General features: G+C 38.3%; 1 protein-coding gene, 2 long non-coding RNA genes and 1 other non-coding gene across 5 annotated transcripts; 2 read left to right on the top strand and 2 right to left on the bottom strand.

The window, feature by feature from the left end:
• Window positions 1-28,183: 28,183 nt before the first annotated feature.
• Window positions 28,184-31,539, bottom strand: LOC110904264. Its single transcript, XM_022150100.2, has 3 exons — window positions 31,296-31,539; window positions 28,705-29,337; window positions 28,184-28,468 (listed from the first exon to the last, which is right to left on the bottom strand). Exons 1-2 carry the CDS (start codon window positions 31,409-31,411, stop codon window positions 29,118-29,120), a joined length of 336 nt encoding a protein of 111 aa, XP_022005792.1. The 5' UTR covers window positions 31,412-31,539; the 3' UTR covers window positions 28,184-28,468; window positions 28,705-29,117.
• Window positions 31,540-39,401: 7,862 nt separating this feature from the next.
• LOC118487015 lies at window positions 39,402-39,508 on the bottom strand. Its single transcript, XR_004880182.1, has one exon. It is a non-coding gene; the product is annotated as a small nucleolar RNA R71 (small nucleolar RNA).
• A 1,607-nt stretch (window positions 39,509-41,115) lies between these two features.
• LOC118486679 lies at window positions 41,116-44,421 on the top strand. The gene is made up of 2 exons (XR_004879472.1): window positions 41,116-41,264; window positions 42,818-44,421. It is a non-coding gene; the product is annotated as an uncharacterized LOC118486679 (long non-coding RNA).
• A 967-nt stretch (window positions 44,422-45,388) lies between these two features.
• Window positions 45,389-50,405, top strand: LOC110904263. Of its 2 annotated transcripts, XR_004879471.1 has the most exons (3): window positions 45,389-47,249; window positions 48,803-48,887; window positions 49,994-50,405. It is a non-coding gene; the product is annotated as an uncharacterized LOC110904263 (long non-coding RNA). The 2 variants fall into 2 exon arrangements; XR_004879470.1 differs by having other exon boundaries at window positions 48,803-50,405.
• The last annotated feature ends 21,684 nt before the right edge of the window (window positions 50,406-72,089 follow it).

Below are 72,089 nucleotides of genomic sequence, written 5' to 3'. Positions count from 1 at the left end.
CAACTGAGTATGGATGATGGGCAGGTGTCCCAAGGTGTCATAGGTCGAGTAGGGGGTGCCCATGCCTCACTTATTGGCCATATGATCGTTCACAAGCTCAAAAGGCATGCAAGTCCAAACTTTCTGCATCTGGGCGTCCCACGCGGCCCGCATGAAGGAATCATGCACTTTGTACGCGGGCCGCCTGAGTTCAATATCAGACGCGTACAATTTAGGAGGCTCGCGGCCCGCCTCAACTTAACCAAAAACATAACACGGCCCGCGAGAGGGTTGATTTTCAAGTTTTTTTTTAAATCTTTTGTAATCATGACGAAATCCTGGTAATTAATAACGAAATCTTTGGTATTTATTAACCTGACCTTTCGGGTTTGAAGGGGTAACTTTGCGGTTTGGCCCTTGATTATTTACAACTAAGGGCCTCGTGTTATTTACCCGCATTGTTAAGTCCCTGGTTATGTTTGTTAATTATTCGGAAAGTCTTAACTTTCATTGTTGACGCTTTTAACCCTTCTCATACGAATTTGATCATAACTTTCTCGTTTTAAAACGGAACTTTGCGGAATTTATATATTATATTCTAGTGAGCGTATTTTACTGTTACAAAGCCTCGGGTACGTCAAAGGGTCACTCAGAGGTATAATTAAACATGTTGACACAGTTAACCCCTGTAGCTTGTAATCTCTCACTTTCTTCCGCGTTTCGCTTCCGTACGATCCATGATTTATTCGTTTGAAGGTACGAGCACCATTTAGGGTTACTATACAGTATACTTACCCTTGTTTGACATTTATAACCCTCGAATTTATATACTTTCTAGATTTGTCAACATTAGTCCTTTATTAAATATAATACGCCACGTGTAACTTAAGACACGTGTCAATGCATTATTGGACACAAAATTTTGAGGTGTTACATCCTCACCCCCTTAAAATAAATCTCGACCCGAGATTTACTCAAACAAATAGGGATATTTTTCTTTCATCGTGGATTCAACTTCCCACGTGAATTCGGGACCTCTACGGGCATCCCATTTAACTTTAACTATCGGCACATGTTTTCTTCGGAGCTTTTTCACCTGTCGGTCCTCAATCGACAAAGGCTTCTCCACAAACTTCAAGCTCTCATCTATATGCACATCCGTGTGTAGGATCACCAATGATTCATCGGCGAAGCACCTCTTTAGATTGCAGATGTGGAACACATTATGAATTCCATTGAGCTCTTCCGGTAAGTTTAATTTATAGGCAACTGACCCGACCCGTTCGATAACCTCAAAAGGTCCTATGTATCGCGGGCTCAGTTTACCCTTCTTACCGAAACGCATCACCCCTTTCCAGGGTGATACCTTTAGTAACACTTTTTCACCTACCTCAAAGTGAAGATCCTTACGCTTCGGATCAGCGTAACTTTTCTGCCTATCACGGGCAGCTTTGAGACGTTCCCGGATCTGGACAATCTTGTCCGTTGTCTCGAAAACTATCTCCGATCCTGATAATTGGACCTCTCCCACTTCCGCCCAACAAACAGGCGATCTACACTTCCTACCGTATAATGCCTCGAAAGGCGCAGCCTTTATGCTGGTATGGTAGCTATTGTTGTAGGAGAATTCGATTAGGGGTAAGTTCTTATCCCAACTACCACCTAAATCGATAGCACATGCTCGCAGCATGTCTTCTAACGTTTGAATAGTACGCTCACTCTGACCGTCTGTCTGAGGATGGTAAGCCGTACTGAAGTTCAAACATGTGCCCAAAGATTGTTGGAAACTTTTCCAGAAATGTGACGTGTACCTAGTATCCCTATCAGAGATAATAGATACAGGTATGCCATGTAAGGCGACAATCTTATCAACATATAACTGGGCCAATGTATCGGAGCTATAAGACTCCTTGATGGGTAAGAAATGAGCTGACTTAGTCAGTCGATCGACTATGACCCATATTGTGTCGTTTCCTTTGCTTGTTTTTGGTAACTTGGTAATAAAATCCATAGTTACACACTCCCATTTCCATTCAGGAAGTTCAGGCTGTTGTAGCAAGCCAGATGGGTTTTGATGCTCAGCCTTGACTTGCGCACAAGTCAAGCATTTGGCTACATAAGCGGCTACAGACTTTTTCAAGCCTATCCACCAATAATTTGCCTTTAAATCCTGATAATTTTGTCGGCTCCAGGATGGACAGAATATTTGGAGCTATGGGCTTCCTGGAGGATGACATCCCGTAGTCCCCCATAGATAGGAACCCATATCCGCCCATTCAATTTCAAAAGTCCATCCTTGTGAAGAGTTAACTGCTCCTCAGTTACTCCTAACTTTTCCTTAGGATAATTAGCTTCCAACATAGCCTCTCGCTGTGCAGCTAATATCCTTTCGATCAAGTTATTCTTTACTTCCATCCTCCTAGCATTAATTCGGATGGGTTTCATCCTTTCTTTCCTGCTCAGGGCATCAGCGACTACATTCGCCTTGCCGGGATGGTACCTGATCTCACAATCATAATCATTCAACGTCTCCATCCAACGGCGTTGCCTCATGTTTAGCTCCTTCTGATTGAACAAATGTTGAAGGCTTTTGTGATCTGAATAGATCACAAACTTGATTCCATATAAATAATGCCTCCACAGTTTTAGTGCGAATACAACGGCACCCAGCTCCAAGTCATGGGTGGTGTAATTCTTTTCGTGCACCTTCAACTGTCTTGAAGTATAGGCAATCACCTTGCCTTTCTGCATGAGCACACATCCCATGCCAGTGTGTGACGCGTCGCAGTAAACTACGAATTCTTCAGTACCTTCCGGTAGCGTCAACACAGGAGCGTTGCTCAGCCTTTGTTTCAAAATATCAAAGGATTCTTGCTGCTTAGGGCCCCAAATAAACTTTTCCTTCTTCTTGGTTAGAGAAGTTAAGGGCGCAGCAATCCTTGAGAAGTTCTCGATGAATCTTCTGTAGTATCCTGCCAATCCTAGGAAACTACGGATCTCTGTGGGCGTCTTTGGCTCTTGCCAGTTCATGACCGCCTCTACCTTAGCGGGATCCACCTGGATACCACGCTCACTTACGACGTGTCCAAGAAATTGGACTTCTCTTAGCCAGAATTCACACTTGGAGAATTTGGCATAGAGTTTCTCGCGATGTAGCAATTTGAGAATACATCGTAGGTGTTTCTCATGGTCAGCTTCGTTCTTGGAATAGATGAGAATGTCGTCGATGAATACGATGACGAATTTGTCTAAATACGGCTTACAGACGCGATTCATGAGATCCATGAACGCAGCCGGTGCATTTGTGAGCCCAAAAGGCATCACTAGGAACTCGTAGTGACCGTAGCGAGTCCTAAATGCTGTTTTATGCACGTCTTCATCTCTGACCTTCAGCTGATGGTAGCCCGACCTCAAGTCGATCTTTGAGAAATAGCTAGCCCCTTGCAATTGGTCAAACAAATCATCGATTCTTGGCAATGGGTATCTATTCTTGATCGTGACTTTATTGAGTTCACGATAATCGATGCACAGACGTATCGATCCGTCCTTTTTCTTCACAAACAGGACAGGTGCTCCCCAGGGAGACGAACTAGGCTTGATGAATCCTTTTGCTAACAGTTCATCCAGCTGGGTTCTCAATTCCTTCATTTCAGTCGGTGCTAGCCTGTAGGGTGCTCTAGCAATGGGAGCTGCTCCAGGAATGATATCTATCCTGAATTCCACCTGCCTATCTGGTGGCAACCCAGGTAGGTCTTCAGGGAAAACTTCTGGATACTCCGAAATGACAAGAATGTCTTCTATCCTTGCTTTGGATTCTTCAATAATCACTTGTGCCATGTAGATGACACAACCTCTTTTTAAGCACCTTGAAGCTTTGAGCATGGTTACGTTCTCGGGCAGTCCATACTGCGTATCCCCACGAATGGTGAGCGATTCACCAGTCAGGGTCTTTAGCACAATTTGTTTTCTATTGCAGACTATCTGGGCCTGATTGTGCGCTAACCAGTCCATGCCCAGAACGATGTCAAAACCAGCTAGATTAAAGGGAAGTAGAGATAGAGGAAAAGAATGGTTCTTAATGGATATCATACATCCCTCTAATATAGTGGAGACGGTCTCTACAGTGCCGTCTGCTAGCTCTACTTCGTACTTTACATTTAGGGTTTTAATAGGCATGTTCAACAGTTTGCAAAATTTTTGGTCTACGAAGGATTTGTCAGCTCCTGAATCGAAAAGTACTCTTGCAAATATATTATTCACGAGAAAAGTACCTATTATTACGTTGTCGTCTTGCAGGGCTCCCTTCACATCCATTTTGAAGACTCTAGCGTTATTCTTTTTGGGTTCTTCAGTCTTCTTGGCGAACTTGGGGCAGTTACTCTTGATGTGCCCCTTCTCACTACAGTTGTAGCAGGTTGCGTCCTTGATCTTCTTACAGTCCACAGTTTTGTGGTCTTTGGACTTTCACAGTCCACAAGCATACGTCTTTGACTGCGACTGTGAGTTCGACCCAAGCCTGCACTTCCCGAAGTGGAATTTCTGGCAGTTCTTGCATTTGGGCTTCTCTCCCGATTGTTGCCCATCCTTTCTCGACTCGCCCCCTCTCTTTCCATCACCGTTTCCACGGTGTTTCTTTCCTGACCTTCGCGAGGTATCATCCTCACGCTTCCTCTTTTCGGCCTCTTTGTTCCTCTGTGATCTCAGTCGGACCGCGTCCATCGTGAGGGACAAAGAGAGGTCAGTCACAGACCTGAAGGTCGTTGGCCGAGAGGCCTTCACACTAGCCTTTATCGCGGGTTCTAACCCCCCGATAAAACGAGCAATCCTCCTTGGTTCCGGGGTGACTAGATAAGGAACCAAGCGAGACATCGTATTGAAGCTCGTCAAGTAGGCCTGGCAGTCCAGATTTGTCATCACCAATGACACAAAATCGGACTCTATCTTCTCCACCTCATGCTGAGGGCAGTAATTTTCCCTGATGAGAGAAACGAATTCCTCCCACGTCATGCTGTAAAGCACAGCTTTTCCTGAGGCCTGAACCAGCGCCCTCCACCATGCTAGGGCCTCGCCCTTAAATGACTGTGACACAAACTTCACTACATCCCTTTCAGCGCAGCCACTGATGTCCACTACTGTGTCCATCTCATCCAACCATGTCATGCATTCGACAGCACCCTTCTCCCCCGTAAAGTCTTGGGGTTTACAAGATACGAAGTACTTGTATGTGCAGCCCCTGGCACGGGAAGCATCAGTATACTCCCGTTCGCGACGAACACTATTTTCGTTTGACGAGTGGTTGTCGTCGTCTTTCTTGGGCTTGGACGAGTGGTTATCGTCGTCCTTCTTAGGTTTGGATAGTGGTTTGCTGTGGGTTTTTGAGTGTGTCTTTGGCTTTGATGGTGGTTTGGAAACTGTTCTGCTTCGGGATTCTGTATATTATCGATCCAGAGCTGCTTGCACAGCATTGTCGACAAGAGCCTTGAGTTGAGCGCCCGTTAGATTTATTTGGGCATTATCATAATCATTTTCATTTGTATGACTACTTCCTCCATTTGGATTCGCCATAGTAGCTTGTATCTGCTGCAGAAGATAATGAAAATTCTATTTAGGAGTTTATCATTGAATCGTCTTTTATGACAATTCATTAACCATGGTATTGAAGACCATATTTGGTTAATTTGTTACTCACTTTACATTTAGGATTTGAACATACTTATCCTAATTACAATTAATATTGCTAGTGGCGTAAAAGCCTAGTCACGAGGACGTTATTATAATGTTAGCCGAGATTACAGAGAATCAAGGTCTGAAGGTTTGAACCGTAGTCCTTTTACTCCTTCTGACAGGGAGTCATAAACCACCACTGTCTTTTGTCTTATTATGACAGCAATTATGGCCCATAGGCACTACATCACTAACGGATGTTTGATAATTTGGCCCTTAGGCACTACATCACTTATGGATGTTTAACAAGTGATCATCTTTATTGATGATTTAACCCATGATTTATTATATCATTATTTTGGGCTTTGGAATCCTTTTAAGGATTCTTGTATAAGAATGGCGTGTGTAATTTTAACGAATCACATCTGCCATTATTGTTAACATGCTTACAGAGGCTAACAGGGAATCAGAATCTTTTAATTAGGTCTTACCATCTTGGCCGGATCTTAAAGACACCTTGCTAGGTTTCACTCTAAGAATCTTTATTTTGGCAGATCAAATTAAAAGGAATGGTTTTGATTTATTTCATATATAGTAATCACAAAATGAAATTCATAACATAATATTCCATAATTTTTAACACGATTACACGCTGCCCTAAACGGGACTTTTAAATAGAACATACCTACATAGAGGTTTTTTTTTTTTAAATAAGTGACAAGTCTACGCAGGGACTAATACAAGATAAGTGTCCATGCAAGGACTAAAAGATAAGTCCACGTAGGGACTGAAATACGGTAAATGTCCACGCAGGGACTTCTTTTAAAATAAACATTACATTAGAACTTTCATAAGGACTAATGGTCACGTTTCTTCTTCTTGCCCTTTAGTAGGTTTGCTAAGCCCTTGAGGAATCCTCGGCGGCTCTTACGTTCTTCCTCGAATTCTCTCTCCACACGGCTCAAACGGTGGAGTATTTCTTCTTGTTCGGGAGGAGAGAAACGTGGTTGTGGCGCCTGTTGCGGAACTGGAGGTCTGGGAGGTGCTGGATACCCATGAGCTGAGTAGTCCGGTGCTCCCATGTTCCCATGAGCTCCGTCAAGATATCGTGCATTATACCTGGCCGACACCACATATGGGTCGCGCTCATAGTTGTAGTTGTAATGTGCTTGCGATGACGGTTCGAACGGGTTGTATGCCGTTGGACCCGTGTACGCAGGTATTGGGTGGTCATACCCAAATGGTGGCGAAGTTGGTGCAGCTGGTGCGGAGTTCGCCTCCTGTACAGGACTTGAAGGTCCTTCTTCTTGTAGTGGCGGGTAGTGGCTACTACTAGAGTGTCGAGGGGTGCTGAAGTGGAAATCCCCTCCTCCTCGGGTGGACATACGGGCATTTGTCCTCCTACGCCTTGGCGGATCAGGCATTACTGGCTGTGCCGGTGGCGGAGGTGGTGGCGTGACTGCCACGAAATGTGGATCCTCGGAGGGATCTCTCGGATGTTGCGGCTGTTGTGATGACTGTGGCGTATGGTACCATTCGTGTTGATTAAACAACGCCACGAAGCTATCTGGTCCCTGATAGGGTGCACCATGGAAGGATGACCCATCAGAGATTTCGATTGGGTGCGTGGGCGTACCACGAGCAGGTTCTGTCGGATCAGTATCCTCGTCCATATGATCTTCGGAGAAGTGGTCTTGTGGCCCTAATGGAACAAAACCTGAAGGTTCCTGGATGTAGTCAGCTGGATTAAACTGACCTCTGAAGTATGGAGTAGGGTCGTCAAAATTTCGGTGCGATACCGAACGTTGTAGAGGTATGAAGGAGGGTTGCGGGTTGTTGGGGTCATTCTCGGAATTTGGCCCGAATGAGTGCCGGTATGATGGCGTTGAGCTATGCGAGGTGGAATGCCTCGCAGGTTCATAAAGGTATCTTCGCCTTTGCGGTTCTTCACTCCTTGTGGTTGAAGGAGCTCGCGTATTTGAAGGTCCGGCTTCGTGATCGTGATGAGTAACGATCTCTCCTCTGCCTCTTCTTCCCCTTTCTCTTCCTCGGAAAATCACTGGCGGCATATTTCCTACTTTTAAAACTTTAAATAACAATAATAAAAGAAAAAGATTACTGAAAAAATATGATTCCAGTTTGTCTTATGTTCAAGTCTAGACTCAAGTATGTGCAATTGTGTCACTGAGATTAAACACATTAGGATAGTGTTTAATTCACTCAATGTTGGCTCTGATACCAACCTGTCACACCCCGATTTCCACGTGTATCACCGGTGGGCCCGGTGGGGGATTACCGTGACGTAGTTGGCAACAATATAGTCAAACCACAATATATAAATGCACAGCGGAAGCATAAAGATAAATATAATTCAACCATTTACTGTAATATCCAAATGTATCACAAGTAGTTGAATAGTATCCACAGGATGGATTAAAATAAATAAAAATATTGTTCAACAGATAAGACATCAAGCTTGCGAGACTTCTTAATGATGCTATGGAGCTAATGCCAGCCAATTACGTGTAGTACCTGCACTTAATCTTTTTGGGAAAATACGTCAGTTTACACTGGTAAATACGATCAACTGACTCATTTTGTAAAATGATTAAAAATTGGTTTGGATGCACGAGGCATAAACATGTCTGTTTAACTTGGGAAAATTATTTAATATTATAATCTTGTGAACGAATTACATGTTCCTTCTTTGCGTTCAGTAGCCCGGATCGTGCCGGGTTAAAGATCAATAGACACACCACATTTGCGTAAAACCGAGGTGGGTAAACCATCGGCTACGTCTTTTAATAATATAGACATAATACCGGGTGTACGCCTACACCCGACTGTCAAGGTCGTGGCCATTTCGTAAAATGATGCCAAGGATATCCGGGACATGGTCATTAACCCCCCAAAGGCTTTTAAGTAACAAGACTGTTTAAATGAGCCGATCAAACTATTCAATTAACCACCTAAGCGATGGAATTATTTGATGCTCAATCAAACGGTATTTTATATACCGTAACCCAAGCCCGTATAAGGGAAAATAAGTTAAAAGTATTTACCTTTGCAAGTGCTATCCTTAATCAGTTAAATCACAGGTATCTTTTACTGGGGCTCCTTACTCTGGAACGAAGGTTTAAATTATCCTATTAGAATCCTAACGGGTCTTTATATTAGCCGTAGCCTAGACCGGTTAGTTTCGACGGATAGATACGGTTTAATCGCGTGAAAGGCGAAAACCGAGAATGGAATGTGATTCTGACCCAACAAGTTTGGAGACTTGTTTTATATGGGTTTAATATTCACACTCTGGATTTTGGGGTCGAAACGATATGGTTTGACCCGTATCGGCTAATTTATGTAAACTAGTTACATAAACCGAACCGTGCGCGCGATAGGCGCAACGGGTAACCGTAGGAGTCCTACACTGTTTTCCTAAGTCAATATACTTTAAAGAGGTTGTGGTATCAGTAGGATACCTTCCATAATGCCCGTAACGAGTTTTAGTTCATTATACACCCCGTAGGGGTTTTCCGGTCATTTTAAAGACTTTTAAAGGGTTTTCTGAGTTCTACCGGAAACCTGAGTTTCCCGATCAGTTTGCTAAGTCTAAAATATCATATTTATTATTTAAAATCAGTAGCAACTGGAATCGGGTCAAAAGACCTTGTAGAACTCAAGTTTTGGCCGAAAAGGGCATATTCGGTATTTACCGAACCGTAGCCATAACCGCAGGTTATGAGCAGGTTAAAATTAATTAAAAATCTTTAAAAATTCCAAAATATTATTTTAATACAGTGGGTAAAAGTTTTGGTGACGGAATCTTGGTTTAGGTAGGCGTTATGCTAATTGCGCCGTTTATTACAAAAGTTTCTTATAAATGCGCTATTTAGCATAACTCCCATTCTAGACCTCGGATTGGCGTGAAACTTTCGGGACATGCTTAGAATTTAGCAAGCAAGGTTATGGTCCCTTCACGTGTCCGAAATACTCGTTTTATTTTAAAAAGGGCGTTACGGTCAACTTTTAAGTAATTAACGGAAATGCGTAAAAGACTCGGACAACAACGAACCGGTCACAAAGGGTTATACCATCATGTAACCTGGTCCTAAGAGAGTCCTAAGGCATATCTATATTGCACTAAAACGGGTCAGAACTGAAGTCAAAGCAAAAGTCAAACTTTTGCGACATTCGGCTCCGAACCGGGTCAATATAGCAAATGGCCGAATCAAACGAGTTTAGACAAGTTTATATACTTAATATCATGTTTTATGATCATCAAAACAGGTTTCATAGCATATACATTACAGATTATGCACAAAATCGCAAAATGACTTTCTGTTGACTTTTTAAGTGCACGTTTGACTCGACATTCGACATAGTTAGAGTGGTGATCAGTGGGAACCCTTTTAGAGGTTTATTACCCACATAAATACCAACACATAACCACTTTTGATTCGACAATTCACTAAACCATTCGTGAGTTATCGCAAAGTCAATCGTTAATTACGACGGATTGACTTTTAGGCTAAACTAAGCAAAAACAAAACCATAAAAGGTTTGGCATACTTACAGAGATTTGTTGAAAGATTTAGAACAAGAGAATAACACTTGAGAGCTTTAGGAATGACCAGAGAAGTGTGTTGGAGGTGTGTGTTAGTTATGAACCTTGGATGTCTATTTATAGTGAAATGTATGCACTTAGATCATCACAACACACCCTACAACTGAGTATGGATGATGGGCAGGTGTCCCAAGGTGTCATAGGTCGAGTAGGGGGCGCCCATGCCTCACTTATTGGCCATATGATCGTTCACAAGCTCAAAAGGCATGCAAGTCCAAACTTTCTGCATCTGGGCGTCCCACGCGGCCCGCATGAAGGAATCATGCACTTTGTACGCGGGCCGCCTGAGTTCAATATCAGACGCGTACAATTTAGGAGGCTCGCGGCCCGCCTCAACTTAACCAAAAACATAACGCGGCCCGCGAGAGGGTTGATTTTCAAGTTTTTTTTAAATCTTTTGTAATCATGACGAAATCCTGGTAATTAATAACGAAATCTTTGGTATTTATTAACCCGACCTTTCGGGTTTGAAGGGGTAACTTTGCGGTTTGGCCCTTGATTATTTACAACTAAGGGTCTCGTGTTATTTACCCGCATTGTTAAGTCCCTGGTTATGTTTGTTAATTATTCGGAAAGTCTTAACTTTCATTGTTGACGCTTTTAACCCTTCTCGTACGAATTTGATCATAACTTTCTCGTTTTAAAACGGAACTTCGCGGAATTTATATATTATATTCTAGTGAGCGTATTTTACTGTTACAAAGCCTCGGGTACGTCAAAGGGTCACTCAGAGGTATAATTAAACATGTTGACACAGTTAACCCCTGTAGCTTGTAATCTCTCACTTTCTTCCGCGTTTCGCTTCCGTACGATCCATGATTTATTCGTTTGAAGGTACGAGCACCATTTAGGGTTACTATACAGTATACTTACCCTTGTTTGACATTTATAACCCTCGAATTTATATACTTTCTAGATTTGTCAACATTAGTCCTTTATTAAATATAATACGCCACGTGTAACTTAAGACACGTGTCAATGCATTATTGGACACAAAATTTCGAGGTGTTACAGTAGGCTTTGTTAAACCATATTACATGAGTTCCCATACTCGTTTGGTTTACGAACCCTCATTCTATCCAATCCTCCGATTTAGGTCCGGTATATTAACATAGTTACCTATATTAGGTGCCGTTTGATATCCGTAATCTTTAGCACTGTTTGGTTGTTACTCAAGGACTACTAAGCAATCTCAAGTGAGTACATAGTCCCCTCTTTTACTGTTTTCAATGTTTTGGGGTGAAGCAAGTGTACCTATTTTTTTTATGTTCATGATTTCAAAGTATAAATTGATTATACATGTTAGTACTTATCTTTTGACAAACTGAATGATTATTTATAGTTTACACACTAATTTTGCAAAGATTATGAAATAAATTGTTGGATTGTACTTATTTTATACATTCACCAGACCGATTGGTAGTATGATATAGCGCTATAGGACTAGACACCCCATTCCCGTTGTCATGGAATGTCTGAAACCAATTTGTTTCTCCATCCAAATAGGGATTGCCTTTGTGGTATCCTTATAGTCTCAAAGGTGTAGTTTGATGCACTAGGTCTGAATGAATTCTTAAATCGCACCTTTAAAGTATATTTTGATATACTCCCAAAAGTATAGTTTGATATACTCTCATGTGTGGTAATTGTACAGAACCAACATATATATTTTATCAACAAACCAAAACATATTTTTAATATGTTATTTACAAATCCAAAGTATACTTTTAATATGCTACTATAAGGTTATTCATTTAATCTTACATTATTTTACAAAGCATAACTTTTGATTTATTCAAACACTTTGTTTTGTACATTTTTACTTGTGGTTTAAGAAATCTCATTTTACTTACCATACATAACTTTTGTTTATGCATTACATGGTTTACATTTAACTTGAGTTATACAATAACATTGGACTATTGGTTTAAACATGAACATTCTATATTGGTGGTTTGGTTTGCGTAAGTGACTTAAGTAACGAGGCGTGTGTAATATGATACAAGCATGGTGGATACGTCGCTGGTACTTCCTATATATAAGTGTTTGTATGGTATTACATATCGTAGCGTTATTTGAATCATTTCAATTTAAGTCATATAACAATTTATACAAATAACATACTTTTAATAAGACATTGTTTTACAACGGCTTATCTTATACAAATTCATTTTTACTTGGTTATTCAATTAACCTTACATTACTCTTTTACGTATCATCTACTTTACCATCACTTTTCGAATGATTTATAAAACAAAACATTTTACAAGGATCATGACTGACTTTTGTTGAACAACTCTTTCTAAACTTATAAGTCATGAATCCTATATTCACAAAACCTATGTATCTCACAGGCATTTTTATGCTGACGTACCTATTTTTACACATGTTTCAGGTGCTGTCTTGAGATGATTGTTGATACATGCTACATTTAGGATGGACTCGTGCCTTAGCAACTTTAAAACTTGGAAGATCATAGTTGTACTTATTTGATTGTATTAAAACAATGAGTTCATTTATTCAATAAAACAGAATTTATTTATTCCATGGTTATGAAACAATGATTCTGTTACAACACTCCCCGACGTTTCCGCCATGTCTGGTTGTTCTACGTGGTCGGGGTGTGACATCTTCTGATCCTGTTTCAGCAAATTTGTAACAAACTCTTCTGCTTTTTCTTTAAACTCTGATGGAGTAGAACAGGCAACTTCACCCAATAGTGCAATGCTACTCCAGGTTTGTTTATAATAATTATCACTAACCATAGCAACTTTTATGTTGAGTTCTTCAGCGTTTCTCTGTTCTTGGAATGACCAGGTTGAAAGTTCGATTTTAAGATCAGTAGTATCTGACCAGTGGTAGAAGGTTTTCCTTGCCATTTAGGAAGAATGTGAGTGTTTTTGGACGATTTGTTTTAGGATGAAGGTTTTTTTCAAAATTGAAGTGTTGATGTTTTCAAGTAAACTAAAATGATCCTTTATAGTGTTTAAAATGTTTGATAGGGTAAATGAAGAGACATCTCCTGATTATGATAACCTTTTTTTGAAGGTTTCAATTTTGTTCCTTGGTTTTCTACATATTTAATTTTACTTGTTTTCCCATGAAAACTCATTTTTCAAAGGTTTTGCATTAAAATAGTTGATAGGATAACTGAACAGGCATTTCCCTTATACACGTTTTTACTCTTAAATCATTAAATGTACATGGTTTTTAAGTATAAATGTTTATTTAATGATTGCCTTTAAAGCTGACCTTTGGCCTGTTACATATACTATATAATAGCATTGCCAATAAAATGTTTTTCCATCAAAACAGATTCATTCAGTGAAACAGAGGAGCAACTATTATTGTTTTGCCTTAGTTCTTATAAATATATTAAAATGAAGTCATATACTTCTGCAAAATCTGACGATTTCAAGCAACGCTTTATTAAACAAATCGAAGACCAAGTTTTGGCAGATAGGTCTACTCTTCAAGAGTTGAAGAGGTGTTTTAACGGGCTGGAAGTTGGTCTGCTGGCAAGAGACCAGGTTTCGAGGGACTTGAGGGCGATGCCGACTACTTCCGTTCGTGACCTGTGTGTTGCGAGTAATATAGAATGTGGAGAGAGAGACCTAGAGTTCATGAGATATATCGAGAGGTTCAGTGCTCCATGGAGTTGAAGTTAAAGTTTCTTGATTCTTGCTATTAGAGTTAGATGTGTCTGATTAGTTTTCTTTTTTATATGTAATTGCTACTTTCTTAATACTTCATATTTTATAAGTATTAATTTTTTATCACACTTTACTTTTACATCTTTTCATGAGTTTGAAGATAAAGAGACGGTGTTCCATTTTCAATAAATTAGAAAATATTTCATCTAAATTTTTTTTTCTTAAGATTGTTGTTTGGTACCATGGATGATCCGTTTAATGTTCATTTACGTGCTGACTTTAACAATTTTGGAAGCGAAATAGTTTCAACAAACACGGGTAACTTTTTCCTTAATTTTAATTAAATTAAGATTGTTTGGTACTTGTAGCTATTCTAGGGCTAAAGTCGAAAGCTACATTAGGGGCAACAGCACTCAATATGGTAGTCTTACAGACTCAAGTGTAGTTGTTTGATCAATTGATTCTAATGTTTTATTAGCACTTTATTGATTCTTTGTTAGTTACAGTTGATGGTGATCATAGTATCTTACACATGGTTGTTGTGAGTCATCCACATATATATCAACATTTAATTTCTTAAATTCTTGCTTGTATGTATCTTAATTTGTTTCAGTCGTTGACTTTGTCTACGACCCTCCTACTTCTGTTTCACTATGCTGATTTTAGGTATGGTTTTCGTCTTTTCAATTTTTTTTTGTTTTGTTTTCAATGCACAATTTTGGTTTTGTCATAGGTTCTTCAAACACACACCGACTTGGTCTCAGCTAACCAACTTTCTAAGGAAAAGGAAAGACTGAATTTGAAGTATACAAACAACAAAGTACAATGTACCAATTTCAATACATGTATTAAAAGTATAAAAGACTAAGCCCATGATCTAATTGAAAACTGAATGCCCTTTCCTTAAAAGAAGTAACTTGGAAAGATGTTATGAGATGGAGTTGATTTTACTGCAAGAAAAAGAGAAGAAATTACCTGAATACCCTTTCCGGAGAGAAACTGCTGTGACATCAATTGATTTGATTGATCGACCATCAGACCGTCCTTCAAAATCCATGTAAACCAATGAGCATTTGACTTGCACCTGAGGCAGATCCGTCAATTGATCCGACGATCCACCAGTACCGTCTCGTGACGTCCTTCTTCAATATAAAAAACAAATCAAACACAGCAGACGCACTGCACCTTCTAAACTACAAATCTACTTAAAAAGCCATATGATTCAATAATATATACCATGACAAATTATAGCCGACATTCATAGTTATAAAAGTATATTTTCAGAATTTGAAAGTTAAATTATAATTTTAACAAACAATTTCCCGGTTTATTGAATTTAATCAGTCAAAAACAATATTATAATCTATTTAAATGGTAAAACAAATTTCAGTAAAATTACTATCGTTGGACCAATTTAAAGTTGCATTACTATAACAGGTAATTATATTAGGAAGTGAGTAGTAACTAAAACAACTACCTCGCTTCCAATGTTGATAACCCAGATGAGTTTTAGACAAGCCGACTTCTCATTTGTATTAAAAACTATAAAATATCACATCGATCCGAGCTATACAACAATATATAACACAAATCAAGGGAGTTTACAAAATGACAACATACCTCTTTTTTTCCTCTCATCGTCCTCTGAAGCATGATCTGAGTCATCATCTTTCTCGGCACATGTCACAAAACAAAAAATCACACCGAAACTCGATCAAATTAGACTGAAAATTGTTTCGAAATCAATGGAAATTGACTGACATGATCAAACATTTAATTGACCAAACTAAAACTTGTGTAAAACAGTTCAAAACGTTCAAAATATTTGTATAACAACTATAGTTATATAAAACTGTTAATCAATTTCTACAGATAATACATATCATTTAAAATATACAACCGAGCACAAATAGATCGAGTAATTTGAATGTATTGACTCAACTTCTTAATTAAACTCTTTAACAGAGGACTGAGTAGCATTAAGGGAAGCCTAATATAAGCATATGAAAAAAGTAAACGAAATCCTAACAAACCAATGGCTGCCTTACAATACCATCAAAATACAAACAACATATACACAGAATTAAATTAAAGTTATAAAATATAACTCAATTAAAATAACATGTAACAGAATTAAATTAAATTAAAGTTATAAAATATAACTCAAGAGGAGCACTTTAAACGTAGTTAGGCAGCCTTTGTTTTAGACATTGACAGGTAAACAAAATAACTCAACATACATAATCCCCCCCCCCTTTAACTTTAACATTTTTATTTCTTTTCCTTATTATCATGTCCTGTCACAGAATCATATAAGTTCCAATAATCAATTAGTCTTACATCAGATACAGTCTACCTACGCAAGAGACATCAATTAGTTTGAGCAAATAGAAAGGATCTTTAAATTACCTAAATACCTAATTTCATGAACTAAACTCTACGCAATTTTAATTAACAACAATTTTCATTAGCAATTTTAAAACAGAGATCTTGTACCTGATAGAAGACAGTTGACAACAGAGCTCTATGAAAACACTACATGTAATGAAAAACCCCAAATTAGAACCCTAATTTATAAAATACAACAAATTACCACAAATATTAAAGGATTACATACCAAGATTTGGCCTTTTTGAGTACACTTGAGGAACATCCTCTTCTTCTAAACCTGGCAGCACACACCAAAACCTCACAAATCAACACAGTCCGAAGCGTTTGTATTCACCAAAACAGTCCAAAGCGTTTGTATTCACCAAAACAGTCCAAAGCGTTTGTATTCACCAAATTTAGTAAGGATATTTCGCATCTGCAACGTTCTAACCAAATAGCTCCAAAATTAACATCTCTGCAACCTGAATGTAACACCCCGAAAATATAAAACGTTATATTAAAAATTATAGAGTATAAATAATCGGGAAAAATTACTAACTAGAAACTTTTAACCTAGTTAGTTAATAGACTAGAAATAGCTTATGAGGTGATTAAAAGCTACTAAACTACATGTGGAACAAAATAGAGGGACCTTAGTTGTTAAAATCTGAAACTTGATTAGAAATAAACCAAACACTCCAAAAATTGAAGTGTTGGTCGACCAAGAAGTAGCAGGGGGCGACACCCCCATTCCAAAAACCCTAACCTCACAAAACAATCAAATTGAAGGCTCAAATCTGATCAAAAACGAAATCTAAACGTAGATTAGTGATCCTCATCACAAGAGGGTTACAAGGTATGTAAAAATTCGTGTTAATTCTTCGTTTGAATTTCTCATGATTTTGGAAAATCTGAGAAATTGATGTTGCATGTGTGTTATTTGGTTTGATTAGAATTGATAAGGTGTTTAGAAGTGAAACCTAACTGATTTCATGCTAAATCATGACCAAATTCAGGAAAATTCCATGAACACCTTGAAGGTGGGTTGTGGGTTTTACATGATGATGATGAACACTAGGGTTTAGATGACTATCCTAGTATAAATTGATTATAGAAAAGTGATTTCAGAAAGATATGATGATTATAATGCTATATGAGGGCTTGATTGTTGTTAAGTTAACTAGCTAGCAAATTATTAACTTAATTTCAAATGATGTAGAAATCCTGCCCTCATAGTGTTTGTAGAAATGCCTCAAAGAAGGCTTAAAAATAAGAAATGTAAAGCTTTAACGCATAATTATGATGTTTCGGTATAATATGCGAAGTGAGGTCTAAAGAGAGTTCTAAACATGTCTTGAATTGAACTCTATAGGACAAGATACCGGAACGTCGAGCGGACAAGCTGGTGGTGATTCGCGGTTGAAGGGCGTGCGCTAAGGTATGTAACTTGACCCGTTACATTAAGTAGATCTTTATGATTAATAAATGCGTAATTGGATTTTAGAATAAGGGTTGTTTTGAATTAGAGCGGTGATGTCGCTATATTGAATAATAGATCAATGTTGGTTGGAACTCGTTGGTAGTCGTCACAATGGAGGATTCCTTAGACGAGCCAAACGGGTCGAATAATCAATTAAGGCATGGTTAATGCTCCGGATTATGATGGATTGATCTTTGATAATGGATTATATATATAACATATTAGAAATACGAGATTTTAATGTATTGGTATCCTAGAAAAACTGAAATCCGAGAGTTGGATTTTAGTCTAATGAACAAACCAAACAAAAACATGGATTTCCAGGAGCTACCGTAAGTTACGGTAGTACTGTAACTTACGGTAGAGATCAGAAGCTTACGGTGGTTCACCCCTGTTTTACGGTGGACCAAAAGCTTTCCAGGACTCACCGTAACTTACGGTGACACCGTAAGTTACGGTGGAACCAGAAAGAATTTTATTATTTCTTTTATTTAAAATTTGATGTTGGATCTCATGTTGTGTATTATTTAACAAGGTCAAAACTAATGTTTTAATGGCTTTGACCCTAGGTGACGAGGTGGATCTTACGGATGACGGTCAGGCAACGTCGAAGAACCGAACACGACTTTCGAAGCTTCCGCAATGTTTTAATCTTACTTAGACAGTTGTTCATGGGTTGTAAACAATTTCTTAAACAACTTTTGAATGTTCCAACTTAGTCATTAGTTGACTAAGGCTAACGTACTTATGAACTCCGTTAATGAATGTTATGTTATTTAACTAATGTTTTAGTAGAAATGGTATATTTTATTATTAAAATCAAGTGAAAAATTTAAGGGTGTTACAAGTTGGTAATCAGAGCTTAAGGTTGTCAACAAAGTGTTCGGTTCAAGCTTGATCGATCGTCCGGTAAGAATTAACTTATTATGTTAGTAGATTAGGTCTTATGTAAGGAATGAGGAACGAATTGATATGCATGGGAAGAGTGTGTTAACACACTCAAACCCGGAAAGTGCATTAAATGTGAACGGTTAAAGCAAGCTAGGAACTTGGCTAAACCGAAACAAACAAAGCAATGTCATAAATGAAATGTTTAACGCTTGATGTAAACATTTCAGTTTCAAGATGTCGAAAGGGAGCAATAATGATCCGGTGCCGACAAGCACCGAACAAATGAAAGAAATAATTGCCGAGGAAGTAGGAAAGGCAATTGAAAGCAGTCTATCTGGGTTTATAGACAAGATTCAAGGTACGGTGTTGTCACTCGTAGAAGAACGAGTTAAAAGGTTGGAGGATACGGTCAACCTTATGAAAGACAAAACTGGAGAACGTAAAGGGTGCTCATACAAAGAATTCATGGCGTGTAAACCGCCAATCTATAACGGGGAGGTTGACCCGATAATTTGCCAAAGATGGATAAGCGATGTTGAAGGAGTGTTTGAACGAACCCATTGTGACGTAGGTGACTTTGTTGCTTACGGAACGGGTCAATTGAGAAATCAAGCCAAGGATTGGTGGGATAACAAAAAGAAGGAAATGGGAGCCGAAGCGGCGAGGGTTATGACTTGGGACGAGTTTAAGGTACCATTCCTTAAACACCACAGTCCCAAAGCGGTTATTAACAAAATCAAAGAAGAATTCATCCAGCTGAGACAAAAGGGTGAAACAATCGATAAGATCACGGGCATCTTCATGGATAAGCTCAGATTTTGTGACGAGTTAGTCACCACTGAAGAACAAAAGATATATCACTATTACAACATGCTGAGTGCTGAATACCGGGAATTTATGACTCCGTCAAAATACGAGACCCTCACGGAGATTATCAACACCGCCCGGGAACGTGAAATCGAGTTAAAGAAACAAGTGGAAAGAGGTGAGCGAATGGCACATGATGTAAATCCAAGCCCTACAAAGAAAGCCCGAACGGGAGAATCGGGAAAGAAGGTGGATGCTAAAGGTGGGTCGCCAAATTGTAAAGTCTGCGGGAAGGGACACAAGGGGGAATGTCGATTCAAAGACAAGCCATGCCCCATATGTAATAAGACGGGGCACACGGCCTCGCTATGCCCGGGAAAAGTATCAGTTTGCTACAATTGCTATCAACCCGGCCATAAAAAGTCCGAACGCCCGGACTTAGTTGGAAAGAGAGACGCGAAGGAGTCTCCAGCAGAAGCCCCCAAAGCAAAGGCTAGGTCCTTCCAACTTACCGCAGCTGAAGCGAAAACAGAACCCGATGTGGTTTCAGGTATATTCACAATTAACTCAATTCCAGCACGTGTATTGTTTGATACGGGTGCGAATAAATCCTTCATTTTGCATGGGTTTACTCGACATCCTTCCTTTGTATTGACGAAATTACCTGTGCCCTTAGAAGTTGAAATAGGGGACAACAAAAGTTTTATAGTTTGTGATGTTTGTCGAGGCTGCAAATTAAGCATCGACGATGAGGAATACTTGATAGATCTAATCCCGATGTCAATGGGGGAATTTCAAGTAGTCGTTGGGATGGATTGGCTAGCCCAGCACCATGCAAAAGTCGTGTGTTTTCGTAAAGAGATAAAACTAACATCTCCGAGCGGGAAACACGTCACCATTTATGGCGAAAAAGGAGGTAACCCTATAGTGTGCTCAATGTTGAAAGCTCACAAGCTTATGAAGCGAGGATGCAAGGCGTTCATGATGTACGCAAATGAACCCGAGAAAGAACTACCAAGAATTGGAGACGTGCCCGTAGTACATGACTTTGAAGATGTATTTCCGGATGATTTACCGGAATGCCGCCCGAGCGGGAGGTGGAGTTCGGAATCGAGTTGATTCCGGGCGCGAAACCCGTAGCAAAAGCCCCGTACCGACTCGCACCGTCGGAATTACAAGAGTTGATGTCCCAAATTCAAGACCTGCTTGACAAGGGATTCATAAGGCCGAGTGTGTCTCCTTGGGGCGCACCGGTATTGTTCGTGAGAAAGAAAGACGGGATCATGCGCATGTGTATCGATTACCGGGAGTTAAACAAACTCACGGTAAAGAATCGATACCCGCTTCCGAGAATAGACGATTTATTCGACCAATTACAAGGTGCGAATTGGTTTTCAAAAATTGACCTTAGGTCTGGGTATCACCAACTAAGGGTCAAAGAAGAAGACATACCGAAGACGGCTTTCCGCACGAGATATGGACATTATGAATTCCTCGTAATGTCATTTGGGCTAACAAATGCACCCGCGGCTTTCATGGACCTCATGAACCGGGTTTGCAAGCCAATGTTGGACAAGTCAGTCATCGTGTTTATCGATGATATTTTGGTATATTCGAAAAGCGAAGCTGAACACGCACACCACTTACAAGAAGTGTTAGAGACACTTAGACGAGAAAGGCTGTATGCGAAGTTCTCTAAGTGTGCCTTTTGGTTACGAGAGGTACAATTTCTTGGCCACGTCATAAGTGCCGACGGAGTATTGGTGGATCCGTCCAAGATTGAGGCTGTGTCAAAATGGAATCCCCCGAAGAACCCTTCAGAAATTAGAAGCTTTTTGGGGCTTGCGGGATACTATAGGAGATTCATTCAAGATTTCTCCAAGATTGCGTTACCGCTAACAAAGCTAACCCAAAAGAAAGAGAAGTTCATTTGGGGTGTCGATCAAGAAAGAGCGTTTCAGACGCTAAAAGAGAAGTTAACACAAGCTCCGGTACTGACATTGCCGGACGGGGTCGAAGATATGGTAGTTTATTCGGATGCTTCACTGTCGGGACTCGGATGCGTTTTGATGCAACGGGGCAAAGTTATAGCTTATGCCTCGAGACAATTGAAGATACATGAGAAGAAATATCCTACACACGACCTTGAATTGGCTGCAGTGGTATTTGCCTTAAAAATATGGAGGCACTACCTATACGGGGTAAAATGCACCATATTCACCGACCACAAGAGCCTGAAATACTTCTTCGATCAGAAGGAGTTAAATATGCGACAAAGGCGATGGCTTGAAACGGTGAAGGATTTTGACTGTGAGATACACTACCATCCCGGAAAGGCAAATGTGGTAGCGGATGCTCTGAGCAGAAAAGCGGATTACGTCCCAATACGGGTAAGGTCGATGCAACTCGTGGTGACCTCGGGTATACTTGAACGTATTCGAGAGGCATAATTAGAAGCAGTAAAAGAGGAGAATTGGAAAAAGGAAAGAATAATCGGGCAGTTGAAAGATTTGACGGATGGGAATAACGGATTGAAGACTCGATTCGGGAGAATATGGGTTCCAAATACTTGTGGGGTAAAGACACTTTTACTTGAGGAAGCTCATAAATCCCGATATTCAATTCATCCGGGAGCGACCAAAATGTACAATGATTTAAAGAAAAACTATTGGTGGCCCGGGATGAAAAGAGATGTGGTGAAGAAAGTAGAGAAGTGTTTGACTTGCTTGCAAGTTAAAGCAGAGCACCAGAAGCCATGTGGTAAGCTGCAACCGTTGGACATTCCAGTTTGGAAATGGGAACAAATCACCATGGATTTGTTGACCAAATTGCCCAAAACTAACCATGGGTTCGATGCTATATGGGTAGTCGTAGACAGACTAACGAAAAGTGCTCACTTTATTCCGGTACGTGAGACGTATACATCCGAGAAGATGTCGGAAGTGTATACCAATGAAATCATAGCACGTCATGGGGTACCGATATCCATTGTATCAGACAGAGATACTCGGTTTACTTCGAAATTCTGGCGTGAATTCCAAGAACAAATGGGAACTAAATTGTTCATTAGCACTGCTTACCATCCACAAACGGATGGGCAGAGTGAAAGAACAATACAAACGTTGGGAGATATGCTGCGGGCTTGCATTATTGACTTCGGAGGTAGTTGGGATGTCCATCTACCCTTGGTCGAATTTGCATATAACAATAGTTACCACGCGAGCATTAAGATGGCCCCGTATGAACTGTTATATGGCAGAAAATGTCGAACTCTGGTATGTTGGGGAGAAGTGGGTCCACGAGGGATAGCACCAACCGATATAATCCGAACTACAAATAAGAAAATCGACATAGTTCGGGCACACTTGAAAGCGGCTCAAGACAGGCAAAAGGCGTATGCGGATAAAAGGAATAGGCCAATTGAATTTCAGGTTGGAGACATGGTTATGCTGAAAGTTTCCCCATGGAAGGGCATTATTAGATTCCGAAAAAGGGGGAAACTAAGCCCGAGATTTATTGGGCCATTCAAGATCGCTGAACGGGTCGGCAAAGTAGCTTATCGTCTCGAATTACCCGAGGAGTTGAGTGGGATTCATAGCACGTTCCACGTGTCACACCTCCGAAAATGTTTGGCCGACGAAACCACCCATATCCACTATGATGATATCGAGGTGGATAACAGCCTCAACTATGCAGTAAAACCAATTGCGATTTTAGATCGTAAAGAGAAAAGTTTGAGGAACAAGGTGATTAATCAAGTCAAGGTCAAATGGGAGCACAGAAAAGGTTCGGACACTACATGGGAATCCGAAGAGGAGATGCGACGTCTCCACCCTACATTATTTGGTACGTAATTCGGTTTCGGGGACGAAACCCCTTTTAAGGGGGGTGGACTTGTAACACCCCGAAAATATAAAACGTTATATTAAAAATTATAGAGTATAAATAATCGGGAAAAATTACTAACTAGAAACTTTTAACCTAGTTAGTTAATAGACTAGAAATAGCTTATGAGGTGATTAAAAGCTACTAAACTACATGTGGAACAAAATAGAGGGACCTTAGTTGTTAAAATCTGAAACTTGATTAGAAATAAACAAAACACTCCAAAAATTGAAGTGTTGGTCGACCAAGAAGTAGCAGGGGGCGACACCCCCATTCCAAAAACCCTAACCTTACAAAACAATCAAATTGAAGGCTCAAATCTGATCAAAAACGAAATCTAAACATAGATTAGTGATCCTCATCACAAGAGGGTTACAAGGTATGTAAAAATTCGTGTTAATTCTTCGTTTGAATTTCTCATGATTTTGGAAAATCTGAGAAATTGATGTTGCATGTGTGTTATTTGGTTTGATTAGAATTGATAAGGTGTTTAGAAGTGAAACCTAACTGATTTCATGCTAAATCATGACCAAATTCAGGAAAATTCCATGAACACCTTGAAGGTGGGTTGTGGGTTTTACATGATGATGATGAACACTAGGGTTTAGATGACTATCCTAGTATAAATTGATTATAGAAAAGTGATTTCAGAAATATATGATGATTATAATGCTATATGAGGGCTTGATTGTTGTTAAGTTAACTAGCTAGCAAATTATGAACTTAATTTCAAATGATGTAGAAATCCTGCCCTCATAGTGTTTGTAGAAATGCCTCAAAGAAGGCTTAAAAATAAGAAATGTAAAGCTTTAACGCATAATTATGATGTTTCGGTATAATATGCGAAGTGAGGTCTAAAGAGAGTTCTAAACATGTCTTGAATTGAACTCTATAGGACAAGATACCGGAACGTCGAGCGGACAAGCTGGTGGTGATTCGCGGTTGAAGGGCGTGCGCTAAGGTATGTAACTTGACCCGTTACATTAAGTAGATCTTTATGATTAATAAATGCGTAATTGGATTTTAGAATAAGGGTTGTTTTGAATTAGAGCGGTGATGTCGCTATATTAAATAATAGATCAATGTTGGTTGGAACTCGTTGGTAGTCGTCACAATGGAGGATTCCTTAGACGAGCCAAACGGGTCGAATAATCAATTAAGGCATGGTTAATGCTCCAGATTATGATGGATTGATCTTTGATAATGGATTATATATATAACATATTAGAAATACGAGATTTTAATGTATTGGTATCCTAGAAAAACTGAAATCCGAGAGTTGGATTTTAGTCTAATGAACAAACCAAACAAAAACATGGATTTCCAGGAGCTACCGTAAGTTACGGTAGTACTGTAACTTACGGTAGAGATCATAAGCTTACGGTGGTTCACCCCTGTTTTACGGTGGACCAAAAGCTTTCCAGGACTCACCGTAACTTACGGTGACACCGTAAGTTACGGTGGAACCAGAAAGAATTTTATTATTTCTTTTATTTAAAATTTGATGTTGGATCTCATGTTGTGTATTATTTAACAAGGTCAAAACTAATGTTTTAATGGCTTTGACCCTAGGTGACGAGGTGGATCTTACGGATGACGGTCAGGCAACGTCGAAGAACCGAACACGACTTTCGAAGCTTCCGCAATGTTTTAATCTTACTTAGACAGTTGTTCATGGGTTGTAAACAATTTCTTAAACAACTTTTGAATGTTCCAACTTAGTCATTAGTTGACTAAGGCTAACGTACTTATGAACTCCGTTAATGAATGTTATGTTATTTAACTAATGTTTTAGTAGAAATGGTATATTTTATTATTAAAATCAAGTGAAAAATTTAAGGGTGTTACACTGACCACAATTGTCATTGCTCTTGTTTAAACCACATGAACATGTTCAATTAAGCAAATTCAGGCGATTCAACCGGTTCTTCTCAAATACAACGGATCTATTCAATATTTCAAACCTATAATAAAAAAATCAACAGTTAGGTCAAAAATAAAGCTCAAATCCTTAACCTAATTAGAATCTATACTCTTAAATCAGTTAAATCTATTCAAAATAAATACCTCAAAACATCAAAATAAGTGCAAACAAACTTACAAACACACTTAAATCAGTTAAATCTATTCAAAATTTCAAACATATTTTGATAAATCAACTATTAGGTCAAAAATTAAAGCTGAAAACAGTTAGAATAAATACCTTAGGGTTTGTGGATCTACACATATATGAAACAAATTCAGCAATTGAAGGTCACCACCATCGTCGCTTCTGCAACCCGAAACACCACCATCATCCTCTTCGTTACCAAATCTATACATGTCAGAATTCATCTTCTTGTTGATCTCTGAATCATTAGACCGTTGATCTCTGAATTCATCTTCTTGTTCTCCGTCAGAATGAATTAGGGTTCTTGATTGACGCCCCTTTCTTTTCCGATATTTGAGAGAGAGAGAGATGCACGTTTGAAAAGAGAGCTTGAATTTTGAAAATGAAGTCAGGTTTGAAATTAGAGCTTGTATTTGAGAGAGAGAGGTGTTTAAATTTTGAAAATGGAGCCAAAACTATATTTGAAGTAAGGTTTGAAAAATGAAGTCAGGTTTGAAAATGGAGCCAAAACTATAGATTTATTTATATATTTATATATCCGAATTATGACATCATCAGATCCTACATGGCATACCTAAGAAGTTGACACGTAAGCAAAGTGAGGTCATCATCTAAGCTCCTTTAATAGAGAGTATAGATGTATTATATTAAGAGAACTGGGTTTTCTATTATTTTCGTAATTTTGTCTAGGTACAAATCTTGAAGCACCATGTACAAATGAAGCAAACCATTTTAGAGGGGAAAACTTGGACATTCTTCAAAGTTTTAAGACACTTTGAGGGCAATCTAGACATTTCATCCATGGAATCCATGCCCACTTATGTCTTCCATTAAATTAAATTAAGGAATTAAATAAAACTTTTATAATAATTAAAGAAATTAATTGATTAAATTAAATATTAGACTATAAATAGGTTTTCTACCCTTATAGTAATTTTACATTGTGTATATATTTTGAAGTAACATGTACAAGAGAGCAAAGCTATTTTAGAGAGGGTAAACTTGCACATTGTCAAAAAAAATTTAAGACACTTTAGGGGCATTTTATGGATTTTGGCACCTTTTTAAATAAAACTAATTCAAAAAGTTATGGGTGCTAACAAGTAATGATCATCAAGGCCATCATTTATCGAATTGATGAGGAAATTAACTATTAGTATTTGAAGGGTTTAGCCTTACACTAATTATCTATCTATCTATCTATATACAAACCAAAAGCCGTAACTGATATTGAAGTTAAAACCCTTAAGTAAATGCTAAAAACACTCATGTGTATATAATATATATTCCGCTAGGAACATGTGTTGTATGTTCAATTTTTTTGCGAGCAATGTTTTATTTTGTTCATATAGGGAGATATAATGACATGCACATTGTTTTTTTGATCCATTGCAAAGAGAACATGAATTAAGTTTATTTGTCTACGCTTTTTCTCAACATATCTTTTTTTCGAAAGTGGTTAGTAGATTGTAGTTTTAATATTTTTTCCACAAGATATTTACTGTAACTCAAATGCTATTGAGTGTTTGGTTTATAGTTTTTATATCTTAATATTTATCTACTATCCTTTTATTTTTTTCATTAGGTGAAATGAAGGTAAAGGCTGATAGAGATGAGTCGTCTCCATAAACAGCTATGCTTGCTGCACAAGATGTTTCAACAAGATGCAAGGTTTTTACTTATTTCTTTTAGTGTCTTGCTATATGGTAATCATAGCAGCTTGTTTTGGTTACTAACAAATTTCTGTTGTAACAACTGGAGTTTGGAATCAATGTCCTCCACATACAATTATGGGCAACTGGAGGTAACAAGACAAAGACACCCGGTCCAAGTGCACAGTTTGCCCTCAGAGTTCTTGCCCGTTCTGGCATGAAGATTGGTCAGATTGGTATGTTTATATTCTTTATTTTTTTATATACGAATTTTTGTATTTGTTTTTTTGCTCCTTGAAGAACTTTTATTTATATTTAAGGAGTAGCTGATAAGTTGTATGTTTTGATGATGACAAAGGACGTGACACCAATTCCAACAAATAGCACTCGTCGAAAGAGTGGGAGAAGATGAAGGAGGTTGTGATATGTTTTTTGTCTACAATATGTTTTCAAAGTATCTGCAATTTGGATTATGGTTGTCTTCAACTTGTAGGTTATTTTTATGTTCTGGTTGACATTTGGGGGTGACATTCATTTTTATTGAACCGCTTTATATTTCTGTTTAATGATATTCTAATATTTACTTCATATATGGGTTTTTATGCTTAATTTTTGCTTAATCAGAAGTATTCTATGTGTAGTTGAGGTCAATATCAATTCGATGGATGTCAGTGTGCTTGAGATCTGAACCTTATTTATCGAATCAATTTGAGAGTTTCAGAGTGTGTTAAAAAGTTGAAATGTTTTGAGGATCTTATCAAATCTGTCTGTTCATTCTTTATCTTAGTAGACTTCAGTTGACTTTCAATGTAAGTTGATGTAGTAGAGATTTAGATTTTTACGATGAAAATGGATGTGTAAAAGTTCAAATTATTTTATCTTCCTTTGATGCCGTTGTTGAGGTACACAATAGAAAATATACGAAACTTACATAAATTCATGTATTGAATATGAGTTGTTGTTCGTAATAGACATAATTGAATCTGATATTAGTCGGGACACCCGCTGCAACGCGCGGGCCTTCCCACTATATTTCTTTATAGAAGGTGATAATTAAGTAATTAACACTTTTTATAATAAGTGTACGTATGTAACTTAAATTTTGATGCCATCTTTGTCACATTTGGGTTTTTGATCAATTGTGAAATGGGCTAATGCAGGTTACCTCTATGATATATTAAATCCAGAAGGCCCATATTCAAATTCTAATCCTAGTATGTTTGATCATTGATGCTTACATAAAGCATGAGAACTGATCAGAGGTACAATTTCAGATCAACCTCAACTTCTAAAGCCTTATCTTCTTGCCCTTCAGCGTGCTAAATTATGCAGAAACATTTGTACCTTCTCTGCCTGCCAAGAAGCATAATATGTCACTCATGGAGTTTTTTGACTTTTTATTCTTCTTCTATAGTTTCATGCAGTGACGGATCTAGAAGAAAAAGGTTTAGGGGTATCCAATAACTTTTTTTTGGGACCTAGGGTATCCTAATATTTACCTCGGGGTATCCGATACAAAAAACGAAGAAGAAAAAAATTGCATTAATTTGTACTTCGACAAGAAAGTTAAGGGGGACTACCCCTCATACCTTACTAAATCCGCCCCTGCTTCCATGCTTATTAAGATGCCAAGATGCATGAACTTCAAAATTTTGAAATAGTCAAATTAACCTTGATAACCAAAAAAAAAAACATGATCATCCTTCAGAAGGCTGGTTCTTTCCATGGCCAGACCCCCCCCCCCCACACACACACACCTGTTTTTTCACTTTGTAGTGTAAATTTTACCAAAACTTTCCGAAAAAAATTGCTTGTCATTATGGTTGAAAGATGGGTTTGACCCTTCACAAGAATTAGGAATTGTCTTCAAAAACTTTTATAATGATATGGGAATCATCCTATTGTATTATATATCATATCATAGATGTCACAAGTGGCTATACAATTTAGAGCAAGATTGTTGTTTATGACCGATACATAATATTTGAAAACATTAAACGGTTTAGGTTGTAGAAACTTTGGAGCACTCTGGGCAAGGGAAATGGCCTCTAGATCGACATTTGTTGCAAGATAAAGAGCGCATCATTGAGTTACCACCCGTGAAAGAAACATCTGAAGGACCAAAACTAAATGAACCACCTTGTTTGAGTGATCCGGAACCTTTGCAATTTGAGCATGCGATCAACTTTAGATCACCACATCTCTTGCACATGCCTAATGAGCTGCATATACAGGCGCATGTCAGAAGGCTCTATTGCGGAAATAGACACAAACAATGGTAACGAGTTGAACGTGGTAAGCGGTCAAATGCGTTGAAAGTCACATCTTGTGCATTCAAAATGCATAAAATTTCCTAAACCGTTTTATTTCAAACAAGGGGCTATCATTATAGCAATTAGCAAGATAGCCCTTTTAGTTATGATTGTTAACAAAACTTGAGAAAAGAAAAAAAGAAAAATGTTCGTTGGTCGTCCCGTTCAACCCAACATAAAAGTTCACCTTTTAAAATGGCAACCAATCATGTAAATTAAAAACAGCACAGCACTTCACACTTATTTTGGACAAAAAAATTAGGTACACTTGTTTCTTTTGCATTTACACAGTTTATCTAAAAGGCCAATTCTTGGAAATTAGTCACATTTTGAAAGAGTGATGATCAGTTTGTAGTGAAAAACCAAGTTTGTAAGAACAATACACCATAAATTGTAAAATAATGCTTTCGGCAAATCAAAGAAATGTATGTTGCCAATTTTTTTAAATCCGAAATCGTTCATTTTTTTGTAAAAAGCAATATTTTTATCCATTTTGTGCAAGAACTAAGAACAACTCTTTATTTACAGTTAAAAAGCAAATACAATGGTTCAAAATGTTAATCACATAAATGTATACACAAGATAATGAAGGCATCGAATCAGACAAAATTGGGAATTTTACTCCTCCGCCCTATACCCTACAATCAAATATGTTCCTACTAATATCTAAGATTACAATTAGATAACAAGCACATGAAAAAGGTGTATTGTTCTAATATAAAATATAATAACTAGATAGCAAACACTATTTTCCTACTTGGATCGTGCCAATCCAAAACAGATATCTAAGATGGCACCAGGCAACAAACCCATGAAAAAAGATTCAAGAAATCACCAGGTTTTAACGCATGATCCAAGATTTTCCAGTAAATATCTATGATAATAATCTTATAATGAACTCATGAAAAAGGCATACAAGAGATGATGAAGCTATCAAAATCAAGATTTTTTCTATTCAAGCATCATTAGCATACAATCCATGATTATGTTCTATTAAGTTGAGAAGTTAGAGTTGCAAGCCTTGAGCAGGCAGTAAGGTTACTCTTTTAAGAACAGAATGCTAAAAGCAAGCAACCAATCAGCAAGTTGAATGGAAAACCGGAACATATAGTGTAACATACATTTTCCTCCCAAATGTTACGAATGGAAACATCAAAAACAAACGCATGGAAAAGATTCAAGATTGCATCTACAAGATGATTAATAATACTCTCTCTTGCATATTTCAATCTTCCACCTTAACCCTGTAATAGTAATACAGAGCTAAACATGTTGTCCAATATGACAATTTCTATTTTTATTTCAAAGTAAATGTTGTCCTTCCTAAAACACACACACAAAAAGGAGAGAACTATAAACATGTTGGAACAAGACATGTTAAATTGTAGTTCCAGTAACCATTGAAACTTATCCTCAATTTGGCATACACTAGTGTTCTTTTTTTTTTTTTTTTTTTTTTTTTACATAAAACAATGCCTAATTTGCACACAATTCAACAGAAAACACAAGAAAAAAGATTCAGATTTCATTCACAAAATGATGAAAGCATCAAATTAAATTGTTCAATATCCCCCAACTTCACACAACAATCAAAGATTTTTCCTCTAATATGCCAAACACTAATAAAAAATTCAATATTTCATCATAAAAATATCAAGTAGACGAATCCATCAAACTATACAAAAATGGGTATTTCCTTCTTCCATGTAATACCCTATAATAAACTTAATATATCAAACAAACCCATAAAAAAGATTCAAAATTGAACCCACGATATGATTTGAAGGCAGCTAAGTAGACAGAATAGGGACTTTACAGTAAAATTGTGATAAAAATAAAAGAAGCAGTTAGTTATTAGGGGGGGTTACCTGCGTTGGGAAGCAGAGATGAAAGAATCGATCTTAGGTGCGGTAATGGTGGCACATAGAAGGAGAGCACCCACTCCATAGCCGGCGACTTCACTTGCTGTTATGTGTTCTAACATCACTTCACTTCACTTCCAATTGCAGATTGTTAAAGACTGTTTATCGCCTTATCTCAAATATGGAGGATTGGAGGGGGATGGAAGAAAGAAACTATCAAGTGCTAAAAAGCCCCAAACTTTCCTAGATTGACTGAAAACTCCCTCAAGTAACTTGTAAGCTATTTTTATTTTCTAGAATCATTGTAGATAGCAAAATTTGTATAAACTAAATATTGTTTTTGTATGGGATAACAAATGGGTTTTTTAATTCAATTATTATAACATTTATATATAAAACTAGGTTTTTACCCGGGATTGCTTCCTGGGCTCGGGAAACTTAGTTATATTAATTATTATTTGTTATTAATACAACATCATTACAATAAAAATGTGAGCAGTGGGTGTTTTTCATTGTAATTCTAGTTTTCATTTGATAATTTAATTCTATAATTAATTAACCACATCAACAATAAAAAGGTGAGTGGCTGTTTTTTAGGGAAACCACTGATGGTCAATATCAGTGGATGTCAAGAATAAAAATGTGAGGAGTGGGTGTTTTTTAACAATCAGTGGATACCCAACAGTGATTGAAAAACTGATGTTTGGTCAGTCAATGGTCAACCTGAAGAATGAAGAAACAGAAGTTGTCTTTCAGCAATGGATAACATTTAACAATCAAATTTTTAACGAAAACAGTGGTTGTAACTGACTTTTAAGGATTAATGTTCCCCCTGGAACAGATAATGCCAAAACTCTTCATTATTCTGGATTTTTATTGTCTTATCAAAAGTTCCCTAACTTGCCCTTTAAATTGCAATTCAAAATCTAAGGAACTTGTTTCATCATCATCCCTGCAAAGTGTAAGCTCAAGGAGATCCTGTAAATCTTCAACACCCAGTCCAAGTGCTGCTTTCCTTGATATTTGCTTCACTACACCATTAAATCTGATCAGAGTCAATACATGGGTCTTTTGTGTCACACCCCAACCGATGGCGGAAACATCGGGATGAGACGAAGTGTGTATAGATTGCTAGAGACTTCATAACACTATGTGACAATATTTAATTAAATTCAAATTTCATTGCAATACTAAATTGTCATACAACATTTTAAAGTAGAAATAACAACATTGTTCAAATTTCAACATAACATCAAAAGATAAATAGATTAAAGGTGTGTATCTAGTCCACCCTACACTTGTTTCATCATTCATCCATACTTCATTAATCAACCTGCAACATGTATTAAAATAGAGTTTCAATGCAAAAGTAAAGGCGAGTATACAAGTTTAATTACATAGCATCATAGGGTAAAAACTCAAATCCAACATGATTCATAATGTGTGATTACTAGTATGCAATTTTGGCGTACAATATGTTCAAACCCGAGAATACAACTCATAAAAGAGCCTAATCCCAAAAGTTTAGCGGGGTGGTAATGTTTAACTTAACAATACCCAAAAGTATAACGGGCGGGGCGTTAATCCTATAGCGCTATAATTGTTAAGGTGGGCGAGCAAAGTTAATGAGCATATAACGTTCCAAAGCGTTCACAAAGCATACGAGAATAACAAGCAATTCACATTAGTTTCATGTTTAATCATGGATAGAGTATGTTTCGTTTGAGTTTAAAAGTTGTTTGCATAATCATACATGTTGCATCCCAAAGTGTAAAAGGGAAAAAGGGATCGAGTATACTCACGGTGGTTGCAAGCTTTCCTACTTGAAATCCCGCGAGCGAGTTGGTGGATGGATTAGTTTGGAGCACCTAGTCCTTCTACACAAGGAAACATAGGTGTGTGAGTTTGACGTTTAACGGAAGATTATGGATTCGGATTTTAACATAGCATAAAGTATAATATAAAAATAATCATCTTTAACTTTATAACCCTCATATGACACTATGTAACCAATATGGTTATAATGTTTTCATGGGTAGTACACCCATTAGAATCATATTAAGGTTTTAGGTCTTGGATGATATTCTACTACTTTAACATATAAACACAAGTTCAACATTAAAGGTTCGAATGAGTATGTATATATATCTAGGTTAAGTATTACATATTATTTAGACCAATAATTCAAGTAGGAGGTAGAAGATTAAAATCTCCATTTAGGCACCTCTAGTAGCATGGATGTCATGTATGGGGTAGGAAGGCCAAGCTTCCATTTACGTACCCCTTTGGTGTTCACCACTTCACTTGATGTAAAAACAACCAAGGAGGGTCACGAACTAAGGTTTGTACAAGTATGTAAATAACCTAAGCTAAGAGAAATCATCAAATCATGTGAGGATTGTATGTTGGACAACCCAAGTTGTTCCATAATCACTCATTCATCAAGGTCTAAGCTCGACATGACTTGTAGGTTGAATACCCTAAACAAAACAGAAAGTTTATGAGGTTTAATCCTCTTATTTTAAGTGTCTCAACCTTGTTTTTAAGCCCAACTAACCATTTATTTGATTATGAGCATTAGGACATAGGTTTGAGATGAGTTAGACTCAAGTTTGATAAGTATAAACAAGTTTTTGAATAACTTAAAACAAAACAGAAAGTTTTGGTCCTTTTTAGGGCAATTCCGAGCATGATTTCTCCAAGGAAAAACCAAGGAATCAAACCCAATGACATAACAAAGCAATAGGAAGAAGAACCAAGTGATTTGGTTGAGAAATGAGCAAGTTACACTCACTTTTGTAAAGATGCAAGAATCTGTCCAAAACTCAGATTTACAGCAGATTAAGAGTGATTTTGTGAAGATTAGAGAGTTGTGAAAGTGTAAAATGGGTTGGAGAAGGTGGGTATTTATAATGGAAGAGGTTAGAGGTGATTGGAGGTGATTAGAGGTGGATTAAAGGTGATTGGGTGGGTTTAAGTCTTGGGATTTCGTGCACAAAACTGAACAAACACACATTCTGCCGAAAAAAGGGCCTAGCGTGACGCGAGGGGGGCTTGGCGTCATGCGGCGCCTCAATATTGACAAGTTTGATTTTGTTACACTTTAGTCCCTGAAGTTTATGTTTGATCCTTTTTGATGCATTTTTGATAGTTTAGGGACTTGTTTTGATATAAAAGCATAGTATAAGGTGTAATCAAGCACGACGATCATAATCAAAGTATATTTGAGCGTATAAGTGTCATAACCAAGTATCATTTACGTTTAAAACACGTTCCATGCATAAGTTTAGTTTAATTACGAGTTTAGCACATAGTTTCCGAGAATAACGTTTAAGCATCAATTGACTCACCAAATCGAACGTACGTGCATATATAGAGTGCCTACAACATAAATGTAACAAAATACAAGTTTCATTAATGATCCAAGTCTCGGTTTTACAACGATTACAAAGAAAGAACGATTACAAGAATACAAGGTTTCCAAAAATAAAAATACGAACAAAACTTTCTATAAATGGAAAGTACAAAAGAGCCGGGCGTTACAGTCTCCCCTCCTTTAGGAAATTTCGCCCCGAAATTTAGGAAGACGTAGGGAAAAGATGAGGATACTTCGACTTCATATCCTTTTTGAGTTCCCAAGTAAATTCGGCGCCACGTTTCCCTTCCCATCTAACCTTGACGATAGGAATTTTACTGCGCCTTAATAACTTGACTTCTTGGTCCACGATTTCGACGGGTTTTTCCACAAAATGCATAGTTTCGTTGATTTGAAGATCTTCGAGAGGAACTTGAAGTCCTTCATCAGCGAGACATTTCTTTAGGTTTGAGATGTGAAACGTTAGATGCACGTTGTTGAGCTCTTGAGGTAAATCGAGTCGATAAGCCACCTTACCAATCCTTTCGAGTATCTTGAAAGGACCAACATAGCGAGGGGCAAGTTTTCCCTTTTTACCAAATTGGACCACTCCTTTCCAAGGAGACACCTTGAGTAGAACATGGTCCTCAACGTTAAATTCCATTGGTTTACGTCCTTTATCAGCATAGCTCTTTTGACGACTTCGAGCCTTGAGTAGATTGTCACGGATTTGGAGAATCTTATCCGTTGCTTCTTGTATGATCTCAGGGCCAGTAAAATGTTTGTCACCAATCTCGTGCCAGCTTAAAGGAGATCGGCATTTGCGACCATACAATGCCTCGAAAGGGGCCATTTGAATACTGGAGTGGTAGCTATTGTTGTACGAGACTTCGATCAAAGGTAAATGCACATCCCAACTACCACTAAAGTCGATGACACAAGAACGGAGCATGTCCTCTAGGGTTTGGATAGTACGTTCAGTCTGTCCATCCGTTTGAGGATGAAAGGCCGTACTGAGATTCAAGTGAGTACCCATAGCGGACTGAAAAGTTTGCCAGAGACGCGAAGTAAATCGACCATCACGATCAGAAATGATGTCAAGAGGAACACCATGATGGCGTATGACTTCATTGGTATAGATACGAGCAAGTCGTTCAACCTTGAAATCCTCACGAATGGGAATAAATTGAGCGGACTTGGTCAAACGATCGATGACCACCCAAATGCTATCGTAACTAGAAGGTGTACGATGGAGTTTAGTTATGATGTCCATCGCAATGCTATCGCATTTCCAAATGGGGATTTCAGGTTGTTCGAGTAGGCCAGAAGGTCGTTGATGCTCGGCCTTGACTTTCGAACAGGTAAGACACTTGGAAACGTACACGACAATGTCTCTCTTCATACCGGGCCACCAATAGGATGTACGTAGATTATGGTACATCTTATCAGCACCAGGATGAATTGAGTACTTAGATTTGTGTGCCTCGTTCATAATGAGGTCACGAAGATTGTCGCGATCTGGTACCCAGATGCGATCACAACAGTAGAGAAGACCATCAGGTTTCGAAGTGAGTTGACTTTCAGATGCTCCACGTATTTCTACAGACAAGAAACCTTCGTTGATGGATGAGTATTGCGCTTCACGAATGCAATTGTGAAGATCGCTCGAGATATGAAAACAACGAATAACATCCACATGAGCCTTACGACTAAGTGCATCGGCCACGACATTCTCTTTACCAGGGTGATAGCGAATCTCGCAGTCATAGTCGTTGAGTAATTCCACCCATCATCGCTGACGCATATTGAGTTCCTTTTGGTCAAAGATGTGTTGTAGGCTCTTATGGTCAGTGAAAACCACACACTTTGTACCGTATAGGTAGTGTCGCCAAATCTTTAACGCAAAAACAACTGCGCCAAGCTCGAGGTCGTGGGTAGTATAATTTTTCTCATGTATTTTGAGTTGACGGGAGCCATAAGCGATGACTTTGTCTCATTGCATGAGTACATAACCAAGACCACGATTTGAGGCATCACAATACACCAGGAAATCATCATTCCCATCAGGGAGAGCGAGGATAGGAGCATTGCAAAGCAAGTCCTTGAGAGTCTGAAAAGATTCCTCTTGCTCGGGACCCCAAGCAAAAGGTTTCTCTTTTTGAGTCAACGAAGTGAGAGTGATGTGTGTAAAATGCAAATATAAATTACATCAAATGAGGCATAAAACTAACCCTTTTTAAGTACTAATGTTGGAAAAAGAGTGTTTTTGTCTTCCTTTTGTATTTTCAGGATTAAATGAGCTCAAATTAACAAAAGAAGCAAAAAGACAGCTAAATCTAATATAAATACAAGAAAAGGAACATAAGTGGATTGCCCGACCCCTCGACAGCATCCTCCCAAGCAAAACAGAGAAGGCAGAAAACTGAACACGCCCCGTGCTCAGCGAGCACGGGGCCGTGCCCAAGAAGCAGCAGATAAGACAAACCTATAGAAGCTTCTATTGCCCACCACGGGGCCGTGCCCAGTGAACACGCGGGGGGGGGGGGGGCGTGGCGAAAGTACTGCAGGCGCATTAATTGTAATTGCGAATTACAATTAATGAAGAGAGAGATTGTCAGACAGGCACGGGGCCGTGCCCAGGCTTCTGTTCAGCCTATAAATAGGAGTTCTTGGCTTCATTGCAACTCATCCCTTGGCACACCACCTCTCTCACACTTCATCCACCATCCACCACCATCACAACACCATCATCCACCACCATCATCCATTGTCCATCATAGAGTGTGTGAGTCGTCTCGGGATCCAAGATTGATCGTAAGAGTTCTTGACAATCAAGGCCATGTTTGCCTAAGTCTCTTACATCACTTGGTGAAGACAAGTGTTTAGTATAATACTTTTTATTTTTAATCTTTTGCACTTTTTACTTGGTTTTGTATTAATGACTTTAATAACTAGTTGCTTATGTTGAAGGTGATTCTTCCTTATCGTTTGTCCGTGGTGTCTTGGCATTATTTTACTGTCTATATAAAATAAAAGATTTTCACCATTCATATCTCCACGGTCTATATGGAGGTATGTTGGCTAACTGGTCGGGGGTTAAGGGAACGGTTTGGTAAGGGTCTTGCCCTTGTTCAGCGTTTAGAGGTCCTGCAAGGGACCTGGGTCAAATTTAGTAGGATCTCCTTCAATACCCAAAGGTATTGGATGGCGGGGATCCAAACTCTTTGACCCCCTCATAAGTTAACTACTATTAATACTATAACCCGGCTATTTAGGACTGTATCCCGCTGACTCAGACTACTTAGTCGAGGGTAACGTCACCTCCAAAAGAGGGGCCTACCATAATTTGCATTAATAACTTAATTCATTATCTTTCAATAATCCGACCCTTTAGGATTGTATCCTTGTTGACTCAAACTACTGGGTTGAGGGTAACGTCGCCTTCAAAAGAGGGGCCTACTACAATAACTAAGATAATCTCTTAAACAAGTGCAAAAGTGCGAAAATAATCAAAGGTTATACTAATACACGAGTCGGATCCAAGTGATTCATCTTGTCTATCTGTTTTTATTTTTATTTTTATTTTTCAGCATTTAGATAGTTTTATTTTTCTTAGTTTAAAAATTTTTTTCTAACATTTTGATTTGGTTAGACGTTGAGGATAAACTGCTACTAAAAGCTCTTGTGTCCTTGGAAGACCTCGGTATCTTACCAACACTATACTACGTCCACGATGGGTGCACTTGCCCATGTGTGTGTTTAGTGTTAGTAAATATCGTGTTTTATAAATTTAAAACTTGACTAAAAGTGTAAAAAGGGCTTAAAATATACATCTAAAACTTATAACACACTTCACGCACATCAAGTTTTTGGCGCCGTTGCCGAGGACACAAGGATTTTAAGAAAGTTAGGAATCAATGGCCTAATCATATTTTTATTTTTCTTTTTTATTTTTTAGGATTTTCTTAGTTTTTCAGCTTCTGAAGAGCTTAGCACGGGCCGTTCCTGGTCGGACACGGGCCGTGTCCAGTGTTGTTACTGGCAGTTTTTAGTTTTCCAAGTTACAGAAGGCTGACCACGGGGCCGTGTCGGTGCAACACGGGGCCGTGTCCAACTCTCCAGTAACTGGGATCTGGAAAACAATCACTGTAACTCCGACCACGGGCCGTGTTCACTGAGCACGGGGCCGTGGTGAACCTTCTGACCAGCATTCTTTTCTGTTTTTATTGCAGGACTTGGAACCAGACGCCACCCCTACGTAGTGTATGAGCTCCAGTTCCAATAAGGACATAAAAGAACCTCTAGAAGAACCCGAACGCTTTCTCAGAAAAAGACTTAAAGCCAAAAACCAAGAGAAGGTGTCGGGAAATCCACTTCCAATGGCGGACCAACGTACCCTCATGGATTATCTACGACCCACCGTAGGTAATCTCGGCGCCGCTATCAACGCACCGAATGTTGAAGCCAATAACTTCGAACTTCGGCCGCATTTGATACAGATGCTTCAAAACTCCGCAACCTTTCATGGGCTTGCGGACGAGGATCCCCATCTACATATTACTAATTTCTTAGAAATATGTGATACTTTTCGGATCAATGGAGCATCAAATGACGCCATCCGCCTCCGAATGTTTCCTTTTTCGCTAAAAGACCAAGCAAAAGCTTGGCTTAACGCCCTCCCAGCTGGTTCGGTAAACACCTGGGATGAACTAGCCCAAAAATTTCTATATAAGTATTTCCCTCCCGCTAAAACGGCTAAATTAATGACTGAAATTAATACATATTCTCAAGAGGACGGGGAATCCTTATATGAAACTTGGGAAAGGTTCAAGGAGCTATTGCGAAAGTGTCCACATCACGGCCTTGCGATATGGCAACAAGTATCCACTTTCTATAATGGGTTGTTGCCACACACAAGGCAGACACTTGACTCTAGCTCCGGGGGACTTTTAGGTAATCGCCGCCCGCATGAAATATATAATCAAATTGAGGAAATTGCTCAAACCAATTTTCAGTGGCACACTCCCTGAGGCAATAAATCTATTGCCCCGGGCGCCCATAAGGTTGATGAAAGCACTTCTTTACAAGCCCAAATCGAGGCCCTTACTTCGAAAATAAAAAAAATTGGAAATGACAAAAACAGTCTCGGTTATGGCTTGTGAAGGGTGTGGTGGGCCACATGAAAATTGGAGTTGTATGAAAGAAACAGACGATCAACAAGAGTCGGTAAGCTGCATTAATAATAGACCTAGGCCGTCGGGTCCTCCAACGGGCACCTACAACCAAGGATGGCGAAACCACCCTAACCTTGGTTGGAGAGAACCCGGCAATAGTAGTAACCAACAAAACCAACGAACAAACTTTCAACAACCAAGAAATGAGTCACAAAATTTCCCTCAACAACAAGGTGGACGAGAAAGGCTTGAAGATACCATATCTCGTCTCATCTCCGACACTGAAAAGAAAAACTCGGAGAGGTTTCTACAATTAGAATCAAATTTTAGAAATCAACAAGCTAGTATTCAAAACATAGAAAAACAAATAAGTCAACTAGCCCAAAATTTCTCCAAGAGACCACAAGGCGCATTACCAAGCAATACCGAAACAAACCCAAAAGCGCAAGTTCACCTCATCACATTGCGGAACCGCACCGTGGGTCCTACGGAAGGGCCGCCGCCTACCGAGGAGACTATAACGCCGCCCCTACAAGAGAAGGGTTCCCCTCCATCACCAGAGCCTACCAAGGCTCCTCGAGTTCCGTACCCCGGTAGGTTAATCCGTCAAAAGACCAATGAGCAATTCGTAAAATTCGAAAGTCTACTAAAACAATTGCATGTCAACATTCCTTTTATTGATGTCCTAACCCAAATGCCCAAATATTCTCAATTCATGAGGGACTTCCTCACTCATAAAAGGAAAATTGAAACATTGCAATTAGTTAACTTAGGCGAAGAATGCTCTGCTCTCGTACTCAACAAACTTCCCCAAAAGAAAATCGATCCCGCAAGCTTCACGATTCCTTGCTCGATCGAGGACTCCCCCGTTCGTAATGCACTAGCCGACCTTGGGGCTAGCATTAACCTCATGCCCTCATCAATGTTCAAAAGACTCGACCTAGGAAAAACGAGTCCTACAAAAATGAGCATACAACTTGCTGATCGATCCGTCAAATTCCCACAAGGTGTCATTGAAAATGTTCTAGTCAAGGTGGACAACTTCGTTTACCCGGCCGACTTTGTCATGTAACACCCCAAAATTCGAATTATTAAATTCATTAGCATGTTATCATGATTAATAAAATGTGAGAAATATGTTATTTAACTTGGTTACCGATACAAGTTAGATAGTAGTAATAAAGATTGGTGCATAAACAATTACCACACTAAACTTAAGGGGCTAAAGGTGACATGTTATGAAAGTTGAATTAATAAAAATGAAATCAAAAAAAAAAAATAATAAAACACACACATCAGATGTGTGTGTGTGTTCGACGCCAGAGCCAAGAGAAGAAGGGGAAACCCTTTCTAATCACACAAATTCATCCAATTGAAGCCCTAATCATGGCCATTGCTCATGCATGTTGGTGATTTCTTGATCATCTAGACTTACTAAAGCTTAAGGTAAGAAGAATTTGGCATTTTGATGAACTTGATTATGTTAGGGTTCAAGAAAATCCATGAGTTTATATGGAATTAGAATGATGTTGAACTAGGATCACCATCTAGAACATTATGTGTGCTTAAAAATCGGCTAATCAATGTTGGAAGTGAAAACCCACATAGAGTAGAGTGGGTATGAGTTGTATGCTTGCTAATGTTATCATGTTTAAGTAGAATCATGGCCGAATTTTTAGTTATCTTAGTGAATTAGAATGAAACCCATGTGTAGCGTAAGAATGATTATGATGAACATGTGAATTTTGATATTAAGATTATGTTGTTGCACAAGATGTTATATGATAGGTTTTGATAGTAAACATGATGTAGAATTGATGACAATGTGATATTGCTTGAAAAAAATAGTTCAAGAGATGAATTTGGGAAGAACATGCTTAAACCACTTGTACACTATGCTTGGAAAGTAGATCGCACACCAAGTGTTTGATGAAATGCCTAGTATAGGTTAGTATGTGTTATCACTTGTATGGAATGTTAATTAAATAGTAATGAAGGCGATTATGTATTATAAGTATGAAAAGTGCTTAGTTATGATGTTGTGTACAAAATGACATGCTACGTGTATCGAGTAACAAAGCTGATTAGAATTAAAATTTGTTGCGCAACAATTTTGCAAAAATCATATAAAATCATAGGAAGGACCTGTGAGGTCGAGCCTTATATGCTCAAAAAGCTATTTAAACATATTACGTTTTGTGTTTGAACATGTTTGTTGAATTCGGATGTTAAACAGGCCAAAACAGTGCCCAAAGTCGGCAATACTGTTTTGACAGCAAGCTGTTTGGAAGCATTTCAGCTTCTGTGCTGATTTTGTAAAAATCATATAAAATCATAGGAACGTCCGATTGTTACGATCTTTATATGCTTAGAAAGGTCTCTGAGTGTAGATCATTTCATATTTGAACATGAAGAACTGAATCAGAAGATAAATGGGTTAAAATGTGTCGTGAACAGCTGCTGCGCAGAAAGTTGCTGCACATTTTTAGTATAAATATTAAGTAAAAATAGTTGTATTGTTATGCACACTTGTATGAATCATGAACTACTGATTTTAATAAATTATTAGTAAGTTATTTGATTGTTTTAAGTGTCTAAAATACTTACCAACTAGTTTATGCATATGATTGCACCAACGGGTCGAAACGGGTTGTTGATAGAAAATAGTAGAATGGATGTGTAAAAAACCAAGGTGTTAAGAAATGGTATGAAATGTTTAACGTATGAAACAAGTTGCCTAACTTAGAAAATGTTATCATTCTAAGTATGGAATTTTGAAAGAATAATGAACATGATGTAAATACATAATTATGCATGCTAGAAGCTCATGTATGACTTTTGTGATGATGGAATGATAAATTGTTAAATTGATTAGCATTGTAGTATTATGATACATGTTGAACTCGTTAAGCGATTGACACGTGAATAGAAGTGTGATTAGTGATGCGTATGATTACGTATACTAACTATTGAATAGATGTAATGGAATGAGATAATAGGAACGTGTCAAGGAGAGCTCAAGCATAGGAGGATAACGGGTCAAGATAAGGCAAGGTGACAAATACACTTATTGGAGTACTCAAGGTAAGTGATTTCCGTAGTCACTTCTTAGTTTGTTTAAGTAATACAACGCTTTATATAATTAGACATGATGTTTGATGTCAATTATGCGTTGAAGTCTTTCATTGTGCATAATGGGAATAAAGTTGATTAAAACGCCCTTGATGGGTATCTTGGGCGAACAATCTTAAAGTAGACTATAAGGAAGCTATTCGGATAGTGTAATGGTTATGGTCTAGTGTGAAAATGTGGAGTATGGTTTTGTATGTCATAAACCACTTAATGCGTAAATAACCATAACGGGTCGAAAATAAGCATTTGAGCGAAAATGGGTTAAGAGGATGCAAGACATCCGAGAATTTAATCTTTTATGATAGACGTCAACGAAATTATTAAGTTCATATGAGATTGAGGTCAAATAATCAGATTATGTTGATATACGCTCGAACGGGTCAAATAGTTAGAAAATGATTATAAGTCGAATGCGTGTAAGTTAAGAATTTCCTTAATCCGGATGTAGGATTTTAAGTTCATATGAAAGAATGTGAATTTACAAGCATGTAGGAAGAAACGGGAGGTTAAATGGTTTAAAAGTTATGCGAGTTTTAGTGCGTTCGAACGACGAAAACAACACAGCAGAAAAATGGCAAAAGCAGAGGCCGTCGCCGACGCCCCTATGGGTCGTCGCCGACGCCTCGTGCTTTTTCAGTTTGCTCCGACGTCCTATTTTCCTGTCTACGGGGTTTTTAAGCTACGGGAAAAACTAAAAGCCGTCGCCGACGCCCTGTAGGGCCGTCGCCGACGGCCTCCCCATGTTTAGAATGCTGAAATTTGTTAACTAAGTTGTTTAATGTATCGTAAGCTTCAGTATATCAACCGTGGTCTATGGTAAGCCTTCTAAACCAAATTTTGGGTGTTCTCTTGATGTTTTTGGGTTCTAAACCCAAGAATAAGCACCGTATAAATAATGTACGAATACGATGAGTGAATACGAACAAGTTAAACAAGAATTGGATGTAAGTAAAATATGCGTAGACACGAATATGTAAGCACGCAAGTACGTATGCAGGTATGCTTGGTTTCAATATGTTTGGGTAAGGATCTCACTAACAATGTGCTTGAGATTGGTAGGTAATGCAGGAATGAGAACGACGGATTCTCGTGGAATGGAAGCTGGACTCGGAACGAGAGAATCCGAGAGGATAGTCGGATAAATCAAAGTTTACTTTGTCGAATGTTATACTATTTAATTATATGTGAATTTGGTTGTACGATGATGTCAATGACTAATGGTTAAGTTGTATGTGATGCCCACAGGTACTACTCGGACTTCTTCTACCTTTAAGGATGATAAGTGGGCGTGGATCGAGTCGAAGAGCAAGGATTGTACGGAAAGAACGGCCACATAGTTTGAAATACGTAATGCTTTGAAACGTTAATTTAATGTAAATATTGTAAACCTCTTCCAGTAAGCGCTTAACATTTTCGTATTTGAGCTTTTATGTAAGTAATGTGTCTAATAAAGAAAGAAATTTTAAGGCTCATATTTCCGCTGCGTCATTTTAAAGCTATTACATGTTAGGGTGTAACAAGTTGGTATCAGAGCCCTAGTTTGAGAGAATCAAGTAACAAGAGGTAAATACTTGAACTCAAACCGGTGTGCTCTCGTGACCAAGAACCCGTGCAATCCAAGACTCGATCGAGGCCTAAAGGCAAAAGCGAATGTAAGTATGTATTAGATTATGTATTTGAAGGAAACTAATAGTATGTTTTGTGAAGGGTAAGCGCAATTGTTTGAAGAGATGATCCGTGAATGCGGTCTAGGACCGGCATCGAGGCAAGTAATGAAACGAATTGACCCCAGGTACATAAACCTAACGTATGGGCGTATGAAATGGTATGGTTAAGCAAGTGAAAAAAAAAAATTTTTGAACAAATTATGATAACGACATGGTAAATAAGTTTTGAAAATGTTACACGAGCCGAAACTAAATTCTTCGGACATAAGGTGGCGATTACGCGAAGACACGAAACTAGTACGTGGAATGTGTACCTGGCCAGTACACAAGAAACGTATGATGTTCGTGAGACCGTGATAATTATTACAGGTATGTCTGATAGAGTTTGGTAGCAGCTAGGCGTGTGGGTGAAATGGGTAGTAAGACTCTTGGGGGATTGAGAGTACCTTGTAGGAATGAAAGATGTGAATGCAATGCTTGAATCCGCGAGACGGATTCAAGGAATGAAATGTGAGAATGCAATGCTTGAATCCGCGAGATGGATTCAAGGAATGAAATGTGCGAATGCAATGCTTGAATCCGCGAGACGGATTCAAGGAATGAAATATGCGAATGGAATGCTTGAATCCGCGAGACGGATTCAAGGAATGAAATGTGCGAATGCAATGCTTGAATCCGCGAGACGGATTCAAGGAATGAAATATGCGAATGCAATGCTTGAATCCGTGAGACGGATTCAAGGAATGAAATATGCGAATGCAATGCGAGACGGATTCAAGGAATGAAATATGCGAATGCAATGCTTGAATCCGTGAGACGGATTCAAGGAATGAAATATGCGAATGCAATGCTTGAATCCGCGAGACGGATTCAAGGAATGAAAGGCATGAACGAAATGATTGAATCCGCGGGACGGCTTCAAAGAATGAAAGAGGTGAATGCAATATTTGAATTCGTGAGACGGATTCAAAACATGAAAGGTACGAAAGGTATAAGTAAGGTGTTCGAATCCACGAAACGGATTTAAGGTATAAACGACTAAAGCTAGTCTACTTGAGAAGAAGTCAATAGTCTGACCATAATTATGTCACACAAGTCATATAAGTAAACGTAAAGCAAATTAACAAAAGTATGATAGGAGTGGAAATATCCGAAGGTGTAAGTAATTACGAACCAGACAAGTAAATGTTTCTTAAGTGATATGATTCAAACTATGCTTAAATTTTCATATATATTTATATATATATATGAATGTATTTATGCGAATGCGTTGCATGCGAGAAGGTCGAAAGGATAAACGGGTCATGCAGGTCAGATGGCGATTGCCATTTGGGCTCGTTAGTTAATGTTTTGATATTTTAAGTTTTGTACTCGTAGGTGAGCTTGATGAATGGACACGCAATGTCACTAATCGGAAAGGAATGATCTTCGTAAGGTATGGATAACAAATCAACGGAATCTACTTCCGTCAGGTATGTATAAAAAGAGTTATAACTTAAATAGGAGGTTATGACTCGACTAGAGACTGATGTATTAGAATAGAATATATATATATACAAACCGAAATGCAAAAATGTAGAATGAATTTCAAAATGTTCGTAATGATCGCCAAGTGGTATAGAACTTGAATGCTCGTAACTGTGGAAATCCTGATAGAATGTAAGAGATGACAAGTATCGTAAGAAATACTAACCTTGATGCTCGGCTTATTGTCCATGTTCATTTGAACAAGACATTGTAGAAAAGATACGCATGGCATAAATAACAAAAGTGACCATGGAAATAATGCCTAATTTTCGTGTTAAGTATGGATAAGTGAGTTTAAGAAGGGTGATTATAAGTAAGAATTGGCATATCGATAGTCTATGATATGCGTATAATGATACGTCGACCCTTCTATGAAAGTGAAATGTAAGTAGGAGGGACTATAGTAACGGGATGATAGGGTTTGCTCGTGGTGAGCAGAATGAAACAATGTATATGATATAATAATAGAATGAAATAAATCACAAAAAGTAAAAATGACACTAATAAGGGCTCTGGATAAGTTTCTGACCTTTCATGTGTTTATGAAAGTAAATTACTAATTTAAGAAGATAAGAACAATGTGTACGATTATATTTATTTATGGTTAAGATTTTTATGCAAAGACCCCGAATGAGTTATGTTGTAGTGTGCCCATTGAATGAGTACAATAGAAAGGTAAATGTAGGAACGAGAGAGGTTTCGGGGACGAAACCTTCTTTAAGGGGGGTAGACTTGTAACACCCCAAAATTCGAATTATTAAATTCATTAGCATGTTATCATGATTAATAAAATGTGAGAAATATGTTATTTAACTTGGTTACCGATACAAGTTACATAGTAGTAATAAAGATTGGTGCATAAACAATTACCACACTAAACTTAAGGGGCTAAAGGTGACATGTTATGAAAGTTGAATTAATAAAAATGAAATAAAAAAAAATAAAACACACACATCAGATGTGTGTGTGTGTTCGACGCCAGAGCCAAGAGAAGAAGGGGAAACCTTTTCTAATCACACAAATTCATCCAATTGAAGCCCTAATCATGGCCATTGCTCATGCATGTTGGTGATTTCTTGATCATCTAGACTTACTAAAGCTTAAGGTAAGAAGAATTTGGCATTTTGATGAACTTGATTATGTTAGGGTTCAAGAAAATCCATGAGTTTATATGGAATTAGAATGATGTTGAACTAGGATCACCATCTAGAACATTATGTGTGCTTAAAAATCGGCTAATCAATGTTGGAAGTGAAAACCCACATAGAGTAGAGTGGGTATGAGTTGTATGCTTGCTAATGTTATCATGTTTAAGTAGAATCATGGCCGAATTTTTAGTTATCTTAGTGAATTAGAATGAAACCCATGTGTAGCGTAAGAATGATTATGATGAACATGTGAATTTTGATATTAAGATTATGTTGTTGCACAAGATGTTATATGATAGGTTTTGATAGTAAACATGATGTAGAATTGATGACAATGTGATATTGCTTGAAAAAAATAGTTCAAGAGATGAATTTGGGAAGAACATGCTTAAACCACTTGTACACTATGCTTGGAAAGTAGATCGCACACCAAGTGTTTGATGAAATGCCTAGTATAGGTTAGTATGTGTTATCACTTGTATGGAATGTTAATTAAATAGTAATGAAGGCGATTATGTATTATAAGTATGAAAAGTGCTTAGTTATGATGTTGTGTACAAAATGACATGCTACGTGTATCGAGTAACAAAGCTGATTAGAATTAAAATTTGTTGCGCAACAATTTTGCAAAAATCATATAAAATCATAGGAAGGACCTGTGAGGTCGAGCCTTATATGCTCAAAAAGCTATTTAAACATATTACGTTTTGTGTTTGAACATGTTTGTTGAATTCGGATGTTAAACAGGCCAAAACAGTGCCCAAAGTCGGCAATACTGTTTTGACAGCAAGCTGTTTGGAAGCATTTCAGCTTCTGTGCTGATTTTGTAAAAATCATATAAAATCATAGGAACGTCCGATTGTTACGATCTTTATATGCTTAGAAAGGTCTCTGAGTGTAGTTCATTTCATATTTGAACATGAAGAACTGAATCAGAAGATAAATGGGTTAAAATGTGTCGTGAACAGCTGCTGCGCAGAAAGTTGCTGCACATTTTTAGTATAAATATTAAGTAAAAATAGTTGTATTGTTATGCACACTTGTATGAATCATGAACTACTGATTTTAATAAATTATTAGTAAGTTATTTGATTGTTTTAAGTGTCTAAAATACTTACCAACTAGTTTATGCATATGATTGCACCAACGGGTCGAAACGGGTTGTTGATAGAAAATAGTAGAATGGATGTGTAAAAAACCAAGGTGTTAAGAAATGGTATGAAATGTTTAACGTATGAAACAAGTTGCCTAACTTAGAAAATGTTATCATTCTAAGTATGGAATTTTGAAAGAATAATGAACATGATGTAAATACATAATTATGCATGCTAGAAGCTCATGTATGACTTTTGTGATGATGGAATGATAAATTGTTAAATTGATTAGCATTGTAGTATTATGATACATGTTGAACTCGTTAAGCGATTGACACGTGAATAGAAGTGTGATTAGTGATGCGTATGATTACGTATACTAACTATTGAATAGATGTAATGGAATGAGATAATAGGAACGTGTCAAGGAGAGCTCAAGCATAGGAGGATAACGGGTCAAGATAAGGCAAGGTGACAAATACACTTATTGGAGTACTCAAGGTAAGTGATTTCCGTAGTCACTTCTTAGTTTGTTTAAGTAATACAACGCTTTATATAATTAGACATGATGTTTGATGTCAATTATGCGTTGAAGTCTTTCATTGTGCATAATGGGAATAAAGTTGATTAAAACGCCCTTGATGGGTATCTTGGGCGAACAATCTTAAAGTAGACTATAAGGAAGCTATTCGATTAGTGTAATGGTTATGGTCTAGTGTGAAAATGTGGAGTATGGTTTTGTATGTCATAAACCACTTAATGCGTAAATAACCATAACGGGTCGAAAATAAGCATTTGAGCGAAAATGGGTTAAGAGGATGCAAGACATCCGAGAATTTAATCTTTTATGATAGACGTCAACGAAATTATTAAGTTCATATGAGATTGAGGTCAAATAATCAGATTATGTTGATATACGCTCGAACGGGTCAAATAGTTAGAAAATGATTATAAGTCGAATGCATGTAAGTTAAGAATTTCCTTAATCCGGATGTAGGATTTTAAGTTCATATGAAAGAATGTGAATTTACAAGCATGTAGGAAGAAACGGGAGGTTAAATGGTTTAAAAGTTATGCGAGTTTTAGTGCGTTCGAACGACGAAAACAACACAGCAGAAAAATGGCAAAAGCAGAGGCCGTCGCCGATGCCCCTATGGGCCGTCGCCGACGCCTCGTGCTTTTTCAGTTTGCTCCGACGTCCTATTTTCCTGTCTACGGGGTTTTTAAGCTACGGGAAAAACTAAAAGCCGTCGCCGACGCCCTATAGGGCCGTCGCCGACGGCCTCCCCATGTTTAGAATGCTGAAATTTGTTAACTAAGTTGTTTAATGTATCGTAAGCTTCAGTATATCAACCGTGGTCTATGGTAAGCCTTCTAAACCAAATTTTGGGTGTTCTCTTGATGTTTTTGGGTTCTAAACCCAAGAATAAGCACCGTATAAATAATGTACGAATACGATGAGTGAATACGAACAAGTTAAACAAGAATTGGATGTAAGTAAAATATGCGTAGACACGAATATGTAAGCACGCAAGTACGTATGCAGGTATGCTTGGTTTCAATATGTTTGGGTAAGGATCTCACTAACAATGTGCTTGAGATTGTAGGTAATGCAGGAATGAGAATGACGGATTCTCGTGGAATGGAAGCTGGACTCGGAACGAGAGAATCCGAGAGGATAGTCGGATAAATCAAAGTTTACTTTGTCGAATGTTATACTATTTAATTATATGTGAATTTGGTTGTACGATGATGTCAATGACTAATGGTTAAGTTGTATGTGATGCCCACAGGTACTACTCGGACTTCTTCTACTTTTAAGGATGATAAGCGGGCGTGGATCGAGTCGAAGAGCAAGGATTGTACGGAAAGAACGGCCACATAGTTTGAAATACGTAATGCTTTGAAACGTTAATTTAATGTAAATATTGTAAACCTCTTCCAGTAAGCGCTTAACATTTTCGTATTTGAGCTTTTATGTAAGTAATGTGTCTAATAAAGAAAGAAATTTTAAGGCTCATATTTCCGCTGCGTCATTTTAAAGCTATTACATGTTAGGGTGTAACATGTCATACTTGATATGGAAGAAGATACCGAAGTCCCCCTCATAATAGGGAGACCCTTTCTCGCCACCGCACAAGCAGTGGTGGACATGAATGACGGAACGCTCACTTTAAAATATGGGGATAATGAAGTAAAATTCGGGGTTGGGAAGAAAAAGGAGGACGATGACCCGGTCAATTACATGAAGGTTGTTGATTCGAGTTTGGATGCTGCTCTCCGACGGTGCAACGTGGGATGTAAAACATCCCACTCAGAAAATATATAACCTCACCTTGGGTCTAGCCAAGGACCCTTATAAACGTGGCGCACCACGGAGGCATTCCGCGGAACTATCCTTAGTTTAGTTTAATCTTTTAGTTTTTATTTTGAAGAAATAAAACACACTCATGGTGGTAAAGGATGATAAGGGAAACGAGAAACATGGCCCCATGCACAAGAACAAGGCTACCCGACAACAATTTCTCCATTACAGTAAGATCAGCATGGGCCGTGCCCAGCCAACACGGCCCCATGCTGAACACCCTGCAGAAAAATGCCCAGTTCAGGTAACTGGACACGGGCCGTGTTCACCGGACACGCCCCCGTGTCTAGGCTTCTGTTTCTTTTCTTTAATTATCGTTACTGGCACCTGAACACGGGGCCGTGCCCGGTCACCACGGGGCCGTGTCCAGACTGCCAGTAACATAAACTTTTGCTTTTAACACCATGTTACACATTCAAATATTCAATCAACCTAAAAATTTATTTTTGGGACACATTGAGGACAATGTGTAATTTAAGTGTGGGGGGATGCTAAAACCTTGAATTTTGAAAGTCCTAATAACAAGCCTTACACAAAACTCTATTGGAACCACTAACCACCCCAAATTTTTTTTCAAAAATTCTCATTTTTTTTACTTGTCTAAAGTTTAAGTTGGGAATTCTAAGACTAACAAGGTTATATTTTTACAAATTTACAACCGATAACGTCGTGATAAAAAGAACCAACATAAGAAAATTATTAAATGGCATGACAAGCTTAGTTAAAATTCGATTATATATACTTGATCACATAAAAACCCATTCCCACAAAAAGTGAGTTTTGAGCCTTTATTGAGCATACAAATATACATCTTTACGCTAAATGCTCATTTTTCGTTTCTTGTGTGAATAGCCGCTCGGTTCTTACGAATCTAGAACTTGCCACGACAATTCATTCCCGGTCCTTACCAACTTAAACCCAAGTAAGTATATGATGGAGGCATTAGGACTAACCATTTTTTCTTTCAAAACCATTATTTTTATTTTTCTTTTCACCTACCCAAAAACTCCCCCTAGTTAACCCCTTTGAGCCTAAACCTTTTCATTTCTTAACCCAAAACCCTTTTTACCCACCAAAAACCCTTTTTATTTTTACCCTTTATTTTAGTAACAAGCTCGGTTTTCGTGTGACAAAAAAAAAAGAGAATTTTACAATGAAGTTAGAAACAAACAAAGCTCCTAATACAAAAGCTTGTTTGAAGAAATACTTCATTAAGAATAAAAAGTCACTAAAACAAAATGTTTTACGAAAACCGACGCTTTTTACGATTTTCGCCCTTTTCTACTAACCACTAACCCAACTACCCACCTTTAGCCCAAGCCTTTACCCAAAAAGTTCTCTTGATATTTACAAAGGTAAAAAGTTAAAAAGGAGGAGGATTGATTGTTTGGCAAGCCTATGGTAGGAATAAGTTCCATGCCGCTCTCGAGTGATTCACTAAAAAAGACACCTTCGGCCGAGTGTAAGTGATTTCTCCCGTGAGGTATGTGAACTTGTATATAAACGGAATTTTAAAAAGGCATGCTATGCCCAAATAAGTAATTTCTCTTATGAAACGTTCTAAATAAATCATAACAAATAGGATTGTAAATAAATAAAAATAAAACCCAGTAAAGATCTTGGATTCCCGACACTCTATGACAAGCCAAAACCTTCTCTTCTACCCATTCCATTTGGGAGTGTAAGCCACATATTAAAGAGTTTTGCTTCAGGACAAGCAAAAATTCAAGTGTGGGGATATTTGATGTGTCTAAAATGCAACATATAAATTACATCAAATGAGGCATAAAACTAACCCTTTTTAAGTACTAATGTTGGAAAAAGAGTGTTTTTGTCTTCCTTTTGTATTTTCAGGATTAAATGAGCTCAAATTAACAAAAGAAGCAAAAGGACAGCTAAATCTAACATAAATACAAGAAAAGGAACATAAGTGGATTGCCCGACCCCTCGACAGCATCCTCCCAAGCAAAACAGAGAAGGCAGAAGACTGAACACGCCCCGTGCTCAGCGAGCACGGGGCCGTGCCCAAGAAGCAGCAGATAAGACAAACCTATAGAAGCTTCTATTGCCCACCACGGGGCCGTGCCCAGTGAACACAGGGGCGTGACGAAAGTACTGCAGGCGCATTAATTGTAATTGCGAATTATAATTAATGAAGAGAGAGATTGTCAGACAGGCACGGGGTCGTGCCCAGCGGACACGGGGCCGTGCCCAGCGGACACGGGGCCGTGCCCAGGCTTCTGTTCAGCCTATAAATAGGAGTGCTTGGCTTCATTGCAACTCATCCCTTGGCACACCACCTCTCTCACACTTCATCCACCATCCACCACCATCACAACACCATCATCCACCACCATCATCCATTGTCCATCATAGAGTGTGTGAGTCGTCTCGGGATCCAAGATTGATCGTAAGAGTTCTTGACAATCAAGGCCATGTTTGCCTAAGTCTCTTACATCACTTGGTGAAGACAAGTGTTTAGTATAATACTTTTTATTTTTAATCTTTTGCACTTTTTACTTGGTTTTGTATTAATGACTTTAATAACTAGTTGCTTATGTTGAAGGTGATTCTTCCTTATCGTTTGTCCGTGGTGTCTTGGCATTATTTTACTGTCTATATAAAATAAAAGATTTTCACCATTCATATCTCCTCGGTCTATATGGAGGTATGTTGGCTACCTGGTCGGGGGTTAAGGGAATGGTTTGGTAAGGGTCTTGCCCTTGTTCAGCGTTTAGAGGTCCTGCAAGGGACCTGGGTCAAATTTAGTAGGATCTCCTTCAATACCCAAAGGTATTGGATGGCGGGGATCCAAACTCTTTGTCACACCCCAACCGATGGCGGAAACATCGGGATGAGACGAACAAATTGCTCAAAACAACATAACACTAAATGTGATAATATAAATTAAATCATTTTATTAAATTCTAAAGGATAATACAAAGTTTCAACAATCAAATATAAATTCAAACAATAGCTTATTTCTAGAGTGAGTTTCTAAGCCATCCTAGCTTGTTTTCTTGTATCTTGATCAATCAACCTGCAATATGTATTAAAATAAAGTCAACAAAAGCATGTTGGCGAGTATACAAGTTTTCATACATAGCATAATACGTGTTTAAAATGTTTGCTCATATCCAAATGTGAAATACAATATCATGTTAACAGTATATACTCGAAACGATGTTACTCTATGTGTCCAAACCAAAGTTTAACGCAATTAAAGTGTACCCAAACGAGTTTGAGTATGTTTGACATAGTTAAACCTAACAATACCTGCTCATAGAACAGGAGGGGCGTTTCTCAACCTATAGCGCTACCATTGTTAGGGGAGGCTTGTACGAAGTTAATGAACACATAGTCATTAGGTGTTTACAGTAGCATAACATGTCTAACATGAATAAAGTGTGTCACATAGATTATGGAATGAGTGTGCATAAAATGTTTAACGTGTTGTGATGTTTGATATGTAATACATATTGCACCCAAAAGTGTAAAACGAAAATGGGTCATGTATACTCACATTGATTGCGTTGCGATTTCTTGTAATAACGAACGAGTAAAGATGGAGGATTCCCAATGTAACGAACGAGATAAGTTTATCCTAGATATTAAAATGTCACATAAATGATCTAGTTATTATTTATAAGTTAATTAAATTCACTAGTACTTAAGGTTTAGGATCCGAATTTTAAAACGTGTCGGATTTTGGATATCCGTTTTTGACGGATGTTACAGTCTCCCCTACTTTAGGAGATTTCGTCCTCGAAATCTAAGAGGAAAACCTTTGAAAAAAAAAACATCTAATGATTCCAAAAGAGAGAATAGACGAGAGTTGATCATAATGTTTCGTTTAACGAAATTGTTTTCATGAATGTGTCACATGGCATGTAGCTTCACATAGCATATAGTTTTCCAGATAATTCCACATAAATAAGGTGACATAGCATATAGTTTCATATTGTTTTCATATAGCACATTGTTTCACATTGTGTTTCACATAGAATGACATGAATAAGATGACATGAGATTTTCACATAGGATAAAATGTATGATAAAGCATAATAAATTTAGTTTGTTCACGAAAGAGTATCATTAATTGTTTTAGATTGCGACAATAGTGTAAATCGTGTCCCCTAGCTAGAAATGAACAAAATGCTCAAACGTAAAACACATAATAATTGAGATAACATAAAAGAGATTTAACGTAAAATATGGATTGTCACGGAACGTAACATACGACAATTCCAAAGTGAATCGAATTCCTTTTCGAATTAAAGAAACGTGCTTTGGCCTAATGGACAAATACTCTCATCGAGGAGCGACTAACGATACTTGTCCTTCCAGTTACTACACGTCCTTAATCGATTGGGAAAATCGAAACTTTGGCGAGAGCGAAAATCGAGGAGTGGGACTAGTTAAACAAGATGCGAGTTTCACCTCTAACTTGATAACATCGTACCCTAACGTGGTTGGTACTTATCAAGAGATAAGGGTCCACTAGAGTATGAAATGGAAAACTCCCATCAAGGTTTGGATATCACTCCTAACTTGAGGGTAGATTTCGTGCAAAAATCAAAGTATAGCTGAGTGAAAATCATCACCAAGTGTGGGAATCACCCCTATCTTGGTAAGTCATTTCGATTGTGTTGTAAGAGTGTCTTCAAAGTCTCCAAATGTGTATTGTGTTAGCCTTAGGAAAGGCATGTATATTTAGAAGTCCAAAGAATAGAGGGAAGCAAGTGAAGTAGAAAGGAAGTTGTTTTAAGCAACACATAGTTGAAAAGCTCCTAAACTATAGACTAGGCAAGGCATGCCTAATTCCCTATAGTTCTGGCTCTGATACCAATCTGGTATCAGAGTACTCCTACTATAGACTAGGGACAACTAAGGCAATCCTACCTAATTCCCTATAGTTATGGCTCTGATACCAATCTGTCACACCCCAACCGATGGCGGAAACATCGGGATGAGACGAACAAATTGCTCAAAACAACATAACACTAAATGTGATAATATAAATTAAATCATTTAATTAAATTCTAAAGGATAATACAAAGTTTCAACAATCAAATATAAATTCAAACAATAGCTTATTTCTAGAGTGAGTTTCTAAGCCATCCTAGCTTGTTTTCTTGTATCTTGATCAATCAACCTGCAATATGTATTAAAATAAAGTCAACAAAAGCATGTTGGCGAGTATACAAGTTTTCATACATAGCATAATACGTGTTTAAAATGTTTGCTCATATCCAAATGTGAAATACAATATCATGTTAACAGTATATACTCGAAACGATGTTACTCTATGTGTCCAAACCAAAGTTTAACGCAATTAAAGTGTACCCAAACGAGTTTGAGTATGTTTGACATAGTTAAACCTAACAATACCTGCTCATAGAACAGGAGGGGCGTTTCTCAACCTATAGCGCTACCATTGTTAGGGGAGGCTTGTACGAAGTTAATGAACACATAGTCATTAGGTGTTTACAGTAGCATAACATGTCTAACATGAATAAAGTGTGTCACATAGATTATGGAATGAGTGTGCATAAAATGTTTAACGTGTTGTGATGTTTGATATGTAATACATATTGCACCCAAAAGTGTAAAACGAAAATGGGTCATGTATACTCACATTGATTGCGTTGCGATTTCTTGTAATAACGAACGAGTAAAGATGGAGGATTCCCAATGTAACGAACGAGATAAGTTTATCCTAGATATTAAAATGCCACATAAACGATCTAGTTATTATTTATAAGTTAATTAAATTCACTAGTACTTAAGGTTTAGGATCCGAATTTTAAAACGTGTCGGATTTTGGATATCCGTTTTTGACGGATGTTACACTCTTTGACCCCCTCATAAGTTAACTACTATTAATACTATAACCCGGCTATTTAGGACTGTATCCCTGCTGACTCAGACTACTTAGTCGAGGGTAACGTCACCTCCAAAAGAGGGGCCTACCATAATTTGCATTAATAACTTAATTCATTATCTTTCAATAATCCGACCCTTTAGGATTGTATCCTTGCTGACTCAAACTACTGGGTTGAGGGTAATGTCGCCTTCAAAAGAGGAGCCTACTACAATAACTAAGATAATCTCTTAAACAAGTGCAAAAGTGCGAAAATAATCAAAGGTTATACTAATACACGAGTCGGATCCAAGTGATTCATCTTGTCTATCTGTTTTTATTTTTATTTTTATTTTTCAGCATTTAGTTAGTTTTATTTTTCTTAGTTTAAAAATCTTTTTCTAACATTTTGATTTGGTTAGACGTTGAGGATAAACCGGTACTAAAAGCTCTTGTGTCCTTGGACGACCTCGGTATCTTACCAACACTATACTACGTCCACGATGGGTCCACTTGCCCATATGTGTGTTTAGTGTTAGTAAATATCGTGTTTTATAAATTTAAAACTTGGCTAAAAGTGTAAAAAGGGCTTAAAATATACATCTAAAACTTATAACACACTTCACGCACATCAGAGAGGAACGGCGATCTTTGAAAAGTTCGAGATGAATCGACGGTAATAACCCGCCAATCCTAAGAAGGAACGGATTTCAGAAGGAGATTTAGGCGCAGTCCAATTCTTTACGGCTTCGATTTTTGAAGGATCAACGTGGATTCCTTTTTCACTAACAACGTGTCCAAGGAACTGGACTTCTTTAATCCAAAACTCGCATTTAGAGAACTTAGCGTATAAGCGTTCACTACGCAAGAGTTCGAGTATAAGACGAAGATGACACTCATGATTGGCTCGAGATTTAGAATAAATGAGGATATCGTCAATGAAGACGATCACGAAGCGATCCAAGTAAGGCTTACAAACACGATTCATGAGATCCATGAACACAGCGGGTGCGTTGGTCAAGCCAAAAGGCATAACCACGAACTCGTATTGTCCATAGCGAGTGCGAAAAGCGGTTTTGGGAATGTCCTCATCGAGAACCCGAAGTTGGTGATAACCACAACGAAGATCGATCTTGGAGAAACAGGTAGCGCCTTGAAGTTGATCAAAGAGATCGTCGATACGCGGAAGAGGGTATCGATTCTTAACGGTTAGTTTGTTGAGCTCACGATAATCGATGCACATGCGGAAAGAACCATCTTTCTTTTTAACGAATAACACAGGAGCACCCCAAGGTGAGGCACTTGGACGTATAAAACCCTTATCGAGGAGTTCTTGAAGTTGCGTAGATAATTCTTGCATCTCGGAAGGTGCAAGACGATAAGGAGCTTTGGCTACAGGAGTCGCACCAGGTACGAGGTTAATGCGAAAATCAACGGATCGAGGTGGAGGAGGACTGGGTAAATCTTCAGGAAAGACGTCAGGGAAGTCGCGCACCACTGGAACATCACTTATACTCTTTCCCTTGCCCTTTTCTTCCACGACGTGGGCTAAAAAGGCAAAGTATTGTTTGCGTAAGTACTTGTTCGCTTGTGTGCAGGATATCAACTTCAGTCCCTTTGAAGGTCGGTCTCCATAAACGTGTAAAACGTCACCGGATAGAAGAGGTAAGCGAACGTATTTCTCGTGACAAGCGATTTCAGCACGGTTCTTTTGAAGCCAATCCATGCCTATGAGGACGATGAAACTACCCAGTTGCATGGGTATGAGGTCGATAGAGAAAACGTGCTCGTTAGGAGTAAGACGACAATCGAGGAGAACAGAATCGACTAAGATGGACTTGCCATTGGCGACTTCGACGGAAACCGACTTAGGTAGCTTAAAGCGTGCACAATTTAACAATGATTCGAATTCCAAGGACACAAAGTTTTTGTCCGCACCAGTATCAAACAATATCGAAGCATAAAGATGGTTAACAAGAAACGTACCGTTAACGACGTCATTGTCGTTGCGCGCTTGATTTGCGTTCAGGTTGAATGCGCGTCCACGAGGAGGTTGTTGCTGCTCTTGATTCCATAACGGGCATTGAGGGCGAAGATGATTAACATCCCCACATTTGAAACAAGCTCTAGCTGGTCTTGCGTTTTGAGGAGCAGGTGGAGCTTGTTGTGCTTGTTGAGCTGGTGGTGCTTGTTGATTGTTGCGGCAAAAGGCGGTGTCATGTCCACAACGATTGCAATTGCCACAACGGCGACACCTAGCATTGGCGGGATGATGGTAATTACAAGTGGCACACTTGGGGTGAATCCCAGTGTACGACTTTTGGGCGTTATCGGGAACAAAAGGATTTGGGTTAACTGGCGGCACGATCGCGTTACAAACGGGGTTGGATTGCTTTCGCTTCTTTCCCCTATTGTTATTCGACTGATGGGTAATCTGGTTGGTTGGCTTGAAAGAAACGGGGTTTGCGGCTTGCTTATCTCGAACACGGTTGTTGTTTAGGGAAACGGCCAAGCGGTAGACGGCTTCGATACTATCGAGTTTAGCTGCCTCGATCATATCGCGCATGCTAGGGGGTAACCCGTTGATATACTTCCCTTTCTTGCGTTCAGGGGTCATAACAAGGTGAGGGACAATGAAGCTGAGTTGTTTGAAATGGGTGGTGTAAGCTAGGTTCTCATCTCCCACTTGCTTTAGTGCCCAAAATTCTTCCTCCAACTTTTGTTGCTCATGCGGAGGACAAAACTCATCCATCATCAGGGCCTTAACTTCTTCCCATGCCAACGCATATGCCAGTTTGTTCGAACGGATGTTGCTTTCGTTCGTCCACCATTCGAGAGCTCGGGCTTGGAATACCCCAGTCGCACTACGCGTTTTGAGCTCTTCGGGGCAATCACTGTTGATGAACGTGACCTCTATGCTATCAAACCACTCGAGCATGGCGGTCACCCCATCATTGCTAGTGAATGGCTTGGGATTGTACGACGAAAAGTGCTTGAAGTTGAACGAGACGGGCTTGCGTACTTCAACCTTTGAGTCGACGGAAGAGTGAGGAGTTTCGGAGGCTCGAATCTCGGAAATGACCTTTGGAACGACGCGCGCAAATTGATCGGCCATGAAAGCCATCATCTTCTTTGTGGTACGGGACCTTGACTTCTTAGACGCGTTGGAGTGACGAGTAGACATCTAAGATTCAAAAGAACGAATAGGTGAGACTTGATCATAATGTTTGTTTACGAAAATTGTTTTCATGAAATGGTTCACATAGCATAAAGTGTCACATAGCATAAAGGGTTCAAATCGCTTCGCATAGCATAAAAGTTTAAACGTCTCATATAGCATAATCATGAATTCCACATAGCATAACATGAATAAATGAAAGCATTGTAAATTTAGTTTGTTCATGAGGGATTATTATTGTTTGTGATTGCGATAACGTGCGAAATGATTAAAACGAAATTTTGAAAAGAACGAACGTTCAAGTATAAAATCACATATAAATTGAGATACATAAAAGAGAGGCTCAATAAAACATTGGATTTTTTCTGGTAGAGAAACGTCGACTATTCCAAAGTGGGTCGAAAGTTCTTTCGAATTAGAGAAAACGTGCTTTGGCCTATAGGTAAGATACTCTCGTCGAGAAGCGATTAACGGTATCTTACCCTTCCGGTTACTACACATCTCTAAATGATTGAAACAATCGGGACTTTGGCGAGATTGAAAATCGAGGAATGGGACTTAATCGATGAGATGCGGGTTTCACCCCTAACTTGACGATTTCGTACCCAAAATGTGGTTAGTACTCGTCGGGTCAAAATAAAATTTCGACACTTTGACGAGGGTCCACTAGAGTTGAAATGGAAATTACCATTAAGTTGTGGATTTCACTCCTAGCTTAATGGTGTAATTTCGTGCAAAATAGTTTAAGGTAGAATGAGAGTTGTTTACCAAATTGTGGGTTTCACGCCTATTTTGGTAAAGTCGTCTCGTTTATGTTACAAGAGTATACAAATAAGCACAAGTGTATTCATGTTAGCCTTAGGAAAGGCATATAAATTTAATCAACAAGAAGTATAGCTAGGAAGCATGCGTGGTAGAGTACAAAAGTTTTAAACAACAAATAAGAGGCAATATTCCTAAAACTATAGATTAGGGCAAAAGCATGGCAATTTTCCTAATTCCCTATAGTTATGGCTCTGATACCAATCTGTCACACCCCAACCGATGTTTCCGCCATCGGTTGGGGTGTGACATTTTGATCAGACATCCACTTTAATATTTTTGAACCTAATGGGTTTATTGGGAGAGGTTTATTTTCTGATGAGTTTGGAGATGGTGGCCTGTTCAGAACTTGTTTGGCTATGTTTTGAAGCTTTGCTGAGTTGTCATCCTCTGGTGCCATTGTTCTGATAGCCTCTTTGAAATATACAGCTTCTTGTTCTTTCTCTGCTTCATCAGTCAGTTTTTGCCTCTTTCTTTGATTTACCACAATGGTAGAGGTATCTGATGATGTGAACAGTGGTTCAGAAGTGTGAGACTGCTGCTTTGGTTTAGCAGTGGTTTTGTAATCAGGCTTCTTTGGAAGTTTAGGATCTGTTCTCTCCTTTTTCTTAGCCTTTCATAAGCCTCATCAGTGTACCGCCTTGTCCATTTTGATATGGCTTTGGCAGTTCCCACTTTTGCATCAACCAATTCATGCTTCTATCTTTTATACTCCAATGTAAGATCATTAATTTTCTTTTGTATTTGCTCCAATTTGGTGCTGACCTTTTCATGCCTGGATCTCTCTTTATTCCTTTAATTCTATTCAGTTCTGTTTTGAGAGCAACAAGCGGCCAGTCTTGGAATTGTTCAGCTGTGGCAGGGTAGAATTTTTCACTCAAGATCAACTTGATGATGTCTTCTTTCAGATCTTCCTGCAAGTTAGCTTCTGGAGGCAGGTTGGACATTTCTTTGCTTAGGTCTCTTGCATAATCTTCCAATTCTTTAACTTTAGTGAGGAAGAACTGCGTATGAGTTGAGACTTCATTGTCATTTTTCCCTTGGCATTCAAGTCTAGCTCTGGTATCAGCTTGCCTGGCCTTGAGTTTTAAATACTCATTTATGTTGGTTGGATCTCTATAACCAATCAGGGAAGGGGATTTCCTTTTTGAAGGATCATCCACTAAGTAAAACTGCCTCATTTCATTCTTTACAGCATGGAGTTCCAGTGGATAACTGGCAGCTACTGGTACAACATCAGTAGAGTCATATCCTTAGAGTTCTATAGGATCTTTGATTGGGTTGAACAATTTTGAAGGAATAAAAGATTGGGGTTTGGTGATATTGCAAGGGGCAGATGAAATGGGAACAGGTGCTGGTATATCATCATCATGCACTTGAAATTTTCTTATTCTTGTTTACACCTTTTTGGGAGAAGGTGATTCTATTTGAGTTTTTGGATCAAAAGGAACAATGGCTTGTGAAGAGATAGGTGATTGACTAACAGCTGTTGAAACAACTGGTGTTTCAACCACTGTTGTCATTACAGCAGATGATGTGTCATCTGATGTCTTCTGCTTTTTGGCAGGTGGTGATTTTGATGGTGGTTTTGTAGTGGCAGTGGTTGATTGAGTGATGGCAGTGGTTGAAGTGTGTGTTGATGTATTGGTGGTGGTTGTTGGGTTAACATCTGCTAAAACCACTGAAGTATCAACAACCGTTGATACAACATGTGTTCCAACATCTATTGGTTTGGAAGATTGATGAGAGGAGCTTTTAGGAGGTTTTGGAGTATGTTTTGTGGATCTGGAAGGTATGGATTTTGGTTGCTTCACTTGTCTAGTGGGCTGTCTTCTTTTAGTCTTAGGTTTTTCTTCATCCTTGGGCTGAGAAGTACCGTGCTCTTCCTTCTCCATAAAGACTTTCTTCTCCTTTTCAAACCTTGATTTTCATTTTGCCTCCATATCCTTTTTCAGCCTTGCCTTTTCATTAGCCAAGGCATTTAAGGATTCATCAACCTTTTTGGAACCATCTGGCCTAGGGAGGTCTGCAAGCATACTGGATTTCTCTGGTGCAATGTACAGACCATCTTCATATCCCCTTTTCTTTAACTGCTTCATTTTCTCCCCCTTTTTGGCATCATTTGGTGGAGGGTTATCAACAAAGATTATTGTAGGAGGAGCAGTGTCAGTGGTTTGCAATAGATGCGCCTTGATAGCCTTGATGTCTGCTTGTGTATCCATGAACCTAGCTTCCATTAAACTTCTGATCTTTTGAATTTGAATTTCATATTGCTGATCAGCATGTTCTCTTTGTTTGTGAAGCAGAGGTTGAAATAATTCCCAGAGCTCATTTGGAGTAGGAGCAGATGATGGAGCAGATGTTTGAGCTGGTGCAGCCGTGGGTGTTGCCTTTTGTGCTTGTAACAACTGTTGCAGCATAGTTTTGATATCTGCAACAGATGTTTCAATTGTATCCACTCTTTCCGTCAATTCTTTGTATTTTAAAGCATCACCCAAGTTAATGGGATCATCTGCTTTTCCACCAGCAGTGGTTGTATCAGCAGTTGACTTAGGGAAAGTTTCACAAAAGTCATCCACTGATGCCCCTTTTTCTTGGTACTGGGGACTTCTTTCCTCAGCAATTGATATCTTTTTAAGATCACCAGTGGTTGGAACAAACACACCAGTGGATATCAGGGTTGCTGGAGAGGAAATTGCCTTCAAGGGAGTCTGATTGATGAAACAACTGGCCAGGTGTAGACCAGTGGATCCAACTCCTGTAGTTGCTGCTCCACTTGAACTACTGACAGGAATTACTAGTAATTCCTGCAGTGTAGCCTCCTCAACTATTGGTGGGTTAACAGTGATTGAGACACCAGACTCAGCCACTTGTTGTGGCATATTCTCAGTGATAGGTGATTAAGAAGAACTGATTTGTGTCTGGGCTAAATCAACTGCATCCAATAGAGGTAACATGGATTGTGGTAATGTTATTGATGAAGGATGTGGGGTAGAAGGAGATATGTCCATGGGATTTGGACTGTGGAAGATGGAACCAAGTGGATCCAGAGCTTCATAATGTGATGTCCATGTGCTTACAACCTGATCCTTTTGTGAGGATGCAGGAGGAGTTTTGTCACACCCCGATTTCCACACGTTTCACCGGTGGGCCCGGTGGGGGACTACCGTGACGTAGTTGGTAACATTACAGTCAAACAACACAATATTTAAATGCACAGCGGAACCAAAAGATAGATAGATTTATTTCAACCGAATGTTATTGTAATATCATGTATCACAAACAGTTGAAAATAATCCACAGGGGGATCAAAAATAAATAGGAAATATTGTTCAACATTTGACATCCAAGCTTGCGAGACTTATTGTGGATGCTAGGAGAAAGCCAGCCTAGTTCGCATAGTACCTGCACTTAACCTTTTTGGGAAAATACGTCAGTTTACACTGGTAAATACATTCAACCGACACTTTTGAAAAAGGTTTAATAAAATTGATTTGAATGCACGTGGCACAAACTTTTATAACTTGGGATAATTATTTTGATATAATACTTGTAAACGAATTACATGTTTCTTATGCGTTCAGTAGCCCGTACCGTAGTCCGGGTTAAAGATCAATAGACACACCACATTATTTATGTATTCATTTATGCACCGACGGGTGTACGCCTACACCCCGCGCTCAGGTCGTGGTCATCTCGTAAGATGATGCCAAGGATATCCCGGACATGGTCATTAACCCCCCCCCCCAAGGCTTTAAGCAAACAAAACATTTCAAAATAGAGCATATCAATAATTTAACCTCTATCCGATTAAAGATTCAATGCTGGACTAAGCGGTTTTTTATATACCGTACCCCAAGCCCGTATAGGGAAATAAGTTAAAAGTATTTACCTTTGCAAAGTATATTTCACAAACAGCAATTGCAAGTAGCTTTTACCGAGTCTCCTATTCTGGAACGAAGGTTTATAACAACCTATTAGAATCCTAACGGGTCTTTAATTAAGCCTAAACTTAGACCGGTTAGTTTTAACGAAAGATACGGTTCGAACGTACTATTAAGCAAAGACCGGAATAGAATGTGTTTTAGTCCCGACAAGTTTAAAGACTTGCATAATATGGGTAAACTAAACACCTTCGGGATTTTGAGATAAAAACGACAAGGTTTGACCCGTTTCGGCTAATTTATGTAAACTAGTTACATAAATCGAACCGAACGCGTAATTAGCGTAACGGGTAACCGTAAGAGTCCTATACAGGTTTCCTATGCCAATATGCTTTAAGGATGTTGTGATATCAGTAGGATATCTCCCATTATGCCCAAAACGAGTTTAATCTTAATACAAGCCCCACAGGGGTATTTTGGTCATTTTAAAGACTATAAAAGAGATTATTTATATTTCTGATGTTCGAGTCTGAAGTAATCAGTAAAACCACTTACTTTAACCAATTACATCAGTAGGTAATAAGTCTTTATATGACAAAATGGTTTTAAAGTCAAACTATGCGTTTAATACGCGTAAAAAGCCATTTTAAGCGATTTCCGGGTTAAACAGGAAATCTGAGTTTTCTGATCAGGTTATAAAGTTCAAAATACTTTATTTGTTATATGAAATCAGTAGCAATTGGATTTGTGTCAAAATACTATGTAGAACTCATTTTATGCACGAAAATGGTATAATCGGTATTTACCGAATCAAGGTCATAACCTTAGGTTATGAGCAGGTTAAAAATAATTAAAAACCTTTAAAAATCTCAAAATATTATTTTACATCAGTGTATAAAAGGTTTGATGTCGAAATTTGGGTTTAGATAGGCTTTATGCTAAGGCTTTATGCTAAGTGCGTCGTTTAATCCATCCCAAATGTACCACTTGCAACCGTCATCACCCTACCAACTCGAATTGCCGCCATTGCACTATATGTAACCGTTTTGGCCACGATACCGCTTATTGTCTCACTAACCCTGCAAACAAAGTTAGAGCCTGTTTTAAGTGTGGAGACACAACCCACCTTCGCCGCCATTGTCCTTTATGGAACCAAGAACGACAACCAGCCCCAAAAGCTCCAGCTCTCAATGCCAACCAAGCTCAAGATGCCAACACCTAATGGTAAAACCGTCACGATCAGCGTTGTTCTCCAACCATCATATTTCCTCGGTCAACCATTGCATTGTTTCTTTTATTTCTTCTAAGATTTCGAGGACGAAATCTCCTAAAGTAGGGGAGACTGTAACGCTCCGCGTTTTTGATCTTTCTATTTATAGCTTTATGGGTTGTACTTTCTAATTTCAGTCATTTGTACTCTCAGTTTACTCTATTGTATTTCGAGACTTGGATCATAATGAAAAAGTGCATCATTTTGATCATATGCTTGTTTTAATACTATGTTATGTTATTACACGTTAAATCACGTTAAACTATGTCAAACACGTAAAAATGGTGGAAAGATATCCTAATCTTGGCTCTCGAAACAAGTATTATCAAGAGATTACCCTAAACCGGACAAAAATCGGGAATTCGTACGTTAATTTGGAAGATTACCAGAAATTTGGGTTAAATCAAATAATTTTAATAATTGTCAATATTAAATAATTTAATAATTTAATTAATTAAATAAATAAATTATTCTTTTTCAAAATTAATATGAAATAAATAAATATAAAGGAATTTTATTAGATTTAAGTTAATTTAAGCTAACTAAGTTAGTTAAACCTTTATAACTTTGAAGTTAACCAAGTTAAGTCTAACATTGTTAGTATTTATCAAAGGAACCACTAACTGAGTTAAACTCAGTTAGTTCAGTTAGAATAAAAAAAGAGTAAAAAGGGGGGGTTCTCCTGGGTGAGAACCGGCCCCTGAAGGATTCGAACTCGCGACCTCAAGTATAAGAAACGAACTCTCAACCACTCGGCCGGGCATGCCACATCCAAACATTTAAGGAAACTAATGATATTTATGCATTGATTAGAGTTTCAACCTGATTCCAATTGCCGCTCAAAACGAACTTCAGCAACCGCCTTGACTTTTTCCTTTTTCCAGCTTGTGATTGATTCCCGATTCCTCCATCCTTTCCTTTGTTATCAATTTTTGATTGTCAATCAAATATTCAACATGATCACCGTTCCCTTCTTCAAATTAACCGAATTGATTCGGTTTCCAAACACGTGATCGTTTCCAAAGTTCGGAAACCGCCTTCGACCCCTATATAAACACGTTGCACCAGCCCCTCCGAGAACCCACACCTCACTGGAAAACCTTCGCTCCTCGCAACCTGTTTTGAACACCATCACACGCCATCCTCCCTGTTTCGAAACCGTCTCCGCCGGAGGCACCCACAAGTCACCGGAGTTCAAGCTTTCACCAGGAAACGAAGTTGCTGTAACCAAGTTCGCCGGGGCTCGCCGGAGAAGACGGTGATTCCGGTAACCCCGATCCGACCTTCTTTTTGGCTTTCTGTGCGTTTTATTTTCTTACTGTTATTGTTTATTATTGATTTGTAGTATTTAGTTACAAGCAGTTATATAAACCCACTAAATAATTCGGTAGTATAATCAGTATTTAATACTATTATTGTTATCATTATTATTACTATATTATTATTGTTATCTTTATTATTATCAATGTTGTTACTCACAGAATTCTATATATAAGAAAAACCAGTTATATATATTTACTGATATTGATAATATTATTAAAACTAATCAGATTTATTATTAAACTATTTTATTCAGAGAAATTCTTAATATCTTAGTAAATTTTACTATTATTCAAAATTTTTATCATGTCAAATGGTAATCAAAAATTATTATTATTATTGTTAAAATAATAATACCATCATTATTAGAATTTCATAATTAGAAGTATTACTATTGTTATCATTTTCAAAATAATAAATTCAGTTATTATTATTATTAAAATCAGAATATATATTATTATTATTACTAGTATTCTTATTATTATTATATTAAAAATAATAACCAAGTTATCATTATTTTCATTATTACTACCATATTAGAAATATTACTATTACTATTAATCTTACCATTATCATATTGATTATTTCACCAACATTAATTAACGAATCCCCGAATCATAACTAGGGTAAACCTCTTGACTTGTTGCAAAACTTGGATCCAATTCACTCGCGTAATTCCTTTACCAAGAAACGCAACGCACTCTAAGGTGAGTATACTCGATCCCATTTTCGTTTTAAACACATTTGGGTGCAACATGTATTCCGTATTCAAATTACACAACACTTGAGTCTTGTTTTTAAGCACACTCTATCCGCATTTAAACATGAAACAATTTGATGCTTGTTAATCTCTTATGCTATGTGTGTTGAACGTGTTAATCTCAATGCCCTTGAGTCTTGGGGTATTGCGATGTTGAACGATATGTGAACGATATGTGAACGATATGTGAACGATATGTGAACGATGTTGAACGATGTTGAACGATGTTGAACGATGTTGAACGATGTTGAACGAGATTGAACGATGTTGAACGATGTTGAACGATATTGAATGACAAAGTAGTAACATGTATCATTTTGTTCATGTTGGATATGAGCACATTTAAACATTTTATTCTACTATGCTATGTATCAAACTTGTATACTCGCCAACATATTTTTGTTGATGTTATTTTAATACATGTTGCAGGTTGATAGTCAAGATGAAGAAATCAAGTTAGGATGGACTAGATACCCATTTTAATTATAAACCATGTTTGTTGCTATTTGTCTTTATTTGAAACAATGTATTTGAATTTAGTCATTTATGAAATTTGATTTAATCTATATTGTCACAATTAGTGTTATGTTGTTTTGAGCAATTTGTTCGTCTCATCCCGATGTTTCCGCCATCGGTTGGGGTGTGACAGATTGGTATCAGAGCCATAACTATAGGGAATTAGGTAGGATTGCCTTAGTTTTCCCTAGTCTATAGTAGGAGTACTCTGATACCAGATTGGTATCAGAGCCATAACTATAGGGAATTAGGAATGCCTAGCCTAGTCTATAGTTTAAGAGCTTATTCACTATGTGTTGCTTAAAACAACTTCCTTTCTATCTTCTTTGCTTCCCTCTACTTTCTTTTGGACTCTTAATATACATGCCTTTCCTAAGGCTAACACAATACACACTTGGAGGCTTTGAAGACACTCTTACAACACAATCGAAATGACTTATCAAGATAGGAGTGATTCCCACACTTGGTGATGATTTTCACTCAGCTATACTTTGATTTTGCACGAAATCTACCCTCAAGTTAGGAGTGATATCCAAACCTTGATGGGAGTTTTCCATTTTATACTCTAGTGGACCCTTATCTTTTGATAAGTACCAACCACGTTAGGGTACGATGTTATCAAGTTAGAGGTGATACTCGCATCTTGTTAACTAGTCCCACTCCTCGATTTTCGCTCTCGCCAAAGTCTCGATTTCCCAATCGATTAAGGACGTGTAGTAACTGGAAGGGTTAGGTACCGGTAGTCGGGACGTCCTGTCTAGGCTTGGCATTCGTATAAATCCATTAAGGACCTGTTGCCTACCTGGGGACCATCGATGAGAGTACTAATACCTATTAGGCCAAAGCACGTTTCCTTAATTCGAGAAGGACTTCGATTCACTTCGGAAGTGTCGTATGTTACGTTCCGTGACAATCCATATTTTATGTTAAATCTCTTTTATGTTATCTCAATTTCTATGTGTTTTACATTGAGCGTTATCTTCATTTCAAGCTAGGAAGTCACAATTCACACTTTTGTCGCAACCTAAAATAATTAATGATACTCTCTCGTGAACAAATTAAATTTATCATGCTTTTGTCATACATGTTATCCTGTGTGGAAATTTCATGTCATCTTATTCATGTTATTCTATGTGAAAAAAAAACAATGTGAAACAATGTGCTACGTGTTGCATGCATTAAACAACTTTTTCTCCAATAATCATTATGATCAAAGTCTCATCCTCATTCCATTTCAAATTCGTAGATGTCTTCATCTCGCCAATTTTCCCACTCGTCCAGAAAGTCAAGAGTCAACTCTCAAAAGAAGATGATGGCATTTATGGCCAAGCAGTTCGCTCGTCTTATCCCCAAAGTTGTGACTGAAATCCAAGCTTCCAACACTCCCAACTCTTCCATCGACTCCAAAGTTGCCCAACCAAAGCCCATTGCCTTTAACTACAAACATTTCGCCTCTTGTCACCCAAAACCCTTCACTAGCCAAGAGGGTGTGACCGCTATGTTTGAATGGTTCGATAGCATAGAGGTCACATTCATCAATAGTGAATGTCCTGATGAGCTCAAGACACGTAGTGCTACTGGTGTCTTTCAAGCAAGAGCCCTAGAGTGGTGGACGAATGAAAGGAACATTCGTTCAAACGAATTGGCATATGCGTTGTCATGGGAAGAATTGAAGCAGCTCATGATGGAGGAATTCTGCCCTCCTCATGAACAACAGAAGCTTGAGGAAGAGTTTTGGTCGCTCAAGCAGATTGGTGACGACAACCTTGCGTATACCATTCATTTCAAGCAGCTGAGCTTTGTTGTACCCCACCTGGTTCTCACTGTTGATCGTATGATCAAAAAGTATATCCACGGTTTACCCCCTACCATGAGAGACACCATCGAGGCAGCCCAGCTCGACAACATCGAGGCTGTCTATCGACTCGCAGGAAGCCTGAACAACAATCGCGTTCGTGATAAACAAATTGCAACACCTACCGGCTCCTCTAAGATAGCCAACCAAATCGTCCAACAATCAAGTGGTGGCGAGGGTAAGAAACGCAAGTTTCAAGACCCTGGCTGCAATGCGGCTGTACCTGCTGCTAACCCAAACCCTGTTACACCAGAGAACACGAGTAAACCATACACTGGAATCCATCCCAAATGTACCACTTGCAACCGTCATCACCCTACCAACTCGAATTGCCGCCATTGCACTATATGTAACCGTTTTGGCCACGATACCGCTTATTGTCTCACTAACCCTGCAAACAAAGTTAGAGCCTGTTTTAAGTGTGGAGACACAACCCACCTTCGCCGCCATTGTCCTTTATGGAACCAAGAACGACAACCAGCCCCAAAAGCTCCAGCTCTCAATGCCAACCAAGCTCAAGATGCCAACACCTAATGGTAAAACCGTCACGATCAGCGTTGTTCTCCAACCATCATATTTCCTCGGTCAACCATTGCATTGTTTCTTTTATTTCTTCTAAGATTTCGAGGACGAAATCTCCTAAAGTAGGGGAGAATGTAACGCTCCGTGTTTTTGATCTTTCTATTTATAGCTTTATGGGTTGTACTTTCTAATTTCAGTCATTTGTACTCTCAGTTTACTCTATTGTATTTCGAGACTTGGATCATAATGAAAAAGTGCATCGTTTTGATCATATGCTTGTTTTAATACTATGTTATGTTATTACACGTTAAATCACGTTAAACTATGTCAAACACGTAAAAACAGTGGAAAGATATCCTAATCTTGGCTCTCGAAACAAGTATTATCAAGAGATTACCCTAAACCGGACAAAAATCGGGAATTCGTACGTTAATTTGGAAGATTACCAGAAATTTGGGTTAAATCAAATAATTTTAATAATTGTCGATATTAAATAATTTAATAATTTAATTAATTAAATAAATAAATTATTCTTTTTCAAAATTAATATGAAATAAATAAATATAAAGGAATTTTATTAGATTTAAGTTAATTTAAGCTAACTAAGTTAGTTAAACCTTTATAACTTTGAAGTTAACCAAGTTAAGTCTAACATTGTTAGTATTTATCAAAGGAACCACTAACTGAGTTAAACTCAGTTAGTTCAGTTAGAATCAAAAAAGAGTAAAAAGGGGGGGTTCTCCTAGGTGAGAACCGGCCCCTGAAGGATTCGAACTCGCGACCTCAAGTATAAGAAACGAACTCTCAACCACTCGGCCGGGCATGCCACATCCAAACATTTAAGGAAACTAATGATATTTATGCATTGATTAGAGTTTCAACCTGATTCCAATTGCCGCTCAAAACGAACTTCAGCAACCGCCTTGACTTTTTCCTTTTTCCAGCTCGTGATTGATTCCCGATTCCTCCATCCTTTCCTTTGTTATCAATTTTTGATTGTCAATCAAATATTCAACATGATTACCGTTCCCTTCTTCAAATTAACCGAATTGATTCGGTTTCCAAACACGTTATCGTTTCCAAAGTTCGGAAACCGCCTTCGACCCCTATATAAACACGTTGCACCAGCCCCTCCGAGAACCCACACCTCACCGGAAAACCTTCGCTCCTCGCAACCTGTTTTGAACACCATCACACGCCATCCTCCCTGTTTCGAAACCGTCTCCGCCGGAGGCACCCACAAGTCACCGGAGTTCAAGCTTTCACCAGGAAACGAAGTTGCTGTAACCAAGTTCGCCGGGGCTCGCCGGAGAAGACGGTGATTCCGGTAACCCCGATCCGACCTTCT

Source organism: Helianthus annuus, chromosome 14 (genome assembly GCF_002127325.2).
Source record: "Helianthus annuus cultivar XRQ/B chromosome 14, HanXRQr2.0-SUNRISE, whole genome shotgun sequence".
Lineage (NCBI taxonomy): Eukaryota > Viridiplantae > Streptophyta > Magnoliopsida > Asterales > Asteraceae > Helianthus > Helianthus annuus.
This window is presented reverse-complemented; position numbering and strand designations above follow the sequence as displayed.

What these genes read in the sequence shown, in the direction of transcription:
- LOC110904264 (XM_022150100.2), bottom strand. Translation starts at nt 31,411, where the DNA reads ATGTTAGAACACATAACAGCAAGTGAAGTCGCCGGCTATGGAGTGGGT. An exon ending in ATCTCTGCTTCCCAACGCAG is followed by an intron (nt 29,338 to 31,295) that starts GTAACCCCCCCT and finishes CTGTATATGCAG; the next exon opens with CTCATTAGGCATGTGCAAGA.